Source organism: Rhizophagus irregularis, chromosome 27 (genome assembly GCF_026210795.1).
Source record: "Rhizophagus irregularis chromosome 27, complete sequence".
In the NCBI taxonomy this organism is placed as follows: domain Eukaryota; kingdom Fungi; phylum Glomeromycota; class Glomeromycetes; order Glomerales; family Glomeraceae; genus Rhizophagus; species Rhizophagus irregularis.
In genome coordinates, this window is record NC_089455.1 from 1,403,608 (window position 1) to 1,475,696 (window position 72,089).

The 72,089-nt window shown below is 27.9% G+C and overlaps 11 protein-coding genes across 11 annotated transcripts; 7 read left to right on the forward strand and 4 right to left on the reverse strand.

The window, feature by feature from the left end:
• Positions 1 to 7,288: 7,288 nt before the first annotated feature.
• OCT59_018212 (uncharacterized protein) lies at positions 7,289 to 7,786 on the forward strand (the record flags this gene model as incomplete). The annotated part of the gene is made up of 2 exons (XM_066148610.1): positions 7,289 to 7,528; positions 7,637 to 7,786. The coding sequence occupies 2 exons, from the start codon at positions 7,289 to 7,291 to the stop codon at positions 7,784 to 7,786; spliced, it is 390 nt and encodes a 129-aa protein (XP_066004522.1).
• A 1,288-nt stretch (positions 7,787 to 9,074) lies between these two features.
• Positions 9,075 to 9,420, forward strand: OCT59_018213 (uncharacterized protein; the record flags this gene model as incomplete). Its single annotated transcript, XM_066148611.1, has 2 exons — positions 9,075 to 9,123; positions 9,251 to 9,420. The coding sequence occupies 2 exons, from the start codon at positions 9,075 to 9,077 to the stop codon at positions 9,418 to 9,420; spliced, it is 219 nt and encodes a 72-aa protein (XP_066004523.1).
• A 15,654-nt stretch (positions 9,421 to 25,074) lies between these two features.
• On the forward strand, positions 25,075 to 26,168 carry OCT59_018214 (uncharacterized protein; the record flags this gene model as incomplete). The annotated part of the gene is made up of 3 exons (XM_066148612.1): positions 25,075 to 25,151; positions 25,253 to 25,629; positions 25,702 to 26,168. The coding sequence occupies 3 exons, from the start codon at positions 25,075 to 25,077 to the stop codon at positions 26,166 to 26,168; spliced, it is 921 nt and encodes a 306-aa protein (XP_066004524.1).
• Positions 26,169 to 26,747: 579 nt separating this feature from the next.
• On the forward strand, positions 26,748 to 28,360 carry OCT59_018215 (uncharacterized protein; the record flags this gene model as incomplete). Its single annotated transcript, XM_066148613.1, has 4 exons — positions 26,748 to 27,014; positions 27,688 to 27,973; positions 28,072 to 28,122; positions 28,197 to 28,360. 4 exons carry the CDS (start codon positions 26,748 to 26,750, stop codon positions 28,358 to 28,360), a joined length of 768 nt encoding a protein of 255 aa, XP_066004525.1.
• Positions 28,361 to 28,571: 211 nt separating this feature from the next.
• OCT59_018216 (uncharacterized protein) lies at positions 28,572 to 29,361 on the forward strand (the record flags this gene model as incomplete). Its single annotated transcript, XM_066148614.1, has 2 exons — positions 28,572 to 29,030; positions 29,098 to 29,361. The coding sequence occupies 2 exons, from the start codon at positions 28,572 to 28,574 to the stop codon at positions 29,359 to 29,361; spliced, it is 723 nt and encodes a 240-aa protein (XP_066004526.1).
• A 5,402-nt stretch (positions 29,362 to 34,763) lies between these two features.
• On the reverse strand, positions 34,764 to 36,189 carry OCT59_018217 (uncharacterized protein; the record flags this gene model as incomplete). Its single annotated transcript, XM_066148616.1, has 3 exons — positions 34,764 to 34,813; positions 34,882 to 35,728; positions 35,827 to 36,189. The coding sequence occupies 3 exons, from the start codon at positions 36,187 to 36,189 to the stop codon at positions 34,764 to 34,766; spliced, it is 1,260 nt and encodes a 419-aa protein (XP_066004527.1).
• Positions 36,190 to 36,253: 64 nt separating this feature from the next.
• OCT59_018218 (uncharacterized protein) lies at positions 36,254 to 36,719 on the reverse strand (the record flags this gene model as incomplete). Its single annotated transcript, XM_066148617.1, has 3 exons — positions 36,254 to 36,370; positions 36,529 to 36,582; positions 36,657 to 36,719. The coding sequence occupies 3 exons, from the start codon at positions 36,717 to 36,719 to the stop codon at positions 36,254 to 36,256; spliced, it is 234 nt and encodes a 77-aa protein (XP_066004528.1).
• Positions 36,720 to 39,376: 2,657 nt separating this feature from the next.
• On the reverse strand, positions 39,377 to 39,628 carry OCT59_018219 (uncharacterized protein; the record flags this gene model as incomplete). The annotated part of the gene is made up of 1 exon (XM_066148618.1): positions 39,377 to 39,628. One exon carries the CDS (start codon positions 39,626 to 39,628, stop codon positions 39,377 to 39,379), a length of 252 nt encoding a protein of 83 aa, XP_066004529.1.
• Positions 39,629 to 40,045: 417 nt separating this feature from the next.
• OCT59_018220 (uncharacterized protein) lies at positions 40,046 to 40,408 on the reverse strand (the record flags this gene model as incomplete). The annotated part of the gene is made up of 1 exon (XM_066148619.1): positions 40,046 to 40,408. One exon carries the CDS (start codon positions 40,406 to 40,408, stop codon positions 40,046 to 40,048), a length of 363 nt encoding a protein of 120 aa, XP_066004530.1.
• Positions 40,409 to 49,502: 9,094 nt separating this feature from the next.
• On the forward strand, positions 49,503 to 49,982 carry OCT59_018221 (uncharacterized protein; the record flags this gene model as incomplete). Its single annotated transcript, XM_066148620.1, has 4 exons — positions 49,503 to 49,532; positions 49,599 to 49,687; positions 49,761 to 49,810; positions 49,900 to 49,982. The coding sequence occupies 4 exons, from the start codon at positions 49,503 to 49,505 to the stop codon at positions 49,980 to 49,982; spliced, it is 252 nt and encodes an 83-aa protein (XP_066004531.1).
• Positions 49,983 to 70,638: 20,656 nt separating this feature from the next.
• On the forward strand, positions 70,639 to 70,922 carry OCT59_018222 (uncharacterized protein; the record flags this gene model as incomplete). Its single annotated transcript, XM_066148621.1, has 2 exons — positions 70,639 to 70,689; positions 70,767 to 70,922. The coding sequence occupies 2 exons, from the start codon at positions 70,639 to 70,641 to the stop codon at positions 70,920 to 70,922; spliced, it is 207 nt and encodes a 68-aa protein (XP_066004532.1).
• Positions 70,923 to 72,089: the final 1,167 nt, after the last annotated feature.

Below are 72,089 nucleotides of genomic sequence, written 5' to 3' on the forward strand. Positions count from 1 at the left end.
AATGTTTGACAGGACCATCCAGAAAGTCTACTACCATACTATATGAGTAAAATAATACTAAATTTGACCTGGGTAGATGTCAACATCTTTGCTAAGACATACGAACTTTTTACATGTCTTAACGATAATGATAATCCAAAGACTTCGGAACCAATCTGACACCTTCCGAATTAGTTAATTTTGACCCTAATTATTATATCGTTATCTAAACCTTCTACAAGAAGCCTTTAAAATCCAAATGATTCGTAAGTCGCATTGTAATATTTGACCATTAAATTTAACATTTTGTTTGAAAGTAGTATATTATGAGATACCGGCTTAAGAAATTCACCTGGAAAGCCTTCTTTGCCAGAAATCTGTGAATCTACAATATTTTGTGAATTCAGCTAAAATCAATGCATTTCATCTGACGAAGATTCATCAGTAACTGAAAAAGACCCGATAGTACGCTGACTGTTTAGCAATTCAAGACTTTTTACTTCAATACCTGAACTTATGATATTTTTGATTTGTTTATCAAACATTAATCGACGTATAAGTTCAGACTCAATTTTCCTGTTGCTGTTTGGTAACGAACCTAAAAGTGTGAAATCAATAAATTATAAGCTAATATTGAAGTCGTTAAAATCGTTAAAAAATTGTTAATGGATATTTATTATCTAATATACTGTTCATACGTTCAAAAAAGAAACACCAGAATGCATATAATAGTCCATAATCAGATGAGCAATCACGCAAATGCAGAGAAAGATAAAGATTCAATGTGATCTTATCTCTGCCGTGATGATTCTCAATTAGTTTGACTATTTCAATAAAACTTTTATGGGCTTCATCCACCAAATTAAATTCTAGAATCTGATTTACCAAAATCGAACAAACCCTGACAAAATAAGTCAGAATTCTTCTATCTACGTCTGATAGGTATTTCCAAAGTGATACAGTTGAATAAATTGTAAAGAATATTCGCTACTGATCGGCCATAATATTGGTGAATCCCTCTTCACTATGAATTTTTCCTGGAATTCGATCTAAATCGAATGGTATCTGAAACTCATCCATCTTTTTCTGAATTTTGTTCAAAGAATTTGGTGTCAAAATACCCCATCAATCCAAATTTGTTTTACTATCCACTTCACAATGCCCAGAAATAAGCAATGCATTAGATCGACTGTAATAAATCTAATAAGGTCAAAATATGATAGATGCAACAATTTGGACCATCTAATACCAGTTTTTTTGACGAAGCACTTTCTAGCAGTATCTGAGTTGCATCTTCGCCAACCTAATGCATTTTGCCAGTTCTCATTCAAATCTCAAGTAGAAAACCAGTTGTCCACATCATCTATTCCTCATAATTTGCTTTTTTCTCACACTTGTGACATGAAACTAAGGCAGAAACATGACCGCAAATTTTTCTTGTGGCGGAAATGTTACATGATACTAAAATTAAAGTGCCACAAACTCTCTTTCCATTTTTGCATTCATAAGTATGATTTAGTGTTAACCTAGTCCAGAGTGTTTCCAATTCATTAATTATTGGTGCTAAATAGTGATTCACTTTATGTAGGCTGACCTCCTTTGGCACAGGTAAAATGTTAAGAGTCAATAAATTTTCACGTCTAAATCAGATATCGCGTAGCAAATTGCATATAGTGATGTATATGACACTGATACTATAAATGGTACTATCATATAGCTAAAACCAATCAAAATTTAGCATCAAGCCAAGATGAGAATCAGCCACTTTGCTTCTGGAAAAATTTGGTGAATTTTCATTGTCCAATTCTTTAAAATTCTTTCACATTTGTCCATCATATATATCGGTCAAAATAAAACCTGAGCTAACAAAACATAATGGCAAGTTGTTGATTGATTCTAGCAAACGGATACATTAAATTAGGTCATATTATTGTTCGATTTGTTGATATGCTAATTTTTTCAGACAATACCATATTGCAAAGACGTGATCTTGTAAACTAAAGAATTGAAAAATTCTATGTGTTGACATTTCATTATAACAGGATTGTCCTCTTGTTTGAAATCTACTACTTCCTCTTTTTTATACAATTTGTGACATTTCAGACAAGGTACAAAACTATGAAATTGGTTGTTTAATTCAAGTTTCTTTCTTGTTAAGTAAAGCGAATCTGGAAAATCATTAAAATAGGATCCCGGACATCACATATATAACTTATAACTGATCTGCATGAATTTAAGTACTTTTTGCTCCTGCTAAAATGAACCTAATTTGCTAAAAATCAAATTATCACATTTCAAATCTATACTAATTTGCTAAAACTCAAAATATGAGTTAATAATCTTTTCTTTTATTATCAATAAAAAAATAAATGATTAATATAAATTAAACTGCCAATTTTTATAATTAAAATATGTAGATTATAGATAAAATAATAATTAATAAAAATAATAAATTAAATAAATAATTATTAAAAAATAAAATGTTGCGAAACTAAACGAACGGTTTTTGGCCCGCATTATGCTTAATTTTGGCCGGAATTATATTTAATTTTGGCCAAAATATAACCTGAACCCCGAAACTAATATTTTTAAAAATACTAGTGTTTACCTGCTTGTACATAATGAACAGTTAATATGTAATTCCGGCCAGAATTAAAAGATCTGCAAAGAATTTCCTTTTTTGGAAATTTGAGCAACACAATTTTTTAATTTCTCTGAAAAGTAAGGGCAGTGACAGATATTACCTAATATTCTAGGGGGAGGGGGGGTAATTGAAAATCTTAGGTTACATATATACTATATAAGGAAATTACATATATAATATATATTACCTGGGGGAGGGGGGGTAAGCTCTTATAATAAACTGATATTAGGTAATATCTGTCATTGCCCTAACAGAAAACAAAATTTCCTTTTTGGAAATTTGCGTAACTGACAATTTCTTTTTATAAAATCCCGTGTAACTCAAAATTTCAGTTTTTCGCCAAAAACAAAATTTCCTTTTTGGTCTTATATAACATTGGCGACGAATAGGAGTAGGGTTACACAATTCAAATGACTTATTTATATGGTTAATCTAAACATAATGCTTACGTGATTGCAGTGTTTTTTAATATATAGATTATTTATAAAGTTAAAAAAAATGATAAGTTAAATTTAAAAAAAAGTACCAATTTGCTCAAATATAAAATATGACTTTGTAAAATCAATACAATTTGCTAAAACTCATAATTATGACTATTAATTAATTTTCAATCAATTTGCTCTATCTAAAATTATGAGTTTAACCTAATTTTGATTGAATTTGCTAAAACTCAAATGTGAGTTATATATGTGATGTCTGGGGTAAAGATGCTGCCCGAAACTTAGTAGTTTCTGAAACTGTCAAAACCGAAACTTGGTAAAATTATTTCTGAAATTTTCTTATTTTTCAAAACTGGTAAAACTGGTAAAACTAATTTGAAACTGGTAAAACTAACCCGAAACTGGTATAACTAACCCGAAACTGGTAAAACTAATCTGAAACTGGTAAAATTAATCCAAAATTTATAATGCCAAAATTATTACTGAAAGTTCAAAATTTGGCCGAAATTATTGATATAATCCTGGCCATTTTTAGGATGTAATTCTGGCCAAGAAAATAATTGACATTAAAATTTCCTTTTTTGGATTTTTGTGTAACCATTGTGTAACTAATTTTTCCAATTTTACTGGGAAACATAATTTCCTTTTTAGGAAATTGTTGTAACGTCACGTGATAAAATGTCATAATTTCGACCAAATTTTAATTTTGGCCAAAATTAGTGAGTTTTGGGCTAGTTTCGGGAGTTTCAGGCTAATTTCGGAAGTTTTGGCTAGTTTTGGGAGTTTCGGAATAGTTTCAGGTTTAGTTTCGGTTTCAGTTTCAGTTTTGGAAACTGAAAAATAGTTTCGAGCAGCATCTTTAGTAGGGTTCTATTAAAATCGTTACTTACTTGAGCTCGCATGAGGTCAATTCATAAATTTTATTATTGAAATCTTTCAGTAGTAGCTGTCTCTGCAATATTGAATTTTGTTTAAAAGTTCATTATTCAAAGTAAAATCCATAAAAATCGATCATAATTCGATTTCTTGAATATCACTGGTAAAAAAATGGTCTATCCTACACATATCCTACACATATCTTACATATATCGTCTAAATAGAAAATTCATAAAATAATACACGTATATTTTGCACTATCGTACTTATATATAGTATACCTATCAGGTACCTGATATATGTATGATATATATATTAGTACCCGATATGTGTATGATATGTGTATTATTTGTGTATGATTTTCTACATTTTGAGTGCCCTATATGTGTAAGATATGTGTAGGATAAATCATTTTTTTACCAGTGTATGGTGGGTTTTGAAATGGTTCATAACTAGGTAGTGAATAGTTTTCAAAAATTTTAGAAATTCCAGAAATTGTATCATTATTTGATTCACTGCCTATAGACAATGTATCATTGTAGATAAGGTTGCGGGCTAAACTGGTTTTTAAATTTGGCAAAACGTCTAAACCTCAGTTTCGTCAATTTTTTTATAAGAGTTTATTATCATAGTTTTGTCATTTCATATGATTTTTATAGTCAAGTTTCACCAAATTTTTATTAATATTTTAATATAGTTTTGTCAAATTTCGTGTTTACTATAGGGTTTCACCTGCAACCTTAATTGTAGATATCTTCCTCTGTAGTATATTCAGATGATGATGAATCTTCTGAATCTTCTGAAATTTCTGGACAATTTGTATACTTTCTTGCACGTTATCGAGATAAGAAGTTAAATTCGATATCTTGATATTCATCATCAACATCATCTTGATTACTGTTATCTGATTCTTCCAATTCTTGTCTAATAGATTCATCAATCATTTGTCCAGCTGAAGCGGGTGTTGATATTTCACCTATTTCAAGTTGACGAACTTGAGACAAAATTGTACCTTGCGAATCTTAGTATTCTTGATGTCTGAAATCGTGAATTTCTTTTGTGCAAGAATCCACCAAGTTGCCATAATAATCAGGACAATTACAAACTACTAGTTTTCTTTTATTACTTGTTGGTCTAGCAGAAGATACTATTTCTTCGTTTATTTCTACGAGTAGAAAATAGCTGATTTGAAGGTGATTCTTCATCATCAAGATCATTAAGTATACTAGAGACTGACCTTTTTCTGCTCATTTATTTAGTATTTGAATAAGTTTAATAAGTTTGGCAAAATCCAAATTTGTAAAAAGGCTGATTTTTATAAAATTTGGAATAACACAAAATTTGTATAATTTGTATGTATAATTAAGGTTGCTTGTCTAAACCTCTTCAAAATCCTATGATTAGTTTTGTCAAAATTTTAATATAGATTTATTATAGTTTCGGCAGAGTTTCGGCAGTTTCGGCATTTATAATAAGTTTCAGCAGTTTCGCCTTTTTCCAAAGTTTCACCAGTTTTTTAATATAACTTTAATATAGTTTTACCAGAATTTCACTTTTCGACGAAACGCCATCTTGCCTAAACCTCTAGGTTTCAGCAAGCAACCTTATGTATAATTAATGTAATCCTAGTTTTTATGATTTTTCAATAATTTTTTAGGATTTAATATTTTTTTTGCAAATTTGGCAATTTTCTAATTAATATACTTTTAAAAATTGCAATATGATTTAAGCTTATTTTACAATAAAAAGCTTATTTTTAAAATAAAAAGCTTATTTTATTTTAAAATAACAATCATTTTCAGATGCTAAATAAACCTTATCAAAAGAAACTGTAAATTTTAGCGAAAGTTGAAAAGTAACATTTTGTATTAATTTAAGTAGTATTGCTATAATAATAATATCACTACAGAATCTAAATATACAAGAAATATTTTCGATTTTACTGCAAATTTCGACAAAGTATAACTTGCCACATTAAAGTATATCAAATTATAACGCAGTAGAACGCTAACGATTTTTTTATTATTATTAATTGATTTGACTTTTTAATTATGATTTATAGTTGATTTTTCAATCGAAAAATCAACGCAGTAAGATGCTAAAGATTTTCTTATTAATTAATTGATTTGACTTTTTAATTATGATTTATAGTTGATTTTTCAATCAAGAAATCAATGCAGTAGGACACTAAAGATTTTTGTAATTTTAATTGATTTGTCTTTTTTAATTATGATTTATAGTTGATTTTTTTCAAGAAATTAATGCTATAGGACACTAACGATTTTCTTATTAATTAATTGATGATTTTTAAATTTATAAATAGGATGATATGATAATATTGAACCTGCTTTGATTTTTTAAAACGAATATTGAGTGAATATCAAAATGTTAAATAATAGCAATAATAAAAAAAACAATAAAAAAAATAACAAATAAAAGCAACAGAAGTTTCAAGAAGAAACACCTGACAAAGGATCTAATCATCAATGGGAAAGAACGGAAGAAAAAAGTAATCTGAATGAGACGAGTAACAAGACTAATAAGTTGACTAGCAAATCATCACCCATCAAGTCGATCCTCAAATCTGCAAAGTTGACTAAACTGACTCAAGAAGAGTCTGACGATGAGGTTATAGAAATTGAACCGCCAAATATTCCTAAAGGTAATTGAATTTTGGAAAATTGTTGATTGATATGTACGATAATTAATAATTTTTATAGATCAATAAGAGATGTTATCAGAAATGAAAAAACGATATGAAAATATTTGAATCCACAAAAATTCGTATTAGTGGTTAAAGACAATCAAGGTAATGAAAAGATGATTGATAATGACGATACTGATTGAGAAGCAGACACGATTTTAATTTCATTTGTATAAATTCAGAATTATTCATAAAAAAATATTACTATTAATAAAATTCTTTATTTAGAAAATTTAAAATTAAAGAAACAAATTGATGAAGTACAAGTAGAGAATGTAAGGCTTCAACGTGAAAATAACTGATTATTTGATAAAAATCATTTTTTGACTCAAGTAAATGAGGCCTTTGCAAATGAAAATGACGAGCTACGTGAAAGCTTAAACAGATATTTGAGAATCCGTCTGCCTAAAGCCATTCATAGGCAGACGGATCTCGAACAGCTGGCAAAAAATCAAAAAAGAATTAAGACAAAAAAGTCTGAGCGATATGAAAAAAAATCAGAGGAATAACGGTCTAGTTCGATGAGTACGACGAAAAAAAAGCTAAGGTATATTAATTTTATTTGTCTAATTCAGTTATTTAAAATTGCAGTATTGAGTAATTAAGTAACGGTTATCATTATTTAATTGTTATATTTAGGCTGAAATGAAGTCTATTTTGAAAACCATTGATAAAACTCGAGGACTAGATTACAATGAAACGTTTAATAGCGCAAAAAATCTCAAGATTCGTCGTAAGCTAGTTCCTAAATTGCGTTCAGCCCTTACTTCATATTTTTCCGCTTCGAATGGGCAACTTACAAAATGGTTGGATTGTCTCCACAAGTCTCATCATTCTCATCAAAGATTAATGGATAGGGGAAAAGCTGATGAAAATAAATACCAGGTGCACTCAAACAATCGAGTACACGATATTAGTAATGATTTATAATTATTATGCTGAATTTTATTCCAATTATATATTGAATTTTATTCAAATTATAACGTATTTTAGAAGAAAATCTGCCGAATGAAGGCGGCAAAGAGATTATATAGTTTTGATGATGAACGGATAACAAAATATGATAAGCATAGATTACTAAAGATGTTATCCAATCACTTATTTCATTCTCCAGAAATAGTGCTCCGAAACGAGTCAAGTTGACTCGCGAGTTGGTCAAGTCGAGTCGAGTCGAGTCGAGTTGAAAATTACAATCAAATCGAATCGATTTGAGTCGAGTTAATAATTTAATAAAATCGAGTCGAGTCGAGTTAAGCCGAATTAAACATAATTCCGGCCAAATTTATGGAATTTCCTTTTTTGGAAATTATGTTACACAAAATCCGAGACGAAAAATTTTTGAAAATTACAAAAATGGAACTTTGTAGAACGGCTATCGCCAAAAAAAGGAAATGATCGGCATAGCCGAATTAAAATCACGTGATTTAATTCGACTCGACTCGATTCGATTTGACGGGCCAACTCGACTCGAATCGAGTCGAGTTTATATTTTTATAATTTTAACTCGACTCGACTCGACTCATTCGGAACTCTATCCAGAAATAAGCAAGACAGACGAAGAAGATCCAACAAAGTCCATAATGCTATTTACTACTATTTGTGAAGATCTGATGAGGTTAGAACTTCTGAATCTTAATTTTTCAGACGAATCGCTAGATTTAATTTTTATATTTATTGTTTCTTCAACTTAAAGATTTGCTACGAAATGTACTTGATGTACATTCGTCAAATAAGTCGAAATTAATACAGTGCGGTGCATACATAATAGGTACGCATATCTTGTGATCTAATGGTCAGAATTTTATAAAATTTTAAAATTAGATAGCTTTTAAAAAGATAAATACATTAAGTAAATAAAAAAATTTTCTCAATTTTTTTTGCTGACATAATACAAAATCACATGACTTAAAATAAATTTGATTGGCTGATGCAATACCTAATGTTAATTAGAATTATGCATAATTTTTTATATATAATTTATTATTCATTATAATTATTTAAAGTAATTTGATTAAGTATATTAACAGGAACTTTTCTATGGGATTTATATTTTTTTTAGCAAGTTTTTCCATGATTCCTTTTTGAGAAATAGATATAATATAATTTGTAATAAATAAAAACTACCAAAATTTTTTTTGAATTTTTTTTCAAAATTTTTTTAATAAAGTATGGGTAAGTTTATAAGCTAAAATGATTTATTTGAATAAGCACTATCAAATGATTATTTTTTTTTATGTTACACAAAAATCACTTATTCTCAAATTTTTCCCATCATAATAAATTACCTGAACTTCAAACTTATGTAGCACTAGCAAAATTTATTATTTTTTAATTCAACCCGATAAGTTTAAAAGCTCTTGATATGCTTTATTAAAATTATTGGTTAGAATTTTAAAATATTATTTTTTGCTAATGTGACATCTTTTTGAAAATGTCACATTATGACTATAAAATTGGGTTGGTTATAGAGGTACCGCACTGTACGTGAATGAAGATATGCATGACTACAAGGTACAAAAATACGACTAACCACATCCGTCAAATGCTTTCAAATGGTCTTATATCGTATAATAATAAGATTTAATATTCGATACTGATATCGATCAGGGTATGAAGAAGTAGAAGAAGTTAGTAGAGTGACAACACCAGCAACTGGCAACACCACCAAAAATGATGAAGGCTATAACAAAGAAGGAGAAGAAAAACTATCAAAATCAACAGTTGGCGACAATCATAATAATTCAGATTCTGATTTACATATGGACGACGCGCAATGAATAAATTTGAATTAATTTGGTAGAAAACTTTCTTTTTTCGTTAAAAATCTAGATATATATATAATTAATATTCCAAATTATTAGTATTAGAATTTTCCATAATTAGAAATAAATTTGTCTTAATTCAGAAAAAAATTACTGTATATTGCGAGCCATAGTACCCCCCTATGCATAGTACTTCCCTTGAAAAATTTCATAGAATTGTATAGTACCTGGGAGGATATTTTACAATTATCTCGTGATCTAGTGATTAGATTTGAGCCATCTTTTTTTATTTGATAGCTCTCATTGAGCTCTTCAAAATAAAAAAAGATCATTTAAATTGGACTGGTAGATTGTGAGATATTCGCAAAAAATGGAATTTTTAGGTTTTGTTTAGTACCCGGAAGTACAGGATCAAACTCCCGATTTTTGCAAGATACTCAAGGTACTGTGGCCCGCTATATATGGTAATTACAATTCAAAATAAATTTACTGCAAATTTACCGTAATTCAGAATAAAATTTACTGCAATTCAGACGTAATTCAAAATAAAATTAACTGCAATTCATTAAATTTTTACCACAATTCAGAATAAATTTACCGCAATTCAGAATAAAATTTATTGCAATTCAGAATAGAAAATTTACCGCAATTCAGAATAGAAAATTTACTGCAATTTAGATTAAAATTTACCACAATTCAGAATAAATTTACTGCAATTCAGAATAAAAAATTTACTGCAATTCAGATTAAAATTTACCACAATTCAGAATAAATTTACCGCAATTCAGAATAGAAAATTTACTGCAATTTAGATTAAAATTTACCGCAATTCAAAATAAATTTACTGCAATTCAGATTAAAATTTATCGCAATTTATCAAAATTTATCATAATTCAGAATAAATTCACTGCAATTCGGTAAATTTATGAATATATTTTTTTAAACAATTCAGATTAAAAATACTAAGCAATTTAGATACAATTTTAATATTCTGATCGATGTCGATTGGCCTGCCAATTGAAACTTTGCCTAAATTAATAAATTGGCCATCTTTATCACCAAATTCAGCCTAAAATCGGACATCTGATTTCTAGCTGATTTGGACTATTTTGACCGGTGCAATCCTATACCTTAAAAAACAGGCTAGTCCGTTTTAGTATAGAATTGTGGTCTTTCAATTCTGCTACATGTACAATAAGATCGTCAGTCTTTTTAAAACTGACCAGTCTTTTTTATCGCTGTTTTCAAATTAGTGGAATCTCTATATATCACCCTAATAAGGAAATCGATTTCCAAAAATTTGCAAAAATCCAGAATTTTTCTGAATAACTATGTAGGAAAAGGTCAATTATTAGCGATTTTTAGAGGAAATCTTGGGAAATTCTCAATTACAAAGGTAATTTGTTTATAAAAAAGTATTTATATTACACAAAGTTTTATCACTCACTTATAAGCAAACTATTTGAATAATTAAGAATTTCCTGAGATTTCCTCCAGAAATCACTAGCAATTGGACCTTTACTACAAAGTTATTCAGGAAAATTCTGGATTTTCCACATTTGCGAAAACTGATTTTCTTAGTGGGTGACATGCAGGAGATCCCACTAATTTGAAAACAGCAATAATTTCTTTTTTTTTGCAAATAATAATTTTTTTAATTACTTTATTAACTTTATAAATAAACATTAATTGTATAAATTTATAGGATTTTTCAATAGGCGTGTAAGTAGGAAAAATGATTTCCTTTATTTATTGATTTGTAATTATCAAAATTAGTCAGTTTTCTTATTTTTTTTATAAAGATTTTCATTAGTGAGGTTAATAACTTTATTTAATATAAAAATCATTTATATATAAAGACTGATACGAAGACCAGGTCAGTCTCAAGACTGGTCCTACTGCACCAGAGAAAAATGAAAGATCATGGTTCAGTCAGGACCCGTTTACTTATAAGATAGGTCACCCCCAGACCTAAGGTAAAAATCATATATAAAATTCTTTGCAGATCTTACTATAAAAGGAAATTTTATGTTAAGGAAGTGACACATATGACGTAATTATTAGAGGGGAGAGGGAATAATTAAAATCTGATGTTACACTTATTCTATTTATATAAATTGTATAATTAAATTTAATTGGTTATCAAATCTGACAAGGAAGGGAGGTGGTAGAATTCATAGTAAAATGAATATGATGTAATATGTGTCACTTCCCTTACATTATTATGATTTTTTTCCTTTTTAGCTAATTAACCAATAGAATTTAAGAAAAAAGTAAGGTAAAAACTATTAGTAAAAGGCTAATTTTCTATGGTGACCTTTATTATAAGTAAGCGGAGTCCTGTTCAGTCCTACAAGTATTGAGACTAACTAGTTCAGGATTGAGTAGAACTGGTAGAACCAATGACCATTTTTATCTAATACTTTCAAAATATTGAAACAGTATCCTGAAATCTAAAAAATGAAACTGAAATATTAGTAAATATTTTATTATTGTAAATAAAACAAATAAACTTCGAAGGTTCTTATATTTATCTTCAAAATTTTTCCGTCTAAAAGAAGACCAGAAAATAAACTACAAAAAAATAAACAAAATGTTAATAAATGTTTACTAATGTTTTGTTAAACAAAAAAAAAATAAAATTGATTTTGAAGGTAAAAAACTGAAATGTTAGTTAATATTTTGTAAAAAAAATTATTTAATAAGTAAATATAAGAAAACACAGTTTGGATCATAATTTTGTTTAGTTATATAGGCTGATTTGTTTACCTTTAATTAAAATATTGATTTTATTACATTTTTATTATACAAAATACTATATAATATACAGTAAATTGGAGATGAGTATTAAAAAATTTTTATTTAATGTTATTATACTATAATTTAGTAAATATTTCCTTTAAATTAATATAATTCTTAGCATTTACTATATATATTAAAAATTTGTATCTTAACCTTAACTGTTAAACGTAAATATCTTCAGATCCAGTGATACAATTGAAAAGCTCTTTTTTTGTTCATATAGACCAGATCAAGAGCTTTCCAAAGAGCCTAAATTTATAAAAAATGGATCAGTGGATCTTAAGATATTTGCATTTAAGCATGTATTTCCAGATCTAATAATTCAATCAGTGAGCTCTTTTTTCGCCTATAAAGTCCAGAACAAGGGCTTTCCAACGAGCCTAAAATTATAGAAAACGGATCGGTGAATCTTGATATATTTGCATTTAAAGATAGTAATATAAACTCTAACATAAAATAATTATTTTTATTGTTTGAAAATATCTATTATGATACCATCTTTTATATCATATCCGCCAATTCATGAAATTAGTTAAATTAAGATTTTCATAAAGATTTGCACATTTTAACAAGAATTATGTTTCACAAGCTTAAATTATATGTGTTATATAATTAGATGATTTAAATCTATCAAAAAATAAAAAAAAATTTTTAACATTTATTCAAAAATAACAATGGCAACTACTTTCTTTTTCAATCACTTTTCAATCATTTTTCAATTAGATTTTTGTTAGGTGACTTAAAAAAGTTTATAGGCATATATAGCAAGTTTTTTTTAATTAGTAAGTAAGAAAACAAATATTAATAATTTATATTAATAAGAAAAATCTTTTTTCATTTATTTTTAACTTTAGTTCCTTCTTTTTTTTAGTAAAAATATATACAAAATAAAAATGTGAATTATGATTTAGAGTTTTTGAGATGTTTTTTTTGTTTTTTACTATACTAATTTTATTCTACTTGTTAATTACTTTTTAAAATTGATTTTATTAATTTATTCAATTTAAAACAGAAATAGCAAATAAAACCTTGTTAAGTAAAGTAAAAAGAACTCAATAATACCTGTAAAGATCATCTTTTAGTAAGAATTATAATTTTAAAAATTTTTGTGTCAGAGTTTTATTCAATTAACAAAATCGTTAATATCTTGACGTACATGCATGCTAAACACATATATTTATATTTATATGAAAGCCCAGAACCTACTCTACCTGAACAAAAGAAGATCATTCAGATTGAATTACTAGATGTGAAGATATTAACGATCAAAGTCAAAAGTTAAAAATAAATATATTGAACGTAATTATTCAGCAACTTGTGATTCAATTCATGCGATATTTGGTTTATGGATAGCTCTTGATTACCTCTTTCTAATGAATATAAATTCATTCGTCTAGCATACATATATGTTAAGTTATTCAATATTTTATCATGACAATTATATTTAAATTTTTTAATTTTAATGATATTATTAAAAAAAATCAAAAAATAATATAATTAAATCAATTTTATTTATGTCAGCTGGTGTGAATCTATCATTTTCATGTAACTTGTATTTACATTTGCTTAATAAAATTAGTTTTTTGAATATAAAACTTAATTCCATAAATCAGCCTATATGTGATATTTTTATTATACTTTTATAAACATTTATAGCTACTAAGACTATATAAATTTTTATTTTACTTTATATTTTATTAAAATATACTTACTTTTTAATAATATATGTTAAAAATTCCATATATATAAGAAATGGGTTTTTATTAGTAAAATGGGTTTTTTCACATCTTTTTTACATTTAATAATTTAAGTTTCGCAAATGTAAATTTTATTCAACTTATTATTTAGTCAAGTGATCATGATTTTTTGGTATTACAAAACAATTTTGAGTAACAAAAATTGTTGAAAATCAATTCAATAATTCTTTTTAATGCAGAGTAAACAAATCAGCCCATATGTATTTCTATAAAAAGAAAAAAGAAAATATTAGAAATATTTTTTAAAAGAAATTAAAAAAAGTAAATTTCAAGCATATTCAAAACTTACCATTTCACTTTCTAAAGTTGAAGACCTATACAAAAAAAAAATAGTGAATATTAGAAATATTTCCTTAGGGTGCTGTCAGATATTACCTAATATTTTAGAGAAAGGGAAAGTAACTAAAGATCTTAGGTTATATATAATACTATATAAGGAATTATATATATAATATATTTTACCTAGGGGAGAAAGGGTAAGCTTTTATATTAAAGTAATATTAGAATATCTGACAGTATCCTTATAGGACCCTAAACATCTCTTATAGAACTCATAACTGACTTTTTGCCAAAAAAATCCAATTTACTCTTTTTTTATTTTCAGTTTTTTTGCAATTATATCGGCAACCAGTGATCTGATTCATGCAGATTTTTTTTTATTTTGTAAAGCTTGATAAGGGCTACAAAACAAAAAAAAAGTTTACATAAATTGGATCACTGGATGCTGAGATAATCGCAAAAAATGTGATTTTTTTTTTGAAATTTAGGCCAATTTGCTAAAAAGTTACTTTCTGAGTTGCTTGTATATATAATGTCTGGTTACAAAAAAGAATAAAAAAAATTTTTTAAAAAAAGTTTTGAAGTAAAACACTTCAAAATTTACCATCATTTCAGTTTATTTTAAAATATCAAAAATCTTACAAAAAAAATAGAAAGGAAATGTTAGAAACGTTTTCTTACAATAAAGAATTAAAAAAAAAAAATTTAAAAAGTTTTGAAATTTTTGCTTCAAAACTTACTATTATTTTTCTGAAATATAGTTCTGAAAAGAGGAAAGGAAATGGAGAAGAGGAGAAAAAGAGGAAGTAGAGAAAAAAAAAGAAAGGAAAGAGGATAGAAGAAGAGAAATTAAAAGGGAGAGGGATAAAAAAGAAAGGACCAAAAAATGGTGCAAAAAAAGGATTCAATAGAATACAATTGGATATTAATAATTGATAACTTTTCATTAAATTTATAATACAGGTCAAAAGATGTCAAATCAGTCATCAATCAGTCATCAATCGGGTATCCGATTTGTGCCTGATTGGCATATGATTTCTGCCAAAATCCACAATTGATGGTCAATTTATGGTCAATTAATAGTTAATTTATGGGTTAATTTATGGTAGTAATCATATAACCAATAATAAAATTTATTACAACATATTATAATATTTATTAAAATTATAAACTAAACAAACAATAAAATACATAGTGTCTTTATCTATTAATATTTTAAAATAAAAACCATTCATAATCTTTTTTAAATACTTTATACTACAAAATGATGTAATATTTGATAAAGTTAGTAATATTTAATAAATAGTAAAGTGTAAAAGTTAGTAATCATAGTAAAGTATAAATACAAAATTAGTATTATGAAGAGTTTGATAAAAAAAAAGAAAAATACATGATAATGTTAGTAAAATATAAAAAAAAGAATAACATTAGTAATATAAAAAAAAGAAATATATTGTTACATTAGTAATATTAAAAAGTGATAATATTATAAAATAAAATATAGTTAGTACAATAAATTTAATGACAAAAATACAATAATTAATATATCTGTAAAATGTAAAGAGAGTAAGAAAAAAACAGAAAAAATAAACAAACTCTAGTTTGGTAATTTATATGCATATTAAGATCAGGTTACGTGCATAAAAATCAGACCGAATTTTAATTGGTTAATAATAGATAAATATCAAATTTACTCATCTCATGATTTTACCTTTATATATATAGTGACCTTTTAAATTTGTATCAAATTTACCTTGACTTTTGGAGACCTAAATTTTTTTAAAAATTGTTTAATAATATTAATTTATTTAATATAAATTTAATAAAAAGTATATTATTTTTTATTTAATGTTACGAATTCTAAAAAAATTCTCTATTAAAAATATCTCATATAAACCTAAAAAATTTTACAAAAAAGAAATCTCTATTAATCAAAAATATCCCATACAAATCCTAAAAAATTTTACAAAAAAAATCTCTATTATCAACTGTTTTCAAATTAGTGGGACCCCCTGCATGTCATCCACTAAGAAAATCAGTTTTCGCAAATGTGGAAAATCCAGAATTTTTCTGAATAACTTTGTAGAAAAGGTCCGATTGCTAGTGATTTCTGGAGGAAATCTCAGGAAATTCTCAATTATTCAAATAATTTGCTTATAAGTGAGTGATAAAACTTTGTGTAATATAAACACTTTTATAAGCAAACTACCTTTATAATTGAGAATTTCGCAAGATTTCCTCTGAAAATCACTAATAATTAACCTTTTCATACACAGTTATTCAGAAAAATTCTGGGTTTTCACAAATTTTTGAAAATCGATTTCCTTAGGGGGTGACATACAGGGGGTCCCACTAATTTGAAAATAGTGATAAAATATCTCATATGAACTCTTCCTATATGAACTCTTAGAAAATCTTTATCAAAATATCCCATATAAACTCTTCTTATACGAACTTTTAAAAATCTCAAAAAAAAAAATCTCTATCTATCAAAAAAAAATTTTTCTATCAGATATCCCATACAAACCCTTCCCCATATAAACTTTTAGAAAATCTCTTAAAAAAAAATTTTTTATCAGATATTTCATATGAACTTTTTCCATAAGAAATTTAGAAATCTCAAAAAAAAAAACTCTATTTATTAAAAAATATTCTATACGAATTTTAGGAAATCTCTTAAAAAAAAATTTTTTATCAGATATCTCATATGAACTTTTTCCATAAGAAATTTAGAAATCTTACAAAACAAAACTCTATTTATCAAAAAATATCCTATACGAATTTTAGGAAATCTCTTAAAAAAAAATTTTCTATCAGATATCTCATATGAACTTTTTCCATAAGAAATTTAGAAATCTTAAAAAAAAAAACTCTATTTATCAAAAAATATCCTATATGAATTTTAGGAAATCTCTTAAAAAAAAATTTTCTATCAGATATCTTATATGAACTTTTTTCATAAGAAATTTAGAAATCTCAAAAAAAAAAAACTCTATTTATCAAAAAATATCCTATACGAATTTTAGGAAATCTCTTAAAAAAAATTTTCTATCAAAAAATATCTCTTAGAAAATCTTTCAAAAAAAAATTTCTATTAGATATCCTATACGAACCCTTCCATACTATACATGCTGCCCAAATTATTTTGGGATGCCATAATTATAATTTGGGATGCCATAATTTATTCGGTTTATATATAATTTACTATATAAAGTGCCAAAATAATTTGGGATGCCATAATTGAATTTGGGATTTTACTTATAATTACGGCAGTCCAAAATAATTTGGGTGGCATGTATATTCCATACGAACTCTTAGAAAATTTTTATCAAAATATCCCATATGAAATCTTCCTATACAAACTTTTAAAAATCTCAAAAAAAAAAAAAAAAATCTTTATCTATCTATCAAAAAAAAATTTTTCTATCAGATATCCTATACAAACCCTTCCCATATGAACTCTTAGAAAATCTCTTAAAAAAAAATTTTCTATCAGATATCCCATACGAACTCTTTCTATACGAAATTTAGAAATCTCAAAAAAAAAAACTCTATTTATCAAAAATATTCTATACAAATTTTAGGAAATCTCTTAAAAAAAATTTTCTATTAAAAAATATCCCATACCCTTTCCATATGAACTCTTAGAAAATCTTTCAAAAAAAATCAAATATTTTATATGAACTCTTCTCATACGAACTTTTAGAAATCTCAAAAAAAAAATCTCTATTTGTCTATCAAAAAAAATTTTTCTATCAAATATCCTGTACGAACCCTTTTCATATGAACTCTTAGAAAATCTCTTAAAAAAAATTTTCTATTAGATATCCCATATGAACCCTTCCCATATGGAGTTTAAAGAGTTTTAAAAACTGTATAAAAAAAAATATTTTAAAACATGTTATTAAACCCATTATTGAAAAAATCTAACTAAATATTATACAAGTTCAGAAATATAAACAATTTTACCTTAAATTACAAAACACCACTCCCCCTTCTTATATTCCTTACATTCCAAGTCCTGGGTTCGTTTTCAAGAGTCTGGCATCCTAGTTTTACAAAAAAAAAAAGAAAGAAACGTTAAAAATGTTTCTTAATTACAAAACACATAACCTTCTCCCACATTACCTTTATTATATAGGTACAGCTCGACGATTCGTCCTGGTTTTCAAGAGTCCAGCGTTCTACAAAAAATAGGACCTACGGTGCAGAACCTCTATAATAGGAACTTAAAAAAAATTGAATAAAATTTGATTTTATGATTGGATTTTAATTTTATAAAAAAAATTAAACTCTATTTATTAAAAGGAATTGATTTATAAAATAAAATAAAAAGTCTCAATTTTTCAGATTATGTAAGCATCACGTGATACATATATTAACCAATCAGAAATTAGAATTTTAGATATTAAAATTTATATAATATATTTATTTATTGTATTTCATTATAAACTGATGAATCAGGTATATGATGATGAGATTTGTATTTTATTATATGTATTTTTTGATCAAATTAAAGTAAAATTACTTAGTTTTTGAATTTTTTCATTTATAAATTCATCTGAACTGTCTTTTAAATATTCACTTGATGGTATATAATTATAATCTATAACATTAAATTAACCTATATTTAAACAACCTTATTTATTAAATCTTTTTTTGCAGTTTTAAAAATTTTTTTTCTTCTTAGCATATTAAAAAAAAAAAAATCTGTACATTAAATATGGCTAAAAAAACTTGTAATACAAAAATTTAAACTAATCTCAATTTTAACTAAATTTAATCAATATATTTAAATTACAGATTTTTAAACAGCTAAAACTCAGCCAAAATTTAATTTAGAAAAAAAATAACCGATAATTTTTAAAGCTAATGGTCATATCTATAAAAATTATCGGTTAAATTTTTTAATTTAATATAAAAAAATTTTTTTTTAGGAATTTATAATCAATCAATTGTTATTATACATAAGTAGTTGAGTATAGAGGTTCTGCACTATACAAAAAAAATAAAAAATATATATATATATATATTCTTTTTTTTAGCACATGATGTAGATGATATAAATGCTAGTCAAATCAAGTTTTTGGCGTAAAATTTGAAATATTCACATTTATTCGATCTAATCCTATAGCAGCACCGAAGTCATATGACATACATATAGTTTGATAATCTGTAGATTATCTATTATAAAAAAAAGCCATTGGAGGTACGGGAAAACTCTTTCTCCTTTTCATTTTTACGAAAATTTCTGCAAAAATTTTATTTAAATTTTTTCACTTTATTTAAAATTTTTTACATAAAATAAAAATGTCGAACACAGGAGACTTTGTTGGAACTCTAGAAGAAGACTTTTTAAAGTTTATTTCTGTAGAAGGGGAGTCGTTTTTATCTTACACAACTTTTCAGCTTGGACAGTTCGTTGAGAATGGCTTCCTAAAAACACTATTTGATAAAAATCCACAACAACCAATAGATAAAGCACAGCTTTTAGTAGATATGTTTGGCGAGTCAGCCAACCTGAACAACTTTGCTCAACAAGCGGCGGTGACGAATATACAACCTTCTACCCTTTCACTAATATTTTTTATAGCTCTTTACGCTTCGTCCAGGTCGTGGGATTATTTTGCTATCTGCGCCTATACTAGATTTGGTGATATGGGTGACTCAGAGTCAGAATGTCCCTCCGCTGATGACGAATTTGGATCTACGTTTTTATCAATTCCGAAAACTACACCAAAACCAGTACATGTTTCACCCCAATACTGCTTGATGTGGAAATGATTCTGTTGATCAAACTGTGACACCCAAAACTTTCCGAAAGAAAAATAAACAAAGGCGCATATTACAGGAGATAAACAAGTTACACACTAATCATTTACGGCAAATCCTGAGGCACAAACCCCAGACAAATAAAATACCCTATTTTTGGGGCAAAAACTACCGCACCTGGGGTCACACATATACTGACAGGATACAAAGAAAGTGATGACGAGCGAGAGCAAGTCAGAGACATTATTGTATACGACATTCTATATACCTGGGACGTTGAAAAAATCTTAGGAGAATTAACGTTATAGGGCAAAACCATTAAGTTATCATTAAAACGGTAACACAAATACCAAACTCTTAGAGTTAAAACCGTTTTGAACCCATTTACTCTTCCCTAATTTAACAAGTTCTGGACGATTGATCTGGGAGATATACCTGTGAGATGGTTTCCCGCATGTTAGACTTTACGAGAAAGAAAACAACGTGAAAAGTTCCAAGCTGTCATTCATAATATTTCAGTTGACATGACGATGGCTACCTTGTGGGCAGACCGTAAACCACAACCATTTTTAACGACGTGCGGTGCTAGCGTGTTTAAAATTATATAAACAAGTAAAGGTAAGAGGAAGCTCGTAGGATATTTCGAAAATTGGGAGGCTACGCTCAAAGCCTTAAGAACTCTGCAAGCTTTCTGGGAGAATTCTCCAGAGTTGAAATGGTGTTGACACTCTTTACCTACCTTGAAGAAAGCACCAACCAAACAAAAGGCAAAGAATATTCCTGACAAGAAGCCTGGGAAAACTGCGCAATAGTCCGGTAACGTTAACCTTAAGAAGAAGGACCTGAAATCCTCGACTAGTGCTAAGAAGCAAGTCAAATCTACTAAAGACCCGTTGAAGGATCCCATATCCTAGAAGTCGAAGTCCAATAAGAAGTCTAGGGATAAAGGAGGTAATAAAGATAACACAGTGGTTTTAGCAGAAATTTTATCCTTACTGCGAAAATTAGTCTAAGAACTTCTCTTGGTTAACAGCTAAGGGATTCATTTTTTTTTTCTTAAAGATTTAGTAGTTATAAGAATAATAGATTTTATTCAGAATAGGCAGAATTAATTTTTTCTTTTTTGACTGGGAACTCTTGCTATATTAGTGTTTGAGTGTCTTTTTTTTGTTCTATTTGGTTCGTAGCTTGAGTTGCGGCTAAGCCTGCGTTCCTTGTGGAGCGAGGCTAGGCGACCCCTTCAATTCGTTCGAGAGGTTGGGTTAATCTTTAGCTTGGAATAATGGTTTTACTTTGTTTGTACTTGTTCCTATGTATAGTGCAACTCCAGTACTAGCCTTTATTTTAAAAATAAAATAAAAAATAAAAAAAAGCCGTTGAATCAGGATTTAGTAAACATTTCCTTTTTTTTCAGATTGCTAGACAAAAACTATGACCGGACTTTTGGATTATGTAAGTGGAAGGGGAATTATATTTTATTTTTTTGAGAAACGTTACTAACGTTTTCTTTTTCTTTTTTTTTTAGATTATCGGACGAATAATATGAACCAAACTTTGGAATTTAGGTAAAAAAGGAGGTTGGAAAGTGTATTTTTTTATTATATTCTTTAAAAAACGTTACTAAATGCTTCTTCTCTTTTTTTATTTAGGTTACTGGACAAAAATTACGAACCAGACTTTGGAATTTAGGTAAAAAGAAGGTTGGAGGTTTTTTATTAATTCTTTAAGAAACATTATATAATGTTTCTTTCCTTTTTTTTCAGGTTGCCAGATGAAAACTACAAACTGAACTTTAGAATAAAGGGTGGGTGGATAACAATTTTTTAAGAAAAATGTTCTAATGCTTCTATTTTTCTTTTTTTTTTAGGTTGCCAGACGAATAATACGAATCAGACTTTGGAATTTAGGTAAAAAAGGAGGGTCAGAATTTTGATTTTTTTTATTATATTCTTTAAGAAGCGTTACTAAATGCTTCTTTCTTCTCTTTTTTTAGGTTACTGGACGAAACTACGAACCAGACTTTGTAATTTAGGTAAAAAGAGGGTTGAAGAGTAGGTTTTTTTATTAATTCTTTAAGAAATGTTATTAAACGTTTCTTTCATTTTTTTTTCAGATTGCTGAATGAAAACTATGAACCAGACTTTGGAATTATGTAAGTGAAGGAGGGAATAACATATTTTTTTAAGAGAAACGTTCTAACGCTTCTCTTTTTCTTTTTTTTAAATTGCCGGACGAATAATACAATCCAGAAATAAAAAATTTGTAAATCAGAATGTTATTCATCTTTATTAAATGAATGTTTTTTTAAAGCCAATCGGTCACTAATCAGCTATTCATTTGGTAGCCGATTTTCTTTCATTTTACATATTAAAGTAATAAATAAAAATTTTGAATTGCAAACCAATCAGTAACCAATCGGCCACCAATTGCTTATATCAGATTGGTGACCGATTAGTATCAGAACAAACTCAAAAGCTGTTTTACAAGACTATAATGCTAATTTTTTAACTTTAATACGTAAATCAAATATTGTAAACCAATCAGTAACCAACCAGTTACCAATCGGCTATATCAGATTGGTGACTGATTGGTGACTGATTGGCAATTTGTTAATTTTATTTATTATATTTTATTATTATTAATATATCTATTTATTATATTCCATACATTATTATATATTCTTTTTAAAGCTAATTAATTAAAAGTATTAAATAAATATAGCTTCAATAATTAAATACTAAAACCTATCTAATTCTATTAATTTTAAAATTATTATTACAACTCCCATTAGTTGCATCAGATTTTGGTATTAACTTCATATTTAAAGCCCCAAAGCTGGATATCTATAAAAAAAAAATAAAAAAAGCATCATTAATATCTTTGAATAAAAACAAAATCAAAAAAATTTCTTTAAATATATGTACCTTATCTCATGCCAAAATATATAATCTCAAGCAATATTTAAGTTTAAAGTTGATATCTACAGGAGAGAATTAAGAATACTATTAGTATTATTCTTTTAATTAAATTTTATTAAAAAAATTATTATTAAAAGTAATTTCCCATTACCAATTTTCACATGTTTAATATTCAAATAAACAAATCCGTCTACAAAAGAAAAATTGAACTGTTAGAAATAATTCATTAAAAAAATAAAAAATAAAAATTATTTAACTTTACCGAAAGACTCAAAGTCTAAAATATTTTGTTAAAAGAATATTCTCACCAAATTTTACATCTAAAAAGCTGAAGATTGAAGAACAACTCTTTAAAAAAGAAAAAAAAAATTAGTAACCGTTTAAAAGACACAAAAAGGAACATTAGTATTTAGTATTAATCCTCAACTTACCATTCCATACTAAAAACTGAGTCCAAAGAAAAAAATATAATTTTTTTTTAAAAATTATTCAATTTAAAAACTGATAAAAAATCACTTAAGCTAAAATTTCTTTTTAAATAAATTCAAAAAAAAAAAAGATTTATAAAAAGAAAATAAATTTTTTTGATTATCAATTGGTAAATCAGATCGATAAGTCATATGATCTATGCCGAAATTGCAGATTTATTTGTAATATATAACTGTGTTACTGAAATAATAATGTGCAATCACATCAATTTAATAAAAAGAATTTATAAATGTACTGTAATAATAATTCTTTGGTATTTCAGCTCTTTGGTTTTAAGGTACATTTTTTTTCTTGTAAAGTAATTAAATATATTAATCATTTTTAGGTAAAACTTATTAGACATTGGATAAAAGTGGAATAAATTTTTTTAAAAAAAAAATAAAGGCAAAAGTAAGAAATAAAAGATGTTTTTAAAATCCAAAATGAAACTTAAATGACAATAATATTGAAAGTGATCAATTTTCAAAAAAGGACAAAGTACGGATAATTATACATCAACTCTGCTAAACGAGGTGAGAATATAATTTTAATATTTAATTTTCACAAAATGTCCTTTAATTCTTTAGCTAACCTTTCGGCAAATATATCGTTTTTGATTAAGGAGGTGATGCTTTTGATTATAGAAGTTAGTTGTACAAACTGTTGTATCGTTTTTGATTATTGAAAAAATAAATGTATCATTTTTGATTATTGAAAAAAAATTCTGTCATTTTTGATTATTGAAAAAAAATTCTATCGTTTTTGATTATTGAAAAAAAATGTATCATTTTTGATTATTTGATAGTATCACGTTTTATTTATTTAATTTATACTAAACAAGTTAATGTATCATTGTATAACATTTAACGTGTTCACATAATAGGACCCCGGATATCTAATATAAAGGTCATAATGGACTTTTGGCCAAAAACACCCCTTTTTGCTGAAACTCAAAAAATCGTTTTTTGTAAATATCTCAGCATCCAGTAATTCAATTTTAATGAACATTTTTTTATTTTGTAGCCCTCATTTAGCTCTACAATTTAAAAAAAAGTTCATCAAAATTGGACCACTGGATGCCGAGATATTTACAAAAAACGATTTTTGAAAACCCCCCGAAAAATGGACCAATCTGCTGAAAGTGTGACTTATGACCTGTTTTGGAGATATCCGGGGTCCTCACATAATACTTTTCTTTACATGACAAATGGGTTAATTCTTTTTCTTTTCCAAAAATTTTGATTTTTCTTTTGATATTTTTTTTATTATTATATAATAGTTTTTATAATATATTTTGCATTTTATAACCTTGTTTATATTTTTTACGTGATAATTATTTGTAATAATTTTCTTTCTATAAATTTGTGTAATATTACTATATATTATTAGAGGTACGATCCGAGTTCTAAAAGACCATCCGGATTGAATTCAGATGCTCATTAGCACATCCGGATTAAATCTGGATCGAATTTTGGCGGAATTGAAGTTTCAATAATGAGAGTTAGCTCTGCCTAAACTTTTATTACTGGTCAAAGCTAACTATAATGCTGGTCAGAATTAAAAATCGGATCAATCCGTCAAAAATAATCAGATACGGATATCTGATTTCAATTCGGATGAACGGATCAATCTGAATTGACCGGATTACGGATCGTAGCACTATATATTATAATATGGAAACTTACGAAAATCAAATCAAATACAACGATGATGGCTCAGTAAATGTACCATTTGATCGTGCTGCAGAATGGTATATATCAAATGCAAATCTTTTAAAAAATCATCGCTTAAAAAATCAAAGTAGACAAATTACTCCTAAACTTGTTAAAGTTTCCAATCTTAAATCTGCAGGGAACGTGTACAAGAGGCAATAGATTACTTAACATGGAAAACTAAAACTGGAACGGTAAAATCAACAAATCGTATTGATGATATTTTAGTTTTAACCAGTTTAGGAAGAGATTTGGTTTCTCAAATTGAATTAGAATTAGCCAAAAACCAACAATGTTGGTATTGGGTTATGTATTGTTCGGGTGATGGAGGCAACTGTCAAAGATTATGTGGTAGTGTTGGAAAATGTAATGAAAATTGCGAAAATTATAATTTACGAAATAATTTGAAAAATGGAAATGATATGCACCATTGTAGTGTCAGAGTTATTTCTGAATGTCAGTTATCTTGGCTATTATTAGAAAATCCATTGCGAATTACCATTCAAGGAACTCATCGTACATTTCACAATAATAATATTCCTAAAATTTCATGAATAAATTTAACTTATTCTGTCAGAGATTCAATAGCATTAAGCAAAAGAGCAGACCACAGGACAGCCAAAGGGATAAAAGCGAAATTATTAACATCACTTAATGGTGCATCAGAAGATGTAATTAACAATGCATTAGCAAGCCAACGTATAATATGTAATAATGACAAACTCCAGCAATTTGTTGCCAGAGATGATAAGAAATTAAAGGATGATACTGGTCCTTGGACTCAGCTTGATAGTTTAGTAAATAATATATTAAAATCTCAAAGTTTTATATTATATTATCAAATAGCAGACATTAATCAACCAGCTGATTCACCTGACCGATATTATCAACTTACAATTTCTGATGAGTTTTGGTTAAAAAATGCTCGTAATTACAGTAAAATCTGTATCGGAATAGATTGTAAATATGATTTAAATTTGGACCATGCACCGGTATTATCAATTGTCACTGAGAATAGTGCTGGTTGCGGATTGCCTGTTGCATTTGGTAAGTAAAATTTGACATATATTAAATTATTTAGTATATAATTTATTGTAATTTATTAAATTGTAAATAAAATAAGGAAAATCATCATACTATAAAATTGGCCATTGACGCTATTAAAAAAAATATCCCATGTGATAACGAGTTCTGTGAACACAAGGGGTACTATGAAAATCTTTTATCTGAAAATGGATTTCAACAAGTTTGTGAATGTCAAAACAATAATTGGAAGCCATATATCTTAATTGATAAGCATAGACCATCTAAACTTGCTATCCAAAATGCTTCACATAAACCAATTTTATGTTGGTTTTATATTATGAAAACTTTTATGAAAATTTAAATAAATGGCAGATACCTGCAAAATTCAGGTAAGTTATATATTATATTAATTTTTTTTTATTAAAATTGATAACTAAATTAATTATTTTATTGTTTAGATATCCAATAGCATTAGCATTTAAAATTGTAGGTCGTAGTCGAACTGAAGAAACTGCCATTGAAATGGCTAAGAAATATATTGAATTTATTAACACTCTTCCGTTGGAAAAAACTAAGATAAATTAATAGATGATTTGTCTAAAAATTGGATGTGTACAGAGTGGCGATTAAGTTTTATTGATACTAATCGTATTTCCAAAAACATTACAAACAGATTTCCATGGACTACAAACAATTTTACAGAACGGATCAATAGGACAATTGAAGCAGTATATAGTGGTAAACAAACACCATTGACATTTGTTGAACGAATGTATGGAATAAAATTTCAAAGTGAAACTATTGTAAGTCATGAAGATTTAAATAAGTTTGAATCTGGTTTAGTTACTTTATTCAATACTCAAATGATTGAACAGGTAAGAATTTTTTTGTTATCATTTTTAATTAATATTATTAATTGCTGGTCCGCCACTCAACGGTACAAAATGATCGGCAATCTATAATTAATTTCGACAGACTTTTATATATTAAATACTATTGCTCTGGAATGGTGTTTGCACTATCTTAAAAACATGTCACAACAACATAAATACTTCAAAAATTTACTAGAAAAAGGTATTACATTACCTGGGTGTGTTTTCCAAAACCGGTAGGTTCATGGTGTGCCAAAAAAAAAAACTAAAAAAGAAATATAAAAAAATATATTTTTTTTTGTTATTTTGTTAATTTGGTAAAGAAAATAATATATATTTTCAATAGTGTAAAAAAAACCTCGTAAAATTTGCAAAATTCGTGTATAAAAAATCTTACCTTAACTAAAATATAAGGTGGAATGGTGACTTCCTCCAAGGTAAACTTGTTAAATTTTATATCGAACGATAAAAAAATTTTTTTTGTGGCTTATTCACGTTTAATGTTATTGATTGGTGAGTCATCGTTACATTTAAACGTGACCTTGTGGGACAAAATCGACATCAAAATATGCCAATTAACGTAATTCATATAAAATTTGTGCCGGATCTACAAATTAATTTTGTACCGTTGAGTGACGGACCGGCAATTAAATTAATTATTTTAAATTATTTATAGCAAACTAAAGATGATATATGTTGTGATAAACTTCAAAGATTAAATCAAGAAAGATTAGATTTTCTTCTTAATATGGTTAAGATATCATCAGACCAAAATACTTTTCTTGTCAAAAAAAAATCTGATGATTTATTTGTATCTTTTTATGATGATAAGCCTTTATATCTAGATGAGGAAATTGTACGAAAATTAAATGATATGGTCAATTTTCTTATGAAATCTTTATTATCCGAAAATATAATATTAGAACAAGGATTTCATATATGTAATGTTATTACTGGTGAATGTATGTGCTGGGAATACATATGGAATAGTTCATTACGTGATAAATGTAGGCACTGTCAGTAGTTCCCGCGTCTATAAAAAATAATGTAATATATCAAGGTGACATGGAAGATTCTTATCAAGAAATTATTAGATTATATAATATGCAAGGTAAGATGTTTGAAATAATTTTTTTAAAAATTATTATTGTTATTTATTATATTAATCTTACTTTTGCTCACTAGGTAATAAAATATTTTATCCACTTAAACAGTCATCTCAGGAGATTAAAGATCCATTTCGGCCAGCAGAATTAAGTGAAAGAACAAAATCAAATTTAGGCGCACCTCCTAAATTATCTGCTAAACCTCGATCATCCCATAGAATAAATTTATTACCAAACCAATAACAATCTGGTAATACGTTTTCTATACAACAAAGGAAAACAAAAATTCGAAATCTTAAACGAAAACGAGAAGATAATTTATCTTCAATTAGTACTGGTAAAGATATAGATTTAACGTAATAACATTAATATCTGTATTATTAATTTCTTTACCTATATTTATTTAATAGATAGAAGAAGTATATCTTCATTTGCATCATCATTATCGTTTATAATGCCAAGCCCACCCTGCAATGTATTTCAACATCTTCCAGAACTGTCATCTAATGATGATTTAAACTTGGATTTAGAATTGGATTTAGTACCTAATTCTCACAATTTATGCCCCTATTGTGATAATATCCTACCAGATACTTTACCAGAAAAAATAAAAGACCAGTTACAAAATCTACAAAACAAGCCAATCACAGAAGAAGAACGTTGGTCTTTTTGTATAATGCATCATGGTGAATTGAATATTGTTCCACATGGATTATCAAAAGGATATCCTGAATATATCGATTTTAATGTACTTCCATTACACATAATCAAATTTGAAAAAGATCTCATTGAAATTATTAATGGAAATATTTCAAGTTACTATTGGGATATTGCATCTTCAATATATAAAGAAGTCGGATATAATAAAGCCAAGGCGCCAATGATGCTCATGAATCGATTTGAAGTTTTTCAGGTTGGTAATTATCTGTTTGAATATAAATTTTGTTTATATTTTATTAATTAGTTTTACTAATTTACAGCCAGGTTATTATGGGTTTAATGGGTTATATACTATTGTTAATACTTTAATAGATTTGTTTGTTAACTCTAATAATCTTACAAAAGACCAAACGTACCCATTAGACCCTATGGATTTTATTTACGAAGTTCTAGTACCAGAAGTAACATTACGTCTGATTCAGGAGGACCGTAATAATAGTATAACACTTGAAGATGCGAAAGAAATTTTAAATGATAGTATTGAATTTGGAGTTTATATGCATAGCAATGAAATAGATGATTGATTAATACTATTGTCTTTTATATTAGTTGTAATAAAGACAAATTTTGAGAAAATAAAGATTAAATTTATGACATATGAATGTTGGCAATTCTTTGTTTTAAATGGCTTAATAAAAATATACAAGAAGCAGTAAATAGTAAGGAAACAAAAATAATGATTAATAAGATTAATAATTTGAAATTATTTAGTGGGTTATTAAAAATAAAGTCTCCGATGTGCAAACGCAAGATACAGTATGTCGAGTCTATGCATGTGACCATATGATACTATCGAATAATCAAAAATGATACATTTTTTTTCAATAATCAAAAACGATAGAATTTTTTTTTCAATAATCAAAAATGACAGAATTTTTTTTCAATAATCAAAAATGATACATTTATTTTTTCAATAATCAAAAACGATACAACAGTTTGTACAACTAACTTCTATAATCAAAAAGCATCACCTCCTTAATCAAAAATGATATATTTGCAACCTTTCGGACATATATACAGATTAGAAATTCTAGTTCTCAACATCATCTTTATCTGACTCTGAAATTATACCAATTTCACTGACAAATGTATTTTCTGAAGTATAATAGCAAGAATCTAATTATCTAATATAACAGTCATTGATCATATCACATCTAATTACAATTTTCGAATTTATAATTCTGGTCGCCTAAATTGTAATTCTGGCTTAAATTATATAAAAATTGAAAATTTCAAATAAAATGTAACATTGCATTTTTACATTTATGTGGGTAGCCTAAATATAATGCTCATATGATTGCAGCATTTTTAAATATTAGATAAATAATAACAGAAATTTATAATATAAAATACACTTGATGTAATAAAAAAAATTTTTTTAATAAGTATTTATTAAAATATTTTTTTTTTTTTAATATACAAGATGTGTTCACAAAAGGAACAAAAAACCCTTTATGACCTTTATATAAAAAAAGTATTTTGGGAAGAGTTTAGCAATAAAATTTCTATCTGTTTAAGAAAAATGATACAAAGCAACATTATATTATATTTCTTTGGTTTGAATGAAAAAGACTATAAAAATTCATTACTGATAGATAATTTTAGACTTAGTTTAAATATTTAGAATTCTGAGGAACAGGCAAAATACTAATATTTTCCAATACTGAAAATGGGTGGAAAGAACTTCACAATGAAACTCCTAATAGTAATGACACATCAGAATGTGCCAGTTTACCTATCTATAAAAGCAGTGATATATTAGACTTGTATATACCAAATCCAGTAATTGATACAACCCACCAGAACTTGATGATTGTTAATCACCTAATTACACTGGTCAAAATTAATGCTATCGGGTACATATTGGGTACCTGATATGTGTACAATATATGTGATATATATGTATGATATTTAACAATACTACACATATCGGGTATCCGATAAGTGTAGTAGAAATGTAGAAAATCGGTGACATATATTGCAAACATCATATATACATCTTACATATATCGGGTAGTTAAATATTGGTCACATATTATAGACTTATTGGGTACCCAATATATTATGATATATATCATATATATATTATACAGATATCATACAGATATCAGACAGATATCAGACAGATAGATATAGAATCACTGGTCAAAATTGTGGTAAACTTGGGTACATATCAGATACCTGATATGTGTATAATAAATGTGATATATGTGTATGATATTTAACAATACTACACATATCAGGTACCTGATATATGTAGTAGAAATATAGAAAATCGGTGACATATATTATAAACATCATATACATATCGGGTAGTCAATTGTCAGGTACCCGGTATATTATAGTAAAATATCGGATAGATATTATACACTTGTACAATATTTATTTTATGCAATAATATAAATACTAATAAATCCATAATTTAAATTCAATTATAATATTAATTTATTTAATAGTACTAAAAGTTTTATTATTTTTAATTAATAATAAAAAATTACAAAAAAATAAAATTACAAAAAAGTATATAAAAATTATTCTAGCCATATAAACAATTAGAATTATGTATATCTGTTATCTACAAATAATGTGTTCGGTTATTTGCTGCTTATTTTTATCTTTTTAATATTTAAAAGAAATAGAAATAGTAAAGTATATTAGTAATAATAAAGATATTAGTATAAATATTGTTAAACGAATTTGTAAAAGAAAAGGAATGATATTAGAAATGTAATAAAAAAAAAGAAACATAAAAAATGGTTAGTAATAGAAAATGTTAGTATATTTAGTAGTAAAATATATTAGTAAAAACAAACATTAGTAGGTTAAAAAAAAAGAAAAGAAGTATTAAAAATATTAATAATTTAAATAAAAATTAGTAAAAAATATACCTTTATATTTATTTCACCTTTTTTTGAAATTTGCTATTAAATATATTAATTTATTTATTTAATAAAATAAAAAAATAAATATTTAAATTACCTTGATATGCGTTACTCCCATATTCTTCTAAAAATACATGATTAGATTTTCTTTTTCTTGAAATTACTATATATAAACCAAATTAAACTTTGATTAAATTTTTCTAAAAGAATGTTTAGATTACCTTGACATCTTTTGATTTAGATTTTTTTTTCTTGAATTCGCAGATATAGAATTACTATCTTTATGTATAGTATCAAAAAATGTCCGCTCTTGATGTGGAAGATACTTAGGAACCACCTCGTCTCCCGATTAATGAGACCCTAAGTCAGAGGGAGGCTAGCCTATCAGGTACAAGTACCCTACAACTTCATCCCTAAGTAGTCAAAAATCTTGGGTGGTTCCAGACTACAGCGTACTACATGATTAGTCTTTGGACATGTTGGGATTTGATAAGTGAGAGAAAAAATAACTCCAGCGCCATCGTTTTGTAAAGAATAATAAAATAATATTTTTAAGTTAGTTCTTTCTTTAAATTTTTGAAAAAATTTTGTTTCTTAAAATCATAATATTGTAAAAAAATGCTGGTTGCTACAACTGACGGACAACGACAAATTGTCAGCAATATTCCTGACAAAGTAATTGGAAGGCAGAAAATGTCATAAAATATCCAGCCCTATTTCATAACATTTTCCTCCAGGCTAAAGCAAATATTACAAAAGAAATTGTAAATATATTTAACAAGCAATAGATACATGGCCGTTGAAAAATATATTTACACTTCATATTGTAATACCACAGTCTAACAAAGAAAGACAAGAAATTGCAAATATATTTAACAAGCAATAGATACATGGCCATTGAAAAATATATTCACACTTATACCACAAAGAAAGACTCAAACCACAACATATTGTAAAGAAAAATATGAAAAATACGTGTATATCCTATTTTCATACTTTGCTTAATAGCGCTACTATTATTTAAAAGCAGCTTTTCTCTTTTTTGTATGTGGGTAGATTCGTACATTTTTTCTTTTCTTTTATTCTCTTCTTTCGTATGTGAGTGGTAGGTACATTTCGTGAATAGATATGTCTTACTATGTTGAATATATAAACTAAAGTGGTAAAGTATTGTTAATATTGTAAAAGATAATTAAAGTATACTTGAATAAAAGAGAAAAGAAGTGACAAACAAAAATACTGTAAAGAAAAGTATAGTATTTTTAATAAGAAAGAAAAGTGTATCTTTGAAAATAAACAAAAAAAATCACGCATTAGTAAACACAAATTTTATCTATTTTTAGATATCATATGCATATAATCAAAATGATCTTAATTGGTTTATATTATTACATTATGCATAAAGATCAATGTGATTTTATTGGTTAATTTTAACCTTACAATAAAACTAAAAAATATTTAACTGATCATTACACATACACATATTTTTATTTATCAATTTATTTGAAACATGTTAATAATATCTAAATAAAAAATATAGAGTTAATATTTTTGTTATAGCAATAATTGTAATTATATATTTTTGCTATTCATCGATTGTAAAACAAAGCAATTATATTTAAGAGGTATTTTTCTTTAAAAAAAAATGTAATATTTTAAGTCATATTCCTTAATTATATTGCAATTATACCTATATTAGTATATCGGTATATGAATATCAGTATATTAAATATCGCTATGTCAACTAAAGACAATACGAATTTCATGTGTAGTTAATTTTATAAGTTTGTTATCAATCATTTGTCTAATTGTTCGATACTATTCTAAAATGGCGTAAATTAAGATCAAATTAAGTTCCAGTATAATGATATATTTGACCAGTTATATCAGATGAAAGAATTCATATGTGCTGCATGTGATGGGATGTACATGTTGACTAACTAGACTAACTAATTTTAGTTTCAGGTTTAAACTATTAAGAAATGTTTTAGTCAACTATGTTTCACGCTTTTTATCATTTGTATAATTTATTGTAAAATACGTATTCAATCCAGAATTAATCTATAAATTAAATTTTCTATTTAACAATTAAAATAATGCAAAAGTAATAATAAAAAAAGCAATGAAGTGAAATTTCAATTCTTTATCTAAAATATGAATAAATTTAATTATTTGCCAATCAACCCTTCTATAATTCTTTAATATTCTTTAATAAGTACAGCTAAATTAAATGAATCATAATTTTAATAATAAAAATTTAGAATAAAAAAAAAATAAATAAATAAAAATTATTGCCGTTTTCAGAAATGTTGACATTAGAATATCGATCATTTCTATAAATCGAACACACCGAACACATACCGAACACAGCAATTAAAATTAAAAAAAAACAAATTTTCCTTTAAAAAAAGCAAAATTAAAACTTTAGTAATATATTTTTAGGTAGTGTGCAAAAAAAAATGTATAAAAATTATATTATTTGCATATATGTATTCACTTGTATTTGCTTGTATTTGCCAATGTTCGGTGTGTTCGGTGTGTTCGTTTGTGTTCGGTGTGTGTTCGGTACAAATTTTCATATTTTCAATTTTATTCATATCTAAAAAGTGACAAAAATAGTTTTTATATAAAGTTATGCATGAATACTTCAAGTTTGCATAATTTTTTGTATGTGTTCACGGTGTGTTCGGTGTGTTCGGTATAAAATGGTCAAAATTTCAGATTGTCAACATTTCTGAAAACGGCAATAAATTAAAAAAGTTTATAAAATAATAAAATATAATGATTAAGTCGCATGGGAGGAAATAATCGTCCCCAAGAACATAAAATGATTACTCCTATTGCTTTAGACTTAATCAAAAATTCTTTTTAGACTGTTCTTTTATTTTGTGACTAAGTAAATTACTTTATCAAATTTCAATTCAGGAGTCGAAAGTACCTACCATGAATTACTTGAAAAATAATTCAGAAATTTACCCTATCAAACATAAACAGCAAAACAATCTTCAAAGAAAATTTCGTATTTCTAATTTTATTTATGATTTCTATTCCAAAAGATCTTCATGTCTTAAACCTCTTCGTCCTTTTATCAAATCTAAAATAATTTACAAATTAGATATTTATTTATTTAAAAAAAAACAAACAATAAAAATATATATTTACCATCTTTGTATCTTCTTTTATCTGTTGAATTTTCTGATGATTCCTCCTCAATTTGAAATTGTTGTGCTTTTTTAAGTAAAATTCGTTTTGGATTATGACCTTGAGAATTATAAAGATCTTGTATTTTAATGATTGTATCATTATCATTATTTTTATGAAAATCCTCAAATTTTTTAGATAAAAAATTCGCATGCACAAAATAAACTATACTGAATCTTATCCCTCTAATAATCGGAAGGTTGCCATGTAATAGCAAATAAGAAGGAAATGCAACAATTTGTTCTGGTTTTAATTTTACCAGGATTTGAAGTTGAGGAAAACATAATTCGCCTTCCTCAAAATCTCCCAAAGCTACCAAAAAACAAAGTCCATTTGGATCATCATTACTATCCCAATGGTAATTACTGATTACGTTAAAATTAATAGCTATTGTGGGAAAAATTCCAAAAGTTCTCGGTACAAATGGTCCCATTGTTAACTTGCTTAGTTTTGTATAATAATGTTCATAATATTTGTTAACAAATCTGTTTACACTATTTGATATTGGTTGTAGTGCAAAAAGTAGATCGTTAACGCAATTCTGATGATCAATATTATGAGAGCTGGCAGTATCAGAAGTAGTATATGGAAGATCACCATAACTAATGAAAGCTCCAAATCGTTCAGCAAGATTTTTCCAAAAACTTCTACTTCGATGGATTGGATTGTCCAACATATGAAAATAATAACTATTTATGGCTTTGGTTGCTTCAATGACAGCATTAAAATCATCAAGTCCATCCAGATGAACCAAAGTTTTACCACAACCATCAACAATACATTCAGAATTTGTTACATAACGAAAGTTCTTAATATTATTATCTTGTGCTGATACAATCATTTTTTTTTATTTATAGTTGATTTTTTTTTCTCAATTTCTAAAATTTCTTTGGATATTTCCAAAACTTTAGAATTTCGAATTTCAGCAGCATGTGAAAGTCTCTTCCATTGTGATTTAAGATGTTGATGTACATCACTTTTACTAATTGGCTTTTTTAATTCCAACCATTGACCAAATTTAATCCACATATTATTATTATTGTTCATTAATTGATCATTAGTTGATTCAGTAATACTTTTAGCAAGATTATAAAATTCTAAGGGAATTTCAGGAATTTCATTATTATTTTTAGATTGTCTTGATTCCCTTATTAAGCATTCAATTAATAAATCCATTACTGAAATATCTTTCATAATTGAAATTGTTGTTACATTAGAAGATATTTGGCAAAAAGCGCAAAGCGGAACACTTGACCATTCATTTTTCATATATCGAACTATATCTGAGGTACTAAATTATACAATATAGATTATTTTATTTATATTTTATATTTTATGACATATCAAAGATAATATATACCTGCAAAGGATTAAATACTATGTTTGTTTTTACTTCAACAGGCGAGGAGGAACTAACAGATGAGGAACTAACATCATCTTGAGTTTGTTGCTTAATTATAAATTAAAAAAAAAAAAATTGTCTCGTTAAATTACTTATTTATATAAGTATTAGATCTAGTAGTATATAAATGGATTATCATCCTGATTCATTTATATATTAAACTAGATCAGTAAATCATCCAGTTTATAAATGATAATATCATATACCTCTATAAGATCAAAAGCTATTGTTTGAGAAGAAGAATTCGTATCTTGAACTTGCTGTTTAATTATAAAATTCTGATATTAGATTATAGTGGAATTGTTTATATTTTTAGAAGTAAAATGAAAAGTACCATAGATGTCTTTTGTAATCGTTTCTTTGCATTGTATTTGGTACTATGTCTTGAACGTTTCATCTTTTTCTTAAAAAAAGCTAAGTAAGTCTAAAGTAAAGGATAAACCCAAGGAACAAAATCAAGATAACAAACCCAAAGAATAAAATCAAAAGACAAACTAAAGAATAAAATCAAGGTAAAATAAAATAAAGTTAATAAGGAACAGAACAAAGAAGTTAAAATAAATGAAAATAATAAATTTACATGTTTTAAAATCAACTGGAAGACTGAAATATCATAAAAAAAGAAACATTAAAAGAATAAAATGCAAGAAATAGAAGGATTGGAGCGAAAAAAACTTACTGTGTGAACGTTCTTAATAAAAATAAATAAATATCGCCACCGGTCTAATAATGAGGTACTAGTCATACTCAATATGTCACTGATTTGCAATATTGATATCTAGGCTTGGCGCAGATCGGTTACATAAGAACACAGTATGAGATTATTCTAACCATATATCCTAATTTACATATTTATAAGTATACTTCTCATTTTCAAATGCCGTAATATTACGGCACAATGCCGAATTGCAACGTAATTCATTTATACTGACATAATTAGTCACGGGAAAAATGTTCATCAAATGTACATCGGCCACTTGATGTATATCATAAAGAAATGCTGACCTGCAATGTACTACCGATGTCACAATATTTGATGTTCATCGCCAATTCAAAATGTTCATTACCCATACATTACGATGTACATTATTTTAAAGATAATAAACATCATATCAATATTTTACTATTATTTATATATGTTAATATAACGATGCTAAATATTATTGAATAACAAATTATTTTATTAAATTACACTATATTAAACAATCTATATACATTAAATTACACTATAACAATCTATATACTAAAGTCTATTAAATTAACTCAATACTCTGGGACAAAGAAAAGTTTCGAAGTTATTTTTCGAAACTTACCAATCTTCGTGTCCAGGAAATACAACCTATGATAAAAAGATAAAAGTATTAATAAAAAAAAATTAATTTAATTAAAAAGTTTCGAAGTGAAACTTCGAAACTTACCAATCCGTTAAGATTCGTATATACTTACGAATCTTGGTTCCTTCTTTCAGTTCTTTGGAAACCCACCCAAATCTATGAAAAAAGAAAAGGAACGGTTAGTAACCGTTCATAATATTAAAAAAAAGAAAAAAAAAACTAAGATTCGGAATACTTACGAATCTTGGTTCCATTCGTCGGATGTTTACCCGAACCTATAAAAGAAAGAAAGGAACGGTTAGTAAACCGTTCCATAAAATAAAAAAATAAATAAATAAACCAAGATAAGAATTTTGGTTCTAACAAAATCACCTTCCTCCATCCCCCTTTCTACGCGTTCTACAAAAAAAAATAATTAAAGAAACGTTAGTTCGTTTCTCATATTTAAAATAAAAAAATTCCCCTTTTTCCTGTTCTTACTACCTTAAAGTAGTCCATCGTAGTATTCAAGCCGGCGCCCTTCTGGTACGCATCCTACAAAAAAAAAATAATGAAAAGAAACGTTAGTTCGTTTTTTAAGTTTAAAATAACAAAAAAACCCCCTTTTCCCATTTCTCACTACCTTAAAGTCCAGTTTCGTTTCAAGCTGGATTAAGATATATCAGGTTCATCCTCGTCGTCATATGCTTCTGTACCTTACTGGAGTCACCATTACCAAACACTTCACCGATCCCATCATGAGTTATAACGTCTAATTATAAGTACAACCTACAATAAAAAAAAATTAATTTTAAAAAAAATTTTTAAAAAAAAGTTTCGAAGAGAAACTTCGAAACTTACTTGAAAAGCTGATCCAAAAAATCTTAAAGACAATTCCTACAAAATAGACAAAAGAAGAAACGGTTAGTTTCTTCAAAACAAAATAAAAAAAATTTCAAGAAATGTTTCGAAAGTAAACTAAACTTTCGAAACTTACCGATCATATCATCCAGAGTTCAGAAAGTTCAATACCTGCAAAAAAAAAGAAAAAAAATCAAAATAAAATCAAAATAATAAAAAATCAAAAATAAATAAATTTAAAATTTCAAAACTTACCAATTCATTGCCGACCTACAAAAGAAGGCCCCAACGTCGAGAAATCCAACCGAAGTCCAAGAAGTTAATATCCGAAGTCCAAAGCCGAAGGACCGATATCTACAAAAAATAAGAGAAAAATTTTAAAAAAAACTTTTTTTAAAAAAAAACACATGCACGTCACCCTACTTACATACCTGTCAGTTCGTCTAATTCCAAGAAATTGCCTAATAAAATGATGAACCGGACTTTCTTTTAATTTTTTATTTTTTTTTTTCTAAGTGTATTAAAAAACATTTATAACGAAATGTTAACACTTTTTTTTTTTAAAAAAAATATACTTTATGAAGTCAGGTTCAAGTAAAGATATTTTTTTTTATTAGACTTTTTTTATCGAATTGAAAAAAAAAGATCGATCGGCAAACTGATTACGTGATACAATTTTTTTTTTTCTTTCTTTTTTTAAAAATCACATCTATTATAGCACAATTTTTTTTTAAAAACGTTATTACGATGTAAGAATATATTACGATGTAGAGGGAGGTGCAACACCTAAATAATTATATTCTCCAACATTTTCTGGTACATAATCTTTATCAATATGTGGTGTTATAGGATTTGTGATTAATGTAAACTTGTGCGTTTTCTAGTGATATTCATTCTCAAAAGATCCTTCGACAAAACATTCTTCACATAGAACAACTTCAAGACTTTCATCACATTCATTAAAAAGATATCGTGTTCCAATTATTGGATCCATATGACATCCATCACAACAAAAACCATAATGCACTGGTCCCGTAATAAAATTACACATCTGTCGTATATCATTGTCCTGTGGGCGATCCACTGACATCATTACATTCTTGATACTACTTTCATCATCAACATCGGGCATATAAACTGTTGGTAGTGGTCAAGCTTCCAAATACGATAATCCAGATATCCTCAAATGTCGAGGTTTTTTTCGGAAGGTAATATCGATTTTGGTCCCAGTTTTTTTATTCTTTGGTTGTGAATTTTTGTTGTTGCTGCCGCAAACCTGCTAGCCACCTGCTTTGGTGTTCTTGTTCCTAAAGCTTCAGAAATTTTCTAAATCGCAAGTAATTCTACCAGTTGACGTTGTTCTTCATCCGTCCAAGGTATATTATAATTTCCCGTTTTTGGCGAACCTTCTGATAATTTGAGATCACTAGATTTCTTTTTATTATTTCTTCAATTTGATGATGTTAAAGTAGGTGAATAACTCTGCTTGCAATAGTAATAGGAGTATTAAACATTGATCTATTTGAAACTGCACTCGCCGATTCATTTCTTATCTCCCCTCTTTTTTAACTGGTGTGCTATATAATGACTGTTTTCCTTTTTTATTTGACCCAATGCTCTGTGGAAGTGTGTTATCATCAAAAACTAGGTTAGTTTTCCTTTTAGTACAAGTTAACAAAACCGTATTTGGGGGAACTTTAACTTGAGCTTTTTTATGAACAAATTCAGCGGGATCAGGTGATTTTTCATCATCACTTGTTGATGACTTGGAAACTTCTCGCCCTGGACGTGGCGGTGGCTTATACTGTGAAGGTCGGGTATGATATTTCCAATCGACTTGTGGAACACCAAATATATACTGGCGTTCGGAAATTTTTTCATGGGTCCCATCGCGCAATTTTTCAATAAACATTTCCAGATCTGATAGAGCACGTTATTTTATATCTTTTATTTTTTGATATCTTCTTTTGTTTGTTCAAGTTGAAATTTAAGTACATTTACGGCTCTTAAAACCATTTCATAATCTTCATTCCCATTTAATAAAGTTTCTTCTGTAGAAATTTCTATTCAGTACAACGTTACTGTATGTGTAATGGCTTTAGTATGGAAGGAGGTAATGGTATTACCAAACTAAATAAAGATTTATTTTATAGATTTTGTATATTCTCTTAAAAAAACGATTAAAATAATAAATAAAGAATTTTTTTTTTTTTAATAAATCTATTTTTTTTGGTTTTTTTTTTAAACCGAAATTTAAAAAAAAAATTTTTTTATTCTGGTATAGAAAACAGCTACTGATTTCTTCCTATTTGGTATTGGTTTTGTACTTTGTAAAAATGTATTACAGTGTACGAATAAAGTTAATTACTATGGAGTAGTGTCTAAATGATCATTGAAACACTTACCCAGTATATTCTTTTTTGGTTAGATTTTACTAGACAAATTAACTTCGAAAAATTTATATTCTTCTATTTATTATAGATTTAGATTATATATAAAATTATGATTTTTTTTGATTTATAAATTTATTCTTAATCCTCGATTCGATTATAGATTATAGAGTAGAGCTTATTCTCTTTTTTATCAAATTTGCACCTTATCAGTTATAAATAATTTTTATCCAAAAAAAAATAATAATAGATATTGATAAACATTACATCATGAAAAACAATTACCTCATTTTTACTCTTAAAATGTATTAATAAAAGGTATACATTTAGTTTAGTATATACTAAAATTTTTTATTTTTTTTAGATTTTGTTACAGAATACTTAGTTATAGGATTTAATCTTTTTTTTGGATTAGGCTCTAAGTATTTTTATATAATTATGTAATTTTTACTAATAAATAATTAATAAAAATGCGTTACTATTTAAAAATAAAAAAAAAAAAGAAATTTGTAGCCGTAATTATTATGGCATATTACGTCAGGTATAATGCCTTTTTCCTATTCTGTAATCTGTGAGATGTTTTACAAATACCTTTTATGAATTTTATTAAAGGATTCTATATTATTTTTATTTTTATATGTTCCCATAAAGTTCTCGAGTTAAGATCTTCAAAACACTTGCAACGTATATTCTTTTTTAGTTGGATCTGCCTGGCCAAAATAGGAAAAAATATGGTAATCGATTCAGATTCAGATTCAGATTCCTATTCCTTTTCGATTTCTATTTGGATTGAATCTTAAATTATATCGCCCCACCCTTCCTCATGGGAATATGGGTCTTATAAATAAAAAAAAAATTTTTTTTTTTTAAAAATTCATTTTTATTTGTTTGTTATACAAGTAAAAAAAAATTTGGATTATCGTTTTCGATTATTTAAACCGGTAATAAATTGCAAAAAGAAAAAAAATTTTCTTTCTTGCAATCAACTCCTTGTAAATTATAAGGGCCTGAACCATTTTAAGAAAGAATTAAATTCCCATTTTTCATACTTTTTTTTCATTAAAAAAAATAAATGTCTTTGTAAATTATTAGAAAAAATATTTTTTTTTTGTTTATAAAGATGTAAGATTTAACATGTATTTTTTTTAAGATGATGATTTGGTAATTTCATATTTCTCTATAAGGAAATATGAGATATAGGGATTTTGTAAAAAAACTAATGAAAAATGTGTGAGATTTCTTTTTCACTGTCATCTCCTTGTGATTATAGCGAAGCCACTTTTTTTTCATGAGAAAAAATTTGTATTGCTTCGCATTCCTCCTTTTTTTTCTTTCAAAATAAACAAATCGTAATATTTAGAATTTGGAAGCTTTAAAAAATAAAGCTATAAAACTCACAACATTAGATTATTCATTTTTTATTACATTCCACTAAAACTAAAAACAAAAACTCAATTATCTGTTACATCCATGAGTCTACCGAACATTTAACGCAAAAATACATCATAAAGGAAGTTATAGTTGTAATAAGATTAAATGATGCTGACCTGACGGGGTGGTATACTTTAAAGTAACTCAAATTGAAGATTTTGAAGAAGGATATGTGGTGTTCTTAAGAACGAAATTCGTCACCAATGAAAAAGATATGATGAATAGTATATCAAATCGGGATAGAAGATGAATTAAAAAAGGGATTACAACTAAGAAGTCAGGACGAGCTGATAAATGAAAATGGGATTTCAAACCACGGGTGGACTAATTTGAACAACCGCGTATCTGGAACGTTGAAAGACGAATAATATTTTGATGCGACGAATAGTTGGTAATGGTGAGAAAATAGAATTGGCAGGTATTGTAGGTAAAGAGAAAGATAATGTGTAGTTTGTATCAATGTATATAGGAAACGTATTGCGAAAACTCAAGCCACTAGATATCGATAATTCTCAGCACTAATAAAGTCATTGTTTAAAAAAATATAGATACTTCTTTATTCGACCACCTATATTGATATATCAGTATATTGAATATCAGTATATTAAATATCGGTAATATCGGTATATCAATCATTTGTCTAATTGTTTGATACTATTCTAATACGGCGTAAATTAAGATCGAATTAAGATCGAATTAAGTTCCATTTACGGTGTAGATTAATATCAAATTAAAAGATCTAATTATCTAATTATGTATAACTCAACATATATACTTATCCACTATAAGAAAAGTAATATCAGTAATTTCAGTATAATGATATATTTGACATACCTGTTATAGTGCTGCATGTGAGGGATGTACATGTTGACTAATAAGACTAACTATTTTTAGTTTCAAGTTTAACTATTAAGGAATTTTTCAGTCAATTATGTTTGTAAAAAACATTCAATCCGGAATTAATATTTATAAATTAAATTTTCTATTTAATGGCATTATTGATATATAATTTTGTTTACCAACTCGAATATTTCTAATTTTTGTGGCTCTACACAATATTCTATGAACCGCTATTAGTGAATCACAACCTTCCTCATAGTATTCACCCTTCCATAATTCAGTGTTTGATAATTCTGGTTCTATAAACCTATGTTTAAACCAAATATCAGAGGAAGGTGCATTCTTATACCATTTGACATGCCAAAAGATGAGTTCTTGACCCTTCAGGTAACCTAAGTGTATGTTCAAAGTAATATTGAACCTCTCCTGGATATATGTCAATTGTTTCATCACTAAATGCTTTCCATTTCGCAAGAATAGTTGAATTTGTTTCATGACGACCTGCAATTACAGATCCAAATATTTCTGAGCCAATTTGTAATCTTGCATGCTGGTTAATTTGTAAGTCCATAAATCCTAATATTTCATCATGATCTTTCTCATACAACATTTCATACCATTCACATAGAAACATTCGCAATTCTGAAGGAATAACAACTCTTAAATATGATGGTTTAAGCAGTTGACCTGGTATTGCTTCAGTACCATATATTTTAGATGTGCTATGTCTCATGGATAGGAAATATTGTAACTCTTCTCTTTCTGCTGTAAGTGCCAAACTACCTATATAGGACCATAATCACGACAGCAATCAGGAATGTGAAGCGAAAGATGTATATTACTTGTTATGAATTCTGGTCCATATGTGTTTTCTATAAGGTAAGCCATATCTTTTAATCTCTCTTGTGCTTCTTTTAAATCATCTTCAGTAATAATTCTTGTTACCAAAAGATTACATGCTCGAACAAAATATCCTAAAATCTTTCTGTCATTATCATCTAACATATCCCACAAGATAGCTGTAGAATAAATCATAATAAAGGTTTTCCATTGATCAGCAGTTAAGTTTGAAAATCCATCACTTCCAATCGCAATTTTTGGAGGAATACGACCAATATCAGAAGGTAATTTAACATGATCCATTCTATTTTGTGCCACTCGAAGTTGTTCCATACTTAATTTTCCCTGGCTCACAAAAATAGATTTAATTATCCATTTTGCTACACCAAGAAAAAGGCAATGCATTGGATCTACTACAGCAAAACGTATGGGATCCATATATGGAAGACGAAGCAATTCAGACCAGCGTATACCATATTCTTTAAAATAATTTTCCCTAGAATTTTTTGAGTTGCATTGCAACCATTCATATGCATGTTTTCTATGTGATTCTGCGTTACTCAACTCATAGGTATGAACTCCTCCATAGTGATTTTTTCTATACTCTTCACTATAAACACTACGTTTCTCACACCTATGGCATTTCATTAATGCAGATCCATGTCCAAACAACTTTCGTGTGGCTGGTATATCTGATGATCCAACAATTAATGCAACTTTAATGTCTAGACCATCAGGATAATGGTAAGTTTTTGGAACTCTCCAGCCCCTCCAGAGCTCTAAAAGCTCGTCTACAATAGGGGCTAAATAATGATTAATACGATCTAATCAAAACCCAAATATATAATATTTTCAGGTTTATTCCTTTCTGATCTTGGTAAGTTACAAATAGATGCATATATAGCACCTGTACTGTGTTGTGTATATGTAAATGGCTGAAACCAGTCAAGGTTAACAAGAAGACCTAAATTGGTTGTGGCAGTTTCTGATGTAAAAAATGGACTACCATCAAAAGAAAAGGTTTTCCACACATTACCATCATAAATATCTGAATAGATATTAACTCTTTCTCTTTGAACTCCTGATAATTTTAGCATATCTTCAAAACCAGGTCGTTGGTATAACATACTTAATTGTTGACGAATACTTGGTTTAGGGTAAATCATACGAGGTTCAGCAATTATTCCACTTTCTCTTTTTTTAAGAATAGAAAGTGGATTATTGCATTTATTACGACGACTGGGTACTGGATTATTTGGAAATTCTTCATGTAGGCGATTTGCAATAGCAGTTTTTCCTTCTTCTTTGTATTCGACAATATTTTTAACATTATATAATTTATGACAATTGTTACATACAGTTAACTGCATTTTTGGTTGAAAGATATTTAATATTTTTTTTGCAAGATATAAGGATGCTGGAAAATTTTTAAATTGTGATTTATTTAAACGAGTAAGTACAATATGTAAGAATTTTATTAATGCTTCAAGTGCCACATCAGGTAATCGAAATCTTTGTTGAAATTTAAATAACCATATTATAATCTCAGTATTAATAGAATCACTTAAGCTTTCCATTACAAATACTTCATCATTATCAAATTCAGGAGATGCAAAAAATTCTTCTATATCATCCTTCTCCTCCTCATCATTTCCATCATTATCATCATCTTCTTCTTCATTATAATCACCTTCATCTTCACCATCATTATTCTCAGCACCATTATTTTCATCACCATTATCCTTATCACCGTCATTCTCATCACCGTCATTATCACTATCATCCTCATCATCATCATTTTCTTCTTCTTCTTCATTGTAATATATATATTCATCATTATCCTTATTTTCATCAGGTGCTGGAATATGAAAATAAGAAGGATTTGGCAAGTATGGTGATGATGAAAATAATGTATGTATGTTTTCATTATTATTTGATTGGGATGAATCAGTTTCTTCATTGAAAAGATCAAAGACATTATTTTGTTGGAAAGAATTAGGATTAGGACTTAATGCCCTTTTTCGCTTTTTTGTAGGGTTTGCATCTTGAATAATGATGGATTTTCTTTGTTTTCTTGCTATAATAGTATCTGCCTGATTTTTTCTAGCATTCTCTAAGTTCCATAAATTTTTCTCCTTTGTGTGATCTTCTTGAGTGCGAAAATCAACCTTTGTGCCATTACAACGAATACAAAGACATGGATACAGGTACCTTTTTTTGGATTTTATCAAATCGACCATCTTTGGTTTTTTAGATTTTATTGAATTATCCATTTTAGATTTTATTAAATAGGATACAGAGGCAGATGATTTAACTTTACTTTTTTTTGATTTTATTAAATCAGACACAGAGGTTTCAATTTTAGTTTTTTTGGGTTTTACTAAATCAGACACAGAGGTAGAGGTAGAGGTTTTACTTTTTTTATTATTCATTTTATTAAAATATATTTATTAAAATGTAAGTGTCAAGAAAGTTAAAGTTACAATTACTTAAATGAAGCTTATTTTTCAAAATCAGGGTTCGCGTTCAACACCTTTTGAAATCCAGTTACACATTCAATTCTTTCAGGGTCACGTTTTCTTTCAAAATCAGATTCGCGTTTAATTCTTTTTTAGATTAAAATTAGTTCGCGTTTAATTCTTTTTTTAGATTAGAATCAGTTCGCGTTTAATTCTTATTCACGCATCCTATCATAACATTTGCGTATTCATGTTTTTCATGTCTTTATGATTCTGAAATCAATATAAATTTACACAAACCCTTTTCTCCTCTTCTCAATCAAAATTTTATATTTCTACTAAAATATATAAGTAATAATGGATAGTGATCGGGAATCTAATTCTTCTTCTTCTTCCACTTCCTCTTCCTCTTCTACTTCTTCTTCCTCTTCCTCTTCCTCTTTATCTTCGTCTTCATCATCATATAAAATGATTAAAGCAAGTATTATTTATTATAATTTATTTATTATTTCTGGTTTTTTTTATTTTATTTATGTTTGCCTATTATTCTATAGCAAGAAGTGTTTATATGGGTCGACTCAGAACTAAAAGATATCTATAAAATAGACGAGAAACTAACTTGGGTCGAACAAAAGGAGAATATAGTTACGAAGCTACTGCCACCTCTATATAAGATTGTAAATAAAAAATACAGCATTACGAATAGAAAATTATTAAAAATGTTGTATAGACGGTGGCGTTCTAGACATTGTACAAGTAATATCAAAAATCAAGGAGATGAAAGAGTTAAACAAAACAAGAGAAGATCAAGTAAAAATTCAAGAATGCAAGAGGTAAGTAAATATTTAATTAATATGAAATAGAAATTTAGTTAACTTTAATGCATTTTATAATTACATTATTAGAAGAAAAAAAGAAGGGCGCACGCAACAAATTACTTAATAGAGAATAAAAATAAATATATTCTCAGATATCCAGAAGAGGATCTAGTAAAGATTCTTAAGGATTCAGGTTACCACTCAGAAGAGTGGGAAGAAACTGATCCTGAGGAAGAATGGCCTATTACGCAATCTGCAGTAGTTGAAGATGATGAAATTATTGAGGAAGCTATAAAACAAAAGTCATCATCAATATACATTCATAATAAATGGTGGCGTTCTCCTGCAGTATGTATAATTTTTATTTTATTTGTTTTATTTATTAAAAATATTTATAATAATTTATTTATTTAAGCTTTTGAGATTATTACATGACTGAATTGATCCAACAGTTGAATTATTAAAAAAGAAACTATTAACTTTAAAACGTAAAAGAGCTCAATCAAGTCAATCAAGATACAATACATCTAACGTGTTACCCATAGGTGTACCAAGTTAGTGTTTTAATCAGGATGCACTTGAACAATTTAACTATTCAAATGTCAATATTCCAGTATATGACTATAATACTGATGATCAAGATAATACAGTAACACCTCCCTAAGTGCATACCTTCAGCCCCTGACTATGCGTACGTGTACTTAGGGAGGGTGTGCATTTATAGAACAGCCAATAGAAAAATAGATTTTGTTACACAATTAGGTTTCTGACAAAAATTTTTATTTATAAGTTTTAAATTTTTTTTATTAAACTCAAATCCAAATAAAACAACATATTTTGCGAAAATTTAGTGAAAATATGTGTTAATGTCAGTTTGCCGCATTAAACTATTTTTTTTGGCCCTAAAAAATTTTTCAATCTTTCCCACTATCTGTCTCCTTAAAAAAAAATGTTCTTGCTATACTAATTTGGGATAATTGATCAAGTAAGATGTTCACACGCTTGTAATTTACTCCAATTCATCTATAATTTAATTGATGATGTTATAGTAGTTGGTACTAACGAATTTCATAGTCAAATGTAATTGCTTGTAACTACAAAATAAAAGTTTACTGTTATATAGTTCGCTATGATTTCACTTCTAAATTGATAAATTAAATTAATTTAAAAATTAACCGTTATCAATGATTGGTCAAAATTTTGCAATAGTCACGTGAATGCATTTATGGAGGGTATTCTAATATACCCGGGACTCAGATTTGCTTGCACGTGCAGAACATAGAGGGAGTGCACTTAGCTCTAAGTCCCGAGCTTAGGATCAAGCTATGGAGTGCATATAGAGAGGGAATGCACTTATAGAGGGTGCAGCTTATAGGGGTGTTACTGTAGTGATAATGATATTGAAGATGAAAATAATAATGAAGAAGAAATTCAAAACAGAACAAATTCTAGTAAAAAAAAAATCAAATCAAAAAAAAATAAGAAACATAAATCAAAATAATTCTTTTTTTTATGTAATACTTGTTATAATCTAGTCTTAAATAAGTTTACTTTATTGGATTATATAATAAATTGAATGATTAAACTTTAGATCGAACAGATCTAATCTGATTTGATCTGCATAAAACCAAATATTAGCTAACATTTAGCAAAACAATGTATTTTGTTATATTTTATTTATTATAAGCTTATAAAAAATATCGAAATAGATTAATTAGAACAAAATTTTAATTAACAAACATGTAATTTCAAAATATTATTTAAATTAAAAAATCATACACATATCGGGTATTATATAACATATTGGTAACTAATAATTTAGATATCGGACACCTGGTAACCAATTAGATACATATCGGGTATATATATATGCATATTAACAACATATTAGGTATCCAATTTGATTTCTAATTGCGCAAAATTATATATAGATACCTGATGTATTTTCATGTGGTACTGTCTGATATTCATTTTTGGTTACTAGAAAGCATTATTTATTGATTTATATAGCTAAGTTTATCATGCTCTTAATCTTTAGATTATCAATTATAACGTCATGATTTTCTAAAAAATATTATAAAATAATGGTTTATTCCCCAATTTAACATTTTAACATCAATTTTTTTTTCTTTTTTTCATAAGGGTTTTTTTTAAAAAGATAAAATGTACGTGTTTTTTATTTTTTTTCCTACATTTTTTTATTTCTATTAAAATGTACAAAAAAAACCATGAACCTAATATTGAAAAACCTGAAAAAAGTAGGACGTTTCGTTACGAAGATGAAAAAATTGAAAAAACTGATAAAAATAAGATATTGTTGTTAGAAGGCTCAAAAGATCGCAAGTCAAGTTTATAAAGATGGAATAAAGGAAATTTATAAACTTACTGTTGACGCACTTAAAAAGAATGATTCGTAAGTAAAATAATTAATATAAAAATATAAATAAAAAGAAATTCCTAAATATAATTTTAAATATATTTTTTAGTTATGAAACAGATAAATATATTTCTTCGTTATCTCATATTAGCAATATTAGTAAGAAATTTTTAACAATTCACTTTCGAGAAAAAACGTCCTATTAATTTAGTTATTAATATAAAAATTTCCATTATATTTATTATTAGTAACAACAGCTGCCAAGCACCAACAACCACAACAATCACAACAACAACCACTACAACCGTTACACCAGTCTAGTATTTATTAATTTAATACGAAATTAAAGTTTATAAATTATCTAATGACTTATTATATAAAAATTTTTAAAATTACAAAAACAGGTGATTCATCAAAAATTTTTTGTTTATATTGCTATGGCCCACATTGGCTAGTAAATTGTCACCAAATACCTCCAAAATATAGGGGAAGTTGTATAAAGTGTTGGAAAAGTACCAGGCACCAAGCAAAGGATTGTAAATCTAATAGACAGAAAGAGCCTTGGCGCTAGAGCTTTTTTTTTATAATTTTTGTAAGTAAAATTTTAAAATTATTATTACTAATTTTTTGAATCTAATTATTTAACTTTTTTCAGATCAGATCGGCTGAAATTTTTTTTAATGTTTAAGTGGGGCAGCCAATTTCTTTTTTTTTAAGTCAGCAAAAATTTTTTTTTTCTTTAGTCCAATTGTGATTGGACTTAGTTCGATTGGGGTCGAACAGTATTCTGATTGTGGTCAGATGTAAAATTTTTTTTTTAGTCCAATTGTAATTGGACTTAGTTCGATGGGGGTCGAACAGCATTCTGATTGTGGTCAGATGTTCTTTTCGTAATATATTATAATATTCAATAATGTTTTTTTTATATTTTTTTTATCGTATGAATAATTTTTAATATAATTTTTTTTAAAAAAAAAATAATAAAGTTTTATAAAAATTCCGTATATTAGGAATTATTTTGTAATCACAATACATATTTTATTTTTAAAAGAACTTTTATATATAAAACCTACTAAAACACGATCTTTAGCCATGTCACATAAGAAATTGGTGTATTCAATATTAATGTAACGTTTTTTTTTAAGCAATGTACTTATAAGAATCAACATTTATATATATATATAGTATCAGTAAAAAAAGAAAGAAATGTTAGTACGTTTCTTTAATATTAAAAAGAAACCCCCTCCTCCTCTATTTCTTACATTTCAAGTCTAAGTTTATTCAAAAAGTCTGAAAACCTAAAAAAAAACAAGAAAGAAATGTTAGTACGTTTCTTTAATATTAAAAGGAAATCTCCCTTCTATTCCTTACTATGTTTCTTTAAAATTAACAAAAAGTTCTTCTCCCCTTCTCTATTTCTTATTACATTCCAATCCAGGTTCGTTCAAAAATCTAGTGAAAAAAAAAGTCCCGTTATTCTACAAATGAGAGATCCAGCATTCTAAAAAAAAGAATAAATATATATTTAAACGATCTTAAAGATTATTAATGATCAGTCAGGTGACTGTCAATTAGATTTTAACCAATAAGCCTTAGATTTATCTCAAAAAAAAAATGAAATTATTAGAATTTTGTACAAATATCGGTACCCGATATCTATTAGAAATATATTGGTGATTAATAGTTTAGATATCAGGGTCTTAATTTTTAGGTGTATTTTTAATGTGATAAATCGGGTACCTGATATGTAAAAATGCCCAATATATAACTGATTAGTCACTGATATATAGGTACCCGATATGTACCTGATAGAATCGATTTTGACCAGTGATACACATATCGGATACCTGATATATATTATATAACATATTGGTAACTAATAGTTTAGATATCGGACACCTGATAATTTAACTATATTTGAAGTTTCGCATTAAAAATCAAATCGGGTACCCGATATATTGTTAATATGTATATATACCCGATATGTACCTAATTGGTTACCGATATATAAGTACCCGATATGTGTATGATAGATTCTTTTTTGACCTGTGTTAGAAGCGGATGTATACATCTAAATCACACAAAAAAATACCTACTTTTAAACAAACAACCAGGAATCAAAGGAGCAAAGTAACCACTCACTGATATTAATATATCAAACCTACTGACAAGAGTTTGAACTACAAGAGGATGAATAAGAGTGAGTCCATAATATTATCAGAAGAAATCTCAAGTTGACAATTTATGATGTTCAGCCATTTCATTCAAAGTTGTAAACCTTGAATCCTATGGTTTTGGTCAAAAGGCATACCAAATTAGACTGAACATAATGTTATTTTCTTGATTAATTTTTAAAGGGTTTGGATATAAGAAAATTGTTCAAAATTGTCCAAATTGTCCAATTGCCTAACACTGCATAGAGGAATTTACTTTTATTTTGCATAATTTTTTTCCTAAATATTAAATCAAAAAAACTTTTAAAATGACATATAAATCATTACAAGAAATTGATGAAGCCAGAAAAAGCCAGAAAAAAAAGGTTAAAAAATAAACAGCAAGCAATAAGAAGGTTCAATCCACAACAACTACAAATGCTAGAACAAGAAAACAAAAATCAAGAACTGCCATGACAGATGAACAAAAAACAAATATTCTTGAACAAGATAAACTTGCACATCAAACTAGGTATGCTGCACAACAAGAACAGTCTAAAAATTGGGTGTTATAATATAGACAATTATATTGAAGATATGATGGAAGGTGATGAAATAATAAATGGTAGATATAGATTTGAAGGATGAAACAAAAGGATTTTGTTGTTTAGATGGACAAGTTATTTTATCACCTTTACATGAAACTCCACCAATGTTATATAATTTGCTTACATCAAATGATCCAAATACAGAAACCTTATGTGGATAATATTGGAGCATACAATAGCATATTTGCATTTACAACATTGGGAGTAAATATTGATGAAGATCTAGTAAATGCCAAAGAAGATGTTTATACTTTCTGAATTCAGGGTGCTCTATATCATAGAATTGGTGGATTAATGCCTAAAGAAAATTATCCACCAGCATTTGCTCAAATTTATTTTTATGATTCAAATATGGATAATCAACTTAAAAGAAGACAAGAAAATTTTCTACATTTGAATTCTGACATGTTGAGTGCATTACAAACTGAGTTGTGTGACATTAAAAATCCATTTGTTCATAATTTATAACAAGCTAAAAGTATAAATAATATTGATGATATGAGATTAATTATTCATAAAATACATGGTAAAAATATGAGACAATATAATAAACCAACAGCCAGTGAAGTTGCAGTTATTTTTCTAGATTTTAATTATTTTAATCAAGTACCAAATCCAAGAGATATTGTTATCAGATGACATAAAGATAAGTTAAAACATATTAATGAACTATATGGTGCTTATGATCCTTTACAATATCCTTTATTATTTTCATATGGAGAATATGGATGGTATGATAGATCTTTTAATTGGATCTGAAATATCTAGAATAAATAAAGGTAAAGGCAGAGCAATAAAAATTGAATCCAATGAATTTAATGACAAGCAAGAAGAAGAGAAAGAAATTAAATCTGATGATGAACAAGAAATTGGAGATGAACAAGCAGAAGTTAAATGAAAATGAATTACAATTAGAGAATTTGTAGCATATTGAATTCAGAAAAATTATTTCAACAATACTTGGTAGATCAATATGCTAAATGGGAATCAAATAATTTAAGATGGTATAGAAACAATCAACAAAATCTCAGACAAGAAATATATTCAGGTTTACAAGATTTTACTTCAGATATGCAACAATTGTATCAAGATTCCATGGCAATTGTTAGTGAATTTGGCAAACCTGATCTATTTATTACTGTTACTTGCAACCCAAATTATAGATGAACTTTTACCAAATCAACAAGCAAGTGACAGGTCAGATTTAGTTATAAGAGTTTTTAAATTGAAATTAAAATCAATTACTCATGATCTTTTTATAAAAGGTGTATTAAGGAAAAGTTATTGCTCATATTCATGTAATTGAATTTCAGAAATGAGGTTTACCACATGCACATATATTAATGATATTAGCACCAAAAGATAAACCAAGAATATCAGATGATTTTGATAAATTGGTATGTGCAGAAATTCCAGATGAACAACAACAACCATTATTATATGAAACTGTTAGCAGAGGAAGGTTAAATCCTAATTTACCTTGCATAGAAAATGGAAAATGCAGTAAATATTATCCAAGAGATTTTGTTTCAATAACAGCAACAAATAAATTTGAATATATAGTATATAGATAAGAGATGATGAACGTAAAATTATAAAAACAAGAACAACTATTGATAATAGATGGATTGTTCCCTATAATCCATATTTATATCAAAAATATAATTGTCATATTAATGTGGAAATATGTTTAAGTATGCGATCAGTAAAGTATCTTTATAAATATGAAATTACAAAATATTTTAATGCAAGATATGTTTCTGCTGCTGAAGCATATTGGGCGAATATTTAATTTTAAATTACAAGAAAGATCTCATAAAGTTGGAAGACTTCCAGTTCATTTATCTAAACAACAATCTGTAATTTTTCAGGAAAATCAAGATATAACAACAATATTAGAACAATTTTCACACACAAAATTAACCTGTTATTTTGAAACCTGTGCAAGTAATCAAGAAGATTTGACAATTACAAGTTTATGCTATATTGATTTTCCAAAACATTTTGTTTGGAAAAATGGAAGTTGGCAATCAAGAAAAAAAGGTGGTGAAAAAGTAATCTCAAGAATGTATATGTGCAATATACAAGATAAGGAACGAAATTATTTAAAACTTTTATTAACTCAAATTCATAGAGCAATATCTTATGAGGCTATTCATACTATAAATGGAATTGTTTATAATACTTTTGAAGAAGCAGTATGACACCTTGGATTATTAGATGAAGAGAATAATGAATTTGATAAATGTCTTGTTGTAATCTTCAAGAAATAAATCCCTTTATTTTATTAAAGAATCATTTTGATAATTTAAATGAAGATTATATGCAACAACAAATAATGATTTTAGAATTGTAATTACAAAAACATTAATAGATATATATTGAAAAATATCTTATTCCTTATGGTAAAACATTGTATGATTTTTCTATTACAAGACCTGATTACTCTTTAATAGAAGATTTTCAACAATCTGATATGATAATGGAAGAATTAAATTATGATTCAACAGAATTTACAAAACTTTTTAGCAAATGTAGATTACAGCTGATTGCAAAATTGTAAGACCACTCTATGATTTTCAATTTGAAAATTTGATATTTTGAATTTTTCAAAAGCAAGTTTAAATACCTATTTTAGTAATAACTTTAATCCCTTAAAATTAATAAAGATTTTAAAGTAATTTATTTATATTGAACCATATGATATATTTCTATTTTTATTTAAGGAGTTGAATAAACAGGTTTTTAACTTGATTTTTTTACTGATTTTTGAAAAATTCAAAATATCAAATTAAAAAATTAAAAAATCATAGGGTGGTCTTACAATTTTGCAATCAGCTATAATTACATTATACCATTTATTTATTTATTTTTTTTTAATTAATCAGAAAACCATAAAATTAATTTTTTTTATCCAATTTTCTATTTACGAAAAAAAAATTAACATTGTTTAAACTGAACTTTATAATGACAAAACCATTTTATTTTTTTTTGATATATCTTTTTTTTATCCAAAACAATAAAAAGTAAATAATTAAGTATGCATTTTGCAAATAAATAATACATTCCACGTCTTACTAATAAATATTAAAAATAATAAAATATCCCAACTTATCCTTTATCAAGCTATCCTGGATGTAAGCTTTCTTCCTCTGTCTTCCTTTCCTGTAACCTGCTGCTATTTTTATTACATTGAAGTCTGTCAAACATAAATTGTCTGAAATAAATGTCGCTAAGAGAATAAATGTGTGACACTGCTATGAATGTCAATTCTGCAGCAAACTTTTTACTTCCAATATCTGCTTTAGACTTTGATAACATCAGACCTTGACTTTTGTAAATGGTTATTGCCCACACTAGATAGAGACGAACTTGTTGTCTTGAACATATTGTCCCAGACTTATTACCTTCCTAATTTGACAAAAACTGCTGCTAGAAGTAATGGTGGACCATGGACCTTGATTTTTGAACAGGATGTCATTCACTAATCCACAGGTTTGCTGTGAGCATTACACGAGCTTCTTTTGCCAATAATAACTGAGGTTCAAATACCTTTGCCACATCTGAACTGGCTTTTTTGGCTTTGTTTCCGCCAGTATGAACTGCCATAATCTTGGCCACAGGTCACTTTAAATATCTGAGTTTCTTTATATTGATTTTTTTCAACATTGTTACATATTGTTAATAAGAATATGGCATCTGAAAATCTTTCCTGTTCCTGCTGATTTAGATTCTCTTCAAACTATGTACTGAGTATCTTCCAATTGTCAAGGCTGCTTTCCCCATCATGCATCCTTAGAAGTATGTCACAGAATTCTTTTTGTTCGTTTGAATTACCTGTTTGCCTTAGAATTACATCAAGCTTGAATACTTCTCTTATATGTTTATATGCAGCTATACCTTTATTGGAATTTCCATCAGCACTTGTGTTCTTGGAGAATATAGGAACATCAAGTACTGGCAGTAATCGACAAAATTGCCAAGTAATATGATGTGGCAAGAAACTATGGATTCTGCCATGGAACAAACTATCAGTTTTCAGGGCAAAGTTCTCTTCTGAAATTTGCCTGAAAATACTAACAAGCTTTGGGTCCCTGTAGCTAAACTTGAGCATTTCAATGTCATTCAACCTTTCCACCCTTGACAAGGAGCTAGCCAGTATTCTTGATTCAGATTCAAGTCTTGTGATCCACTACTCACCATGTTAATGCTGGCAACCATAATGCTAACAAATCTGACAATCTTGCTAATGATCATGCTCAATCTAGTAATAACCATGGCTAATGTTTGCAAGTATATTACTGGATATTGCATATTGAATCACTATGCAACCTGTACAATTCTCTGCTCCTTCTTCCTGCCCTACTAAATATCTCTTGGCCGCCTGTTACTCCTTCTGTGCCTACTATTCCAGTTTCAACCCTTTTTCCAACCGCTCCTTCATTTGCTCCTATTCCTTCTTGCAAGATGAACTTAGTGCTGTTATTAATAATCACTCAAGCAGTATTCAAAAATTTTTGGTTCCCTTAATGGTGTCTCTTCAGGTAAAGCTAATTCAGCTTCCCATTAGTTTCATTTTCTTCCTCTTTTCCCCGTTCACTTATATCATTGTGCTTTAATGGTGAACAATAATTTTAATTATGATACCTTTGTGCGAAATCCCCCTAACCCTACTAATGTTAATGAATTTTCTTTACAAGAATCTTTATTTTCTTCTTCTAATAATAACTCCCTTATTCCTAATTCATTCAATATCTCCTCTTTTAATGTTAATGGCCTTAAAATGTATAGTCAAAATAAAATTGAACAAATCTCCTTTTTTTCCCTTAAATACACATTTACATGTTTCTAATTATACTATCTTTTTTTCTGATTTGGATGCTTCTTGAGACACCCACTCTACTGGTGGTGTTTACTAATTCTTATGCTCCACATGTACAAAATTTTAAATCCCACTCTTCTTGTTTACTTTCTATTGACCTTTATTTTAAAGGCAATGTGAAATTACACTTACTTCTGATGCTTATACAAACTTTGATCCTTACCAAACAAGCTGGTTTATACCATGTTATTTGTAGTAACTTCAATATGCATCTTGATAAATTTTATCCTATTTTTTTCAACCAACCACAAATGTGTTCATCGTTTGTTTAACTACCTTTTATCACATGGTTATAAAGATTATATTCCTGTTAAACCTTTCTGACTCTTTAGGAACTTTTCGTCATGATGACCAAATTACTCATATCGATTATGTATGGTCTTGCCCTATCCTTAAAGGACTTGCTCATATTTCTGACTACAATCCAATTTCCATTATGATAAGTCATTGCTCACCACCTCTACAAAACTTACCCATGCCCGTCAGCTCAAGCGCCATACCCATCGAGTTTTCAAATTTGACTTAATTGCCACTAAAATGGATTCTCTATGTGATGTTCTTCCCTTTCATGGCACATCAATCAGATGTGTGAATATCTTCAATTACATATTCTCAAGGCCGCCATTGCTACACCTTTTATTACTGTTGGCAATAATTATACTCTGAAAGTTCCTAAGGATTTGGAAATCTTATCTTACTCCGCTTCTCATGACACAAGTGTAAAACCCATCTTATTCGACTTCAAAATATTCTTCAACTTTATAAGAAAGTCCTTTCTTCTCCCCCTGTTTTACCCAACTCTCATGTCATGTCAACAAGATGATTTCAATTCCTTGTTAAAGACATTAACTGATTAGAAATTGGACCTGTCTAAAAAAATTTCAACCCAACCCATCAACCCACCTGCTACCCACCTATAATTTATATAAAAATTACTATTTATTTTAAAACTTGTAAAACATTTATATTATATATTGATTTCTCTTTTTTTTTTTAACTTCCCGGCAATTCTTTCCTTAATATTACTTTCTTATTACGCTCTCTCTGAACTATAATATTATCTTTTAACAATATAAACTATTTCTTTTATTTATTTTATTTTATTCCACCAAGAGTAGTAAATCCTATCTAGTACAAATAATAGCTATCATATATCGAAATACATTCCAACTAAAAACCGTGTCTAGAATAGGAAATTCATCCAGCACTGGAAACTAAATTCCCATACCGGGAAACTCTTTCTCCTTTTCATTTTTACGAAAATTTCTGCAAAAATTATATTTAAATTTTTTCACTTTATTTAAAATTTTTTACATAAAATAAAAATGTCGAACATGGGAGACTCAGTTGGAACTCTATCTGAAGAAGACTTTTTAAAGTTTATTTCAGCAGAAGAAGAGTTGTTTTTATCTTATACAACTTTTCAGCTTGGACAGTTTGTTGAAAACGGCTTCCTAAAAACACTATTTGATAAAAATCCACAACAACTGATGGATAAAGTACAGCTTTTAGTAGATATGTTTGGCGAGTCAGCCAACCCGAACAACTTTACTCTACAAGTGGCGGCGACAAATATACAACCTTCCAACTTTTCACTAATATTTTCTATAGCTCTTTATGCTTCGTCCAGATCATGGGATTATTTTGCTACCCGCGCCTATACAAGATTTGGTGATATGGGTGACTCAGAGTCGGAATGTCCCTCCGCTAATGACGATACACCAAAACCAGTACATGTTACACCTAGGGATGCCAACGGTCAGTTCGGTTCAGTTTTGGTTTTAAAACCGTGGTTTTCAGCTGACCGCAAAACTGACCAATAAAATCGAATTGCAAAACCGATCGCAAAATTACTGTAAAATTGAATGAACCAATGTTAGAAAGTGTTAATTATAATTTTATTTGATAATATTCCTTAAAATTATAATTTTTTTTACGATAATAATGTCAATTTTGCGATTTTTTTCAGCGGAATGAAAAATCACATGATCGACGCGTAAAAATTTTCTTATTATTTCAAAAATAAGAATACTATATATATAAATAAACACTAAAATCATAATTTTTAATAGTATTCTCAATATAATAAACATTCTTTTCTTTTGGAATATATGATTAACTGATCAGTTTTTTTGTCAGTTTTTTTATACATAAAACTGATGGTTAACCAGTCGGTCTTGGACTAAAACTAAACCGTAACCAAACTGATAAAAACTGGTTATAATCGGTTATAACCGAACTTTTGGCATCCCTAGTTACACCCCAATACTGCCTGATGTGGAAATGACCCCTGTTGATCAAACTGTGGCACCTGAAACTTCCCGAAAGAAAGATAAACAAAGGCGCGTGTTGCAGGAGATAAACAAGTTATACACCAATCATTTACGGCAAATCCTGATGCTCAAACATCAGATTAACAACCCCTATTTTTGGGGGCAAAAACCACCGCACCTGGGGTCACGCATATACTGACAAAATACAAAGAAAGCAATGATGAGCAAGAGCAAGTCAGAGACATTATTGTATACGATATTCCGTATATCTGGGACGTTGAGAAAATCTTAGGAGAGAAGTTGTCATTAAAACGGCAACATAAATACCAAACTCTTCAAGTCAAAATAGTTTTGAACTCATTTACTACCCTTCCCCAATTTAACAAGTTCTGGATGATTGACCTGGCAGGTATACCTGTGAGATGGTTCCCTGCAAGTTGGACTTTACAAGAAAGAAAACAACGTGAAAAGTTCCAAGCTGTTATTCATGATATTCCGGAAGAAATGATGATGGCTACCTTGTGGAATGACCATAAACCTTCTATATTTTAACAGTTTAACAGCGTGCGGTGCTAGCGCATTTAAAATAATACAAACAAGTAAAGGTAAAAGAAAGCTTGTAGGATATTTCGAGAATTGGGAGGCCACACTCAAGGCCTTAGGAACTCCTCAAGTTTACCTGGAGAATCACCAGGAGTTGCGATAGTGTCGACACTCTTTACCTACCTTGAAGAAAGCACTAACCAAACAAAAGGCAAAGAATGTTCCTGACAAGAAGCCTGGGAAATCCGTGCAACAGTCTGGTAATGTTAACCTTAAGAAGAAGGACCAGAAATCCTCGACCAGTGCTAAGAAGCAAGCCAAATCTACTAAAGACTCGTTGAAGGATCCCAAATCCCAGAAGTTGAAGTCCAATAAGAAGTCCAGGGATAAAGGAGGTAATAAGGATAACACGGAGGTTTTAGCAGAAATTTTATCCTTACTGCGAAAATTAGTCTAAGTATGCCCTCGGTTAACACTGGGTGGTTTGTCTTTCCTTTTTTTCTTAAAGATTTAGTAGTTATAAGAATAATAGATTTTATTTCAGAATAGCAGATAGGCAGAATTAATATTTTTTTTTTTTGATTGGGAACTCTCGCTAAATTAGTGTTTGAGTGTCTTTTGTTCTGCGGCTAAGCCTGCGTTCCTTGTGGAGCAAGGCTGGGCTACCCCTTCGATTCATTCGAGAGGTTGGGTTAATCCTTAGTTTGGAATAAGGATCTTACTTTGTTTGTATCTGTTCCTATTTATGGTGCGACCCCAGTACCAGTCTTTATAATAAAAATAAAATAAAAATAAAATAAATTCCCATACCACCAGACCTCACCCTTTGATAAAGAGAAAGGCTTGACCTAGGTGAAACTTCGCCACCTAGACAAACCCATACGAACTGGGTAAAAATAAGGAAGAACCGAGGCAAGCCCCCTCTAAAGCCAAGGGCTTATAGAGTAGAATAAAAAGTAAAAAAAATTCTGCTGCTAAAAATGTGCTATATTCTAATTAGAAAAATAACTATAACTAGATAGGAATTTAAACTAATTTAATTTACGTAATAGGTCCAAAACTTCTGCTAAAATCTCTTTGTTAACTATATTACGCCCCTTACTCTTTGAGGATTTCTTTGCCTTCTTCTGAGAATTCAGGTTCTTCAACTAGTTATCATCTTTAGCAGTCTTGGTCGAGGACTTCTTATCCTTCTTTTTAGACTGATTACTATTTGAACTTTGTCCAGAAATAGCCTACGAGTTTCCTCTTTCCTTTGCTTGTTTGTATAATTTTAAAGGCGCTAGCACTGCATATCTGTAAAAATAATTGTGGTTTACGGTCACTCCACTAGGTAGCCATTGTCATTTCTTCCGGAATGTCATGAATGACAGCTTGGAACTTTTCACGTTGTTTTCTTTCTCGTAAAGTCCAACTTGCAGGGAACCATCTCACTGGTATACCTTCCAGGTCAGTTATCCAAAACTTGTTAAATTGGAGAAGGGTAAATGAGTTCAAAACTATTTTGACTCTAAGAGTCTGATATTTGTGCTGCCGTTTTACTGACAACTTGATAGTATGACCCATAACATTAATTCTCCTAAGATTTTCTCAACGTCCCAGGTATATGGAATATCATATACAATAATGTCTCTGACTTGCTCTCGCTGGTCATCGGCTTCTTTGTATCCTGTCAGTATTTGAGTAGCCTCGGGTACGGATGAATTCTTCCCCTTACAGGGTTTTTTGGCTGATGTTTGTGCACCAGGATTTGCTGTTGTTGATTGGTTTTTGACTTGTTTATCATCTGTAACACGCGCCTTTTATTTATCTTTCTTCCGGGAAGTTTTGGGTGTCACAGTTTGATCGATAGGGGTCATTTCCACATCGGGCAGTATTGGAGGCGTTTCAAGTACTGGATTTGGTGTAGTTTTCATATTTGAAGAGCTAGTAGATGTAAACAATTCGTCATCAGCGGAAAGATATTCCAATTCTGTGTCATCACCCATATCACCATATAGAGTATAGGCGCAGGTAGCAAATTTATCCCACTACTTGGACGAAGCGTAAAGTGCTATAGAAAATATTAGTGAAAGGGTGGTAGGTTGTATATTCGTCACCTGCGCCTGTATAGAAAAGTTATTTGGGTTGGCACTTTCGCCAAACGTCTCTACTAAGAACTTTGAGCCTTTCATTCCATGCACCGCGGGACTCTTATCAAATAAAGTTTTAAGGAAACCATTTTCTACAAACAAACTGAGTTCTGCAGTAACTTCGTGTAAATATTGGTATCCATTATACGAGATGAACTTTAAAAAGTCTTCTGCACAATTCTTATTTCTAACTAAATCTCTTATGTTTGACATTTTTATTTTATGTAAAAAATTTTAAATAAAGTGAAAAAATTTAAAAAAAAATTTTTGCAGAATTTTTCGTAAAAATGAAAAGGAGAAAGAGTTTTTTATATAATTTAATAAATATTCATCATTTTATCAATTTATTATAACTGATTGCAAAATTGTAAGACCACCCTATGATTTTTTAATTTGAAAATTTGATATTTTGAAATTTTTAGAAACCAGTAAAAAATCAAGTTAAAAACCTGTTTATTCAACTCCTTAAATAAAAATAGAAATATATCATATGATTCAATATAAATAAATTACTTAGGTATTTAAACTTGCTTTTTTACTAATTCTTAAAAAAATTCAAAATATCATATTTTCAAATTGAAAATCATAAGGTGGTCTTACAATTTTGCAATCATCTGTAATAATTAATACTAAATGGGAACTTTTAAATGATTTACATTGATCAATAAAAAAATTTAATCAACAACAGGTGACTAAACAGGTGACCTGACAGATATTCTACCAGGTTGACGCAAAGTCTTCTTAAGATAACTCCATTCATGCACATTTGGATAATAGGAATAATAACCTTGAAACTGATATTTCTTCTTTTATAAATTCAGCCCTCTCTCATACATGTCGTCGTATCACTTTGGATAGAGTTTTTATTTACCATCCAACTCATCCTCATTTATTGACAGATCCAAAAGATATTGATGATGCCGTTGTCAACCACCAATAAAAATGTATCATTAACGCAACAAGGCGGACATCTCCATATTATCATGATATTGCCGATCATTTTGCCGATCACTTGTCCAATATTATCACATAAAAAATACTGTTGAATTAATTTTTTCACAAATTCTACATAATAATGTATAAAATTTCGATTTTATTTACTTTATTTTATTTATTGTTAATAAATTAGTTCTTAAAATGATTCATAAAGATTTTGTCAAATATCAGACATATATTAATTTTACAATAATTGTAAACATTTATTTAATGATAACTTTCGGGTTATCAAAAATTATTTAGGTTTATTTTAGTCACTAATTCTTGAATACCTAAATAGCATACTGTGAAAGTTTCAAGTTTGGCCTGAAGTTCTGTGGCTTGGCCCGAAGCTTCAAAGTCAAATTAGCAGATGATCAGCATATATATATAAAACAATTAAATATTATTCTTAAAACATTTATAGCTTGAGATAAGGTTTCAAAGTTTATTTTATTTATTTTATGTGAAGCAGGGAGAGATTATACAAAGGCATGACTAGAATATAGTACCACCTAACTAAGTCTACCATCGACAAACAGAGGAGCTGAATACAGACCCGAACTTCTTGAGAAAAAAGACCTGAACCACTACCCCGTCCAATAAAAGTCCAGGCAGACACACTGGGGAAAAATAAAAAAAAAGTGGAGAGGACAAGTCCCCTTTCCAAGAAATTTGTGGTGCGAACACATAAATATTTTCTATCCTAAAAACAATACAATTCTGAAATTCGTAAAACCGCTAATAAAAGCATAAGCTAAACTAGTTTCTGTAATAAAGTTAAAATTTCTGCTAAAACCGCCTTGTTATCTTTATTGTTACCCTTTTTCTTCGAGGAATTCTTTGCCTTCTTCTGAGTATTCAGGTGTTTCTTCTTCTGGTTATTGTTTTTAGAGAATTCTTTCGAGGATGAAGGTTTATCCTTCTTCTTAGGCTGATTACTTTCCAAATTCTTATCAGACTTACCTGATTTTTTCGGATTCAGTGTATTTTTAGCCTTCGGTTTGTTTTGTGCTTTCTTCAAGGTAGGAATGGAGTGTCGACACCATTTCAACTCCTTACCATCAGGTACAAAAAACTGTGGCGTATCTAAGGCCCTTAGTGTGGTCTCCCAATTCTCGAAATAGGCCACAAGTTTCCTCCTTCCTTTGCTTGTTTGAATAACTTTAAATGAGCTAGCACCGCACTTCATTAAAAATTCACATGGTTTATGGTCCATCCACAAGGTAGCCATCGTCATATCCTCCGGAATGTCATGAATAACGGCTTGGAACTTTTCACGTTGCTTTCTTTCTTGTAAAGTCCAACTTGCAGGGAACCATTTAACGGGTATACCTCCCAGGTCTGTCGTCCAATATTTGTTAAACTGGGGAAAAGCAAATGAGGAAAGAGCTATTTTGACTTGAAGAGTCTGATACTTATGTTGCCGTTTAACGGAACATTTAATAGCGTTCCCCAAAATTTTAACTCTGCTATTATTTTCTGCAGGTTCCAGGTATACAGGATATCGTAAACTATTATATCTCGGATTCGCTCTTGCTCCTCTCCGACAGCTTCGTATCCTGTCAGTATCTGCGTAGCCTCCAGTTCGGATGATTTCTTTCCCTTTTGGGAATTTTTGGCTGATGTTTTCACATCAGGTTTTGCCTTTGTTAATTGGTTCGCGACTTGTTTATCATCTGTAACACGCGCCTTTTGTTTATCTTTTTTCCGGGAGTTTTTGGGGATTACAGTCTGATCAACAGGGGTCATTACTATATCAGGCATTGATGGAAGCTTGATAGGTACTGGATCTGGTGGTTTTTGGAATCCTTGGCGTAAAAGATCATCTTCATCAAGCGGCAGATGTGATGCATCTATCAGATAATCTTCAGTGTTCTGAGAATCATCATCATCGTCATCATCATCATCACCCATATCGCCAAAATTGCAAAGGAATTGGTGTGAAAAATTATCCCAAGACCTGGACGCAGCATATAGCGCTATAGAAAATATTAGCGAAAGAGTGGTGGGTTGTATATTTGTAGCTTGAGCTTGTGAAGTGAAGTTCGCAGGGGTTGGCTGTTTTGCCAAACTTCTGTATCAGTAACTGGGCTTTATCCTTAGGTACTGAGGGGTTTTTTTCAAATAAGTCCTTGAGGAAACCGTCCTGTACAAAAGAACTTAAGTGGTGTGTAAAAGTTTGAAAATAAATTTTGTTAAACTTAGAAACGAAGTCTAAAGCTTCTTCGTTTGTTGTTCGGCTCTTATCCATAGACATTTTTTTTTATATATTTATGTAATAAAGTTTAATAAAGGGGATTATTTTTTTATAAAAAATTATTACGCAGAAATTTTCGTAAAAAATGTATTCAGAGAAAGAGTTTTTTACCATAAGGTTTCAAAGTTAATGTGATATCACATTTATTAGTATCGGCAAATGATCAACATGTGATATAAGGTATGTCCACCCTGTTCATTAACGCGTACTTTATTTACCAAAATTACAAATATCACACTTTGTCATACAATAGCATGTAAATATCACGTCTTATAAATAAATATATCACATGTCACCATATTATGTAATATACTATTTAACCTTAAGAGTTTATACTTTCTTGATGAAGAAAAAATTTTTTCTCTGACACTTTCATTTTCATTTTACATTTAATATCTTGTAATACTGAATTGTTTCCTTATTAAATAAAATACACAACAATACTACCCTTTAGCTGTAATAATATGGAAGAAATGATTCAAAATACTGCTAAGTTTGAGTCTTTGTTAGCATATGATAGTTCAAAAGACTTTTCTAATACTAAAAGGTAAATTGGCTTATTTCATGCAATTTTTATTTATTTTTTTTTAGGAGTGGCTTTGCCACTTTGAACATTCACTTGGACTTTAATGTTGCAAGGTAGGTGGCATTTCATTTCCTTTTCATTTGTTTTTTGTTCTTCTTTTTTTAGGAATGGCTAAATGACTCTGAAAATCGATCTAGTCCAGTTTCACGATTAAAGGTGTTCTTTATATTTTGTTTTTACTAACTTTTTTTTATTCTTTTCTTTATGTTTGCGATTTCATTTTTTTTCACTCCATCTCTTTGCCCTATTTCTTTTATTTCTTTCTTTCACCCATTTCATTCCTTTCCTATGCTCTTTTCATTTCTCCCAGTTTTACAATCAAAGGTATATTTTTTTTATTTTGCTTTTGGTTTCTTCTTTTGTTCTTTATATTTTGTTTTTACTAACTTACTTTACTTTATCCTTTTTTTTATGTGTTTGTCATTTCATCTTTGCTCCATTTTCTTCGTTCTTCCACTGTTCCTTTTTGCCCCATTTCCTTTATCATTTCTTTCATTCTTCTACTGTTTCTTTTTGCTCCATTTCCTTCATTCCATTTCTTTTGCTCTGATCTTTTTGCTTTGTTCTTTTCACTCTATTTCTTTCAACTCCATTTCTTTCAATACATTCTTTTCATTCTGTTTTTTCATTATATCTGTTTTTTCACCCTATTTCATTTTCATTTTCATCCCTTTTATTTTTTTAATTCTTTTCTTTACTTTCTTTTCCTTTCATTCCTCACTATTATTTCTCATTAGTTTTCTTATTTCTTATTGTTTTGTTTTATTATTTCCTATCTCATCATCCATGATTTTTCTCACCATTGTAAATTTTATGTTCTTTTCACAGGCTGCAAATGAATCCTATATAAAAAATGTCATTTAGAATATTTTTTATTTTATTTTTAATTCTATTTTTATTTTTAATAATAAAGATAGAAGTGGAGACAAAGAGACAATGAAAAGTTCACACACTAAAAGTGGAACCATTAAAACTTTAAACTATAGTTTATCTAATCCAACCTTCAGGTTTTATAATGTAAGACAACATCTGCCTTTTCTCCTTTTAGGGTTGATGGTAGTAGACAGAAATCCCAACCACACCCAACTCAAAAAACAGAAGTAATACACTAACACAAACACTTCATCAAGACATAATCAGGATTTATATTTGTGCAAACAAATCAAACAATAAAAAAAGATATTCTACCTAATACAGTAAAATCAGAAGCTACCTCACCAGATATCCAAAATTACTAGTACACAGGCTAAAAAAACTGGAAAGTAAAAACTAAACTAACCTACAAAGTAATGACAAATTTTCTGCTAAAACCTTCTTGTTATTATTTCCTCCTCCTTTTGAATGCTTTTTGAATTGGTAATCTTCAATTTCTGAGTAATGGGAGTCTTCAACTTATTATTTTTAGCTGTAGTTTTAGGTAAAGATTTCTTTTTGTTTCTTTAGTGGCTGACCTTTATCCTGCTTAGCTTGTCCCTGCTGCATGCCAGGTGTTCTGCTGGACTGGTTTTTAGCCTTATCTTTAGGTGATTTCTTCAGGTTAAGCATAGAGTGTCAACTCCTTTCTTACTGGTTTGAAAGTTTGGGCAGTTTATAAGGCATACGAAAGGTCTCCCAATTCTCAAAATATGCCCTGTATTAATAATTTTATAGCTGATTGCAAAATTGTAAGACCACCCTATGATTTTTTAATTTGAAAATTAGATATTTTAGATATTTTAAAAGATCAAGTTAAAAACCTGTTTATTCAACTCCTTAAATAAAAATAGAAATATATCATATGATTCAATATAAATAAATTACTTTAAAATCTTTATTAATTTTAAGGAGTTAAAGTTATTACCAAAATAGGTATTCAAACTTGCTTTTTTACTAATTCTTGAAAAATTTAAAATATCAAATTTTCAAATTGAAAATCATAGGGTGGTCTTACAATTTTCAATCACCTCACATATTATCAAAAACTCTATTGGTTTATGTTCTATCCACAAAGTATCCATTCATATTTCATCTGGAATATTATACATAAAGGCCTGGAATTTTTCATTCTCAGAGAGTCCAACTTGTGGGAAACCATTATACTGGTACACCTCCCAAATCAGTAGTCCAAAATTTATTGAATTGAGAAAGGTAAACAAGGTGAATGCTATCTTGACATAAATGGTCTTATGCTTGTGTTGTAATTTTAACTTTGCTAAAATCCTAGTAAAGTCCCAGGTGTAAAGGACATCATATATTTCCCTTACAGATAGTATCCCACAATATATATATATATATACACCCACCTGCCAAAAGTATCCGGGCACTTCTAAAAAATGACCATTAAATCACATTATTTCGACATTCAGTGATCAGAATTTAATGATTTATAATTCATTGGATTCGTCTAATTGAGACGCATCTAACCGCAGTATTTTCAAGTCTGTAAGTTCAATAGATCAGAAGTTATTGTTAAATGTCTAAAAACAGTAAAATGCAAATAACTTTTGGTCCATCAATCCTAGAGACATGAAAATAATAGATACAATGTACCTTAACAAGACAAATCAAATGAGTCATATTTCATCTTACTAGGTTTAATAGGGAAGAAAACGTTATGAAATTTGTATTTGCTAAATTTTTAAAGACGAAAAATGAATTACTTCATAAAGTTAAATCACATTATTTCGATAACCAGTGATCAGAATTTAATTATTTATGATTCAATGAATTCATATTATCAAGATGCATCAAATTGCAGTATTTTTCTGTCTCTAAATTTGATGGATCAGATGTTATTCTCAACAGTAAAATGCAAATAATTCATTTTTCATCTTTAAAAATTTAGCAAATACAAATTTCATAATGTTTTCTTCCCTATTAAACTTAGTAAGATGAAATATGACTCATTAGATTTGTCTTGTTAAGGTACATTGTATCTATTATTTTTGCATTTTACTGTTTTTAGACATTTAACGATAACCTCTGATCTATTGAACTTACAGACTTAAAAATACTGCAGTTAGATGCGTCTCAATTAGACGAATCCAATGAATCATAAATAATTAAATTCTGATCACTGGACGTCAAAATAATGTGATTTAATGGTCATTTTTTAGAAGTGCCTGGATACTTTTGGCAGGTGGGTGTATATATATATATATTATGTGACTCAAAATGACTTGCATAGACTCACATTACATAAATAATATAGCTTAAAGTATTATAAAATTTAGTGTAGGATAAATTATCATATAGCAATTCAAAGCAATATTGTGGACTTGATAAGTATAGTGGGGAAGGTGATGGCTTTTTTTATTTTTGGAACGTTTACTAACGTTCCTTCTCATTTTTTATAGAAACCCTTTTTAGAGAGAGTCAGTAAGAATTTTTTAAAAGAAAAATGAGTTTTTTTAAGAATTCTAAAGAAAAAATGTTATTTTATATAAATAAATGTTATTTTCACTAGTTTTTTATTATTAAATAAAACACTTTTCCTGGATTAAAAAAAAAATTTTTGGATAGCTATTATTACTTAATTCAAATGATTCAAAATATGATTTGGATCTAATCCGATTCAGATCTAATTTGATTCAGATCAGATCATTATTTTTTAGTCTAATCGGATTTGATAACCTAGGGCTCTGATCAGTTCGGTTCAATACAGTTTTTGCCAAAAATGAAACTGAACCGAATTGATCAGTATTGGTATTGTTAATTACCAAAACTGATCAGTTTTGGTAATCATCAATACCAAAATTAACCGGTAAATACAAGTTTTACCAATTCATTATCGGTTTACTAATAAAAACAGTTTGCAATGTTTTTATTAAATTATTGAAAAAATGTTGCGAAACATTTTTTTTTAATTAAATTAACTAATAAAAAACGTTTCGCAACATTTTCTATTAAATTATTAAAAAAAGATAATTTCTAAGTATACATAGGGTGTTTGGACCTGGTATCACAGAACTATATAAATTTTATACATGGGTGTTTGGACCCAGTGTAACAGAATAATAAAAATTAATCTTTATTTGTAATACAGTCACGTCGGAAAGTATCGCCTGATTCACTATTACATAGTAAATTACATATAAAAAATGAATACTGAGTTTTAAGATTAAAACAGCTCTTTCATTTTAACCTTCCCAAGGTTCAAATATTGTTATTTTAAAGAATATTATATTGGCTTTATAGTGATATAAAATTTAGAAATAATTAATAAAAGAAATATAAATATATATGCAACTCATTTTTATATATAAATTTTATTTTTCGGATCTAAAACATATAAAAAAAAACTTTTTTACCTTATAAATAAAATAGCTCTTGCATTTTAACTTTCCCAAAATTCAAACATCAATATTTCAAAGAATATTGTATTGGCTTTAAAATGATATAAAATTTAGAAATGGGTATTAAAAGAAATTTAAATATGTATATAGCCTGAAATTTTCAATTTTTTATATGTTTTACTATAAAATTTGAATCAGGCAATACTTTCCAACGTGACTATACATTGTTTACAATCACAATAGTTTTTACTTTTACTCTTTGTCGTCTTTGATTTTTTGTTAAATTTTACATTCTGTAATAATGTCCTTCGCATATGAACAAAATGCTACTTCAACGCATCATGTGATATATGTCAGTCTTATATTTATTCTTCATCAAATTTTCGTTATCTAACTAAGTAATAAGTGTTTGTATTTCTTTCTTAATAGTCTATTGATTCATACCTGTCAATATTTGATAACACTTTACAAGATAAAGTTCTAGATACAAATGAACAATATACAAACCTCACATCATATGTACAATACGCTGCTCCAATACACCTCACATCATATATTGCCCCAGATGAACAGGATCCCGGATAATTATAATAGGGGTCATATGTAAAATAAGTATAAAATTTTGTATTTTTAATGAGCAGGTTATATGAAAAAAACGTATATTTTAAGAAAATGTTATATGCAAAAATAGTATATTACAAAAATAGGTTATAGTAAAAAAAAGTATAAAATTTCAAATAAAAATTCAAGGTCATATATAGATTTATTATAAAAATGTATATTTTAACAGTTAGTATTTTGCTTTTTATCGTACTTGTGATAATATCACTTGTTACATTACAGGTTTTCATTGGTGGAGATCTTGATTTTATGACATTAGAAGAAAAAAAATTTATTTTGAAATTTTTTTTCTTTTTTTTCTCCTCTCTTTAGAACAGTATTAATAGCATAAAATCTAAAATCATAAATAGAAATAGTGAAAGTTTCATTATTTTTACGTTTGTTACTTGAAATATATAATATTCTTTCTTTTTTCTTTTTTTATGACAAAACATTCTGGATATTGGTACGGATTTTTGAAATTATAAGTATAGAGAATGTATGAAGGTATTATTTCTCAATTTTTTTTACTATTTTGTGTTTTTTTGTCTATAAATCTTACTAATGTTCTTTTTTTTTAGAGTTAACTCAAACTTCAAGAAGTGGATTTGAGTTCTTTTCTCTTTTTTGTTTTAGCGTTATTTTTTATTTAAGGACATTATTAATGGATTTTCTTTCTTTTATTTAGGGATATTTTAACTTGAACTTTGGTATTGATTTTAAAATTGCAATAAATGTCTCTTATTTTAGCATTTTTTGATTTTAAAACATTATTAATTGACTTTGGTAATTAACTTTTTTTTTTGTTTTACTTTTTTTTGATTTTGAATAATTATTAATATTCCTTTCTTTCTTTTTTTAGGAAAATCCAAGTTTCAGCTTAAAAAGTACTTAGATTTCATATCTTGGTAATAATTTTGTACTTCTTTGGTGGTATAACTTTCATTCTTAATCTTTTAGCAAACTTATTTTTGATCTTTAATGACAATTTTTGCTTTTGATCTCTAGTAATAGATTTGGTAATTTTTATTTTTAATCTTTGGAAATTTTGGGATTTTTACACATAGTTTTTTTGTTGTAAAATTGATGTTTATTTTGATCTTGTAAATAACATAGTTATCATAAAATTTTATCATACAGCATAAATTTTAC